Consider the following 72,089-nt stretch of genomic DNA (forward strand, 5'->3'; position numbering starts at 1 on the left):
GCAGTTGTAGAAACACCAAGAAGACAGTTTACAGCGAGAGCAACCCAGAGCACAGGCTTGTGATAAGGAGAAGAAAGTTGGTTAACCGAGGGGCCCGATTTTTATTAATCATATCATGAGAAGCAAATAAAGACCCTGTTTTCCTTGGTGTCCTTGTTGGTTTCACATATTAAGCGTTTAACAAGAAAGACATGGATGTATGCGGCATCGCAAATTATCAGATTCACCTAACGCACGACATTTGGAAATATGTATTTATGCCCACTGGCAAATTGCATGCATACATATAAACTGAGCGCCAAAAAAATATGGACCCTCGCCGATCCCTCCTGTTATCAGATCCTTTGCAGTGAATTCGAAGCTAGATTGTAATAATGGGTAAAGAAATAGCGGAGAGAATTGCTGTGGCAGTTCATGAAGGGTGATGATGATGAAGCAACATTCACTGGGCCCGAAATAAATCGGTGGTGCACGCAGGCACCAGACGGGGTGGTTCCCTAGTTACAGGACCCATATGTTTCCAGCAGCTCCTGGCCCCTGTCCGTCAGTGCGAGCTGAATCGGTAGGGCGGGGCTGGATAACAAGGTCTCCCATCGCTCAAGGGGTTGGGGATTGGGGGTGTTGGTGGGAAGGGGAGGAGGGGGGGTCTTGAATTCTGTGCATTCTGCCAAGACGTGCGGCAGGGTGCCCTTTTCTCTTCTGCAAAAGGACAGAGCATATCGTATTCCGCAGGGTACATGCGGTTCATCAGTACGGGATGCGCAAGCGATCCCGCCTGCGCTCAACGCAGGATCGTCTGTTGTTGCCTGGTGAGTTTGGGGTGCGGTTCTGGCAGTCTGCACCTTTCTTCTCGGTACATCCGGGTAATGTCGCGAAAGCTGGTAACCGGGTGCGGTAGCTCTTCCGGCTCGTGCTCGGCCCGGATTGACATTTCTCGGGCATGGTAGTCGGCGATGATGTTGCCTGCTACCTGCGAGTGAGCCGGGACCCACATGAGCTCTATGGCTCTTCCCGGAGGCTTGTGCTTGGCTAGAATGGGTCGGGTCGCGGAGGAGCTTACCCCCCTGCGGAAGCTTCTGTAGGCTGTCTTTGAGTCGGTGACTACGGTGTCCATGCTCGGCTGTGCGAGTGCGAGGGCTACGGCCGCTTCTTCGGCAACTGCGGGGTCTGTTGTCTTCAGGGACGCGCTGACGATCAGCCTCTCTTTTGAAGTAACCACCACGGCTGCACGGTCATTGTGTTTTCGGAGCGAGACGTCCGCGTAGAGGACCCTGGGGTTCTCTTCCAGCTTACGGGCTAGGGCTTTCGCTCGCGCGGTGCGCCTCTCATCGTCCTGGCCCGGCGTCATGTTCCGGGGAAGGGGTTTTGTCTGAATTATCATTTTCCAGTCTTCCGGAAGGACCGTCTTGATGGGTACTGGCTCGATCTGCCATCCTATCTTGCGTAGGACGGCTCGTCCGTGTTCCGTGTCACTGAGCCGGATTCTCTGATTAGAGAGGTGGGCTTCGATGAGCTCCTCCACCGTGTTGTGGGCGCCCATGTCTAGCAGTTTTTGCGTGGATGAGTATATGGGTATGCCCAGTGCTTGTTTCGTTGCCTTACGAAGCATCGTGTTTAGGGTGTCCCTATTCGCCTTCGTCAGCTGGAGATACGGGGCGGAGTAGGTAGCCCGCGACACGACGAACGCGCGTACCAGGCGCATGGCATCGTCCTCTTTAAGGCCTCGGTTTCTGTTTGATACCCTCCGAATCATACCAAGTATCTGTTCGGTTGTAGTCTTGATCTTTGTGATGGCGGCCTGAGCCTTTCCGTCGCTCTGAAGTAGTAGGCCGAGAATCCTAATCTGCTGTGTTGGCTTGATGGTCGTTCCAGCGATCGTGATAATCACGTTCGGCGGCAGCTCCTTCTTGGTTTTTCCCGGTTGGATCATGAGCAGCTCTGATTTCTGGGGAGCGCAGCTCAGTCCGCACGACTTTGCGTACTCGTGCACGGTCGTTGCCGCCCGCTGCAAGACTTCCTCCATCCAGGCATCGGATCCGGCTCGGGCCGTCCACACCGTAATATCGTCGGCGTAGAACGCGTGGTCCACGCCTTCGATTTGCTTGAGTAGATCGGGCAGGGGCAGCAGGGCCAGATTGAAGAGCAGGGGCGACAAGACCGATCCCTGAGGGGTGCCCCTATCGCCGAGCTCGACAGGGTCCGACTTCTCCTCCCCTATCCTGATGGTCGCCGTTCGGTTTGACAGAAAATCTTTTATGTAGCCGAATGTCTTTCTGCCACACCGGGTTTTGTTTAGATTCTGCAACACGCTCGCGTGGGACACGTTGTCAAACGCTCCCTTCAGGTCGAGGGCGAGTATCCCGCGCGGCGCGTGCCTCGTTGCCGGCTTGACGACCAGTTCGTGGAGTTGGATCATCACGTCTTGGGTGCTGAGATGTTGCCTGAAGCCATACATCGTTTCTGGCATCTGATCCGTTTCTTCGAGGTGCTTTTGCAACCGGCGAAGGACCATGCGCTCCATCACCTTCCCCACGCAGGATATGAGGGAGATGGGCCGCACGTTGTCTATCGTGAGGGCTTTGCCGGGCTTTGGAATGAAGCGGACCTCGGCGTCCTTCCATTCCTTCGGCAACTGCGAGCTCTCCCAGGCTTCGTTAATGTGCTCTAGGAGGCCGTGGGCCGCTGTACCGCTCATGTTACCGATTAATTTGTAAGTTATGGCATCCCTGCCAGGTGCACTTCTCTTGTTACTATCATCTATAGCTGTCCACAGCTCCATCATGGTAAACGGCCGGTCCAGTTCTTCGTTGTCGGGTCCTTCGTACCTCTTGGGCACCGGGTACTGGCCCTTCTCTGTCTTTAGGTACTTGGCCTTCAGGTCTTCCAGGAGCATGCAACCGTCTGCCTTGTACGTGTTCAATACTTTGGTGAGGTTGCGATTGGTCGCAGTTTTGCTACTCAGCGGGTCGATCAGATGCCTCAAGAGACACCACGTCTTCCACGTCGAGAGCTTGCCCTGTAGGCCGTCGCAGGTCTTCAGCCAATTTTCCTTACATAGTTTGGCCGCGTACTCGGCGATCTGTTTGTTCAAGACTGCTATGCGCTTGGCCAGCTTTCATGAAGGGTGGCGCCAATTCTCGTTGACGCTGTGGTTCGATTAACAGTCAAAATGACATTTGTTAGCGAGTAAACCCTTTGTTACGCTTCTCGCAAAATTTCAAGAGACAACTGTCTTTATAGACACTTACATTGCCTAGGTCTTGAAGAGGCAAACATGGGCTTCTTTCTATATCAGATATGGAAAATGCCCTGGGCACACTGCATACTGCTGCGACTCGAAGTTAGAAAATGTGGTATATCGTTTCATCGGGGAGGAGTAAGGGAATGTGGGGCTGGGCGCGATATCCAAGACGTTTTACACACAAGTTTATATTACACATTTACAAGAGCTTCAAAGAAATACAGCAAAGTAACTTCACGAAAAGGTTGTAGGAGCCGATGGTCTAAGCGTCCGTCGCTCTTTTTAGCCCCTTCATTTTCATCGTTCAGTCACCTGCCTCCAATCCGATGTCAGGGGACAGATGACATCAGGTCCAATCAATCCGGAGGTTTGTTGCCATTTCCCTGGCAAAGCTTTGTACCAAACACATGCATATCACTGTGCACGAAGAGGGAAGGGAGGATAGCAAACGGACTCCGTCTACGGCGTGGACGCGCCAGTTTGGGTGGATGACCGGTGAAGGACGGTCGCCTCGCTATTTGCCCGAACCGCTCCTGGCGGTGTCCAACTGTTGGGAATTAGGTATTGTAGTAGGATACAACTTTGACGAGGTCGTTGGCCCGGTCCACATTGGCGCATTATCTGTGACGGTTGGTTGCCGTTGGGAAAATGGCTGGTCACAACAATATATTGTGGCAGCCCGGATGCTTTTGCACGAGATTCCCACAATTTGCTCAACAGTGGGAAGCAGTTGGTGATTGTCTTGATGTCTTAGGCAGGCTTCCATGATCGCAAAGATTTTGCTTATACCATGGTCCTATTGCTCAAATTCAAGAGTAGTTCTAATAGTCTTCTGCAATTTCCGTGCACACAGTGACAGCATTTGCTCCTAGTGACTGAAGCTACGTGTCGCAATTTTAACACGCGCTCAAGTCGTGTAAATTTCTCTTGTCATTGACGGTTTATGCACGTGTTCTTTTTTTATCTACATTTGTTCTAATGGTAAAATGACCGTGTTTATTACTTTTACGTGCTTTTTAGTGAACTGAACTGTTCGAGCATGATTAGAGAGTATTTACGCTTGTGAAAGGGGCTGCGTTGTATTTGCATTACGTGAAACTGTGATCAGCATTCTTCGGGAGTTTCACGCACTTTTCGATCACTCTGTCTGTATCTAACCCCTTTCACGCCAACTTGGGTCACTGGGTAGAACGTGGCCTGACATAGCCACTGCCTGTTATCTTGATAACCAAGTTGTTCCGTCGGTCGGTTTAGAACCCTGTTTGATAAGCACAGCTGTCGATATGCTACCCATTAGGTCATAAATTATCCACTCACAGGAAGGGTTGGTGTAAGCAGGCTTAAGTGGTAATCGGCACCATACTCATCACCAATGTTGTCCCCGCGTTTGGTTTACAACTCGGTTATAACTCAAAAATGGTCAGATACATCATCAGACAGGCAGCCTCCCGAAAGCGTGTGAAGTGCCCTAGCAAGGCTGATCGTATCAAAAGCTGGCACCAAATCAGCCTGGTGTGAGCAAAATAAGAAGTGAACAGAATTACACCAGAACTTGCATTAGCGACGGGCTTTGAGCTACAGAAAAATGAAGGTTATGTCAGTAATGCAAGAAATGGGGTACACATCAGTGTAACATTGTGCAACTCAATGTCACTACAATGCTTCAATGATAATCGCAGCAAGGTTGAAATTCTTTGTGAAATGGGTTCCGCCGAAGTTTTAAATGCGAAGCAGCTTTTGGCAAACATTTGCCGCTTTGACAGTACCTACCTACCTATCTAGCCGTTTACGTCTTGGTGCTCTCATGGTCATTTCGTTAACTTAGTATGTACCGAAATTGACATAGTAGGACAAGAGTGTATGACGAACATAAATGATCGGTCATGACATGTGCACCATGTAGGTCATTAAACAACTGCCGATGGCTTGCTATGTTTCAAAAATGGCATAGTATGACAAGAGGGTTTGACTAACATAAATGATTGGTCATTACAAGAATATTATGAAGTGTGTGTCATGTAAGTTATGAAAGATATCCACTTACGTCTTGGTGCTCTCATAGCCATATTATTAACTTGGTATCTACCACAATTGGCATACCATGACAAGAATGTATGAAGAACATAAATGAGAGGTCGTGATATGAGTGTCACGAATTGCGTCTCATACAGGTCATGATACAGCCGCCTACGTCTTGGTAGGTACCAAAATTGACCTAGTATGACAAGAGGGTATGAGTATCAAAACTGAGTAAAGGGAAAATGAGACATCCACCCGTTCGTAGCGTTTGCTACAAAGGAAACCCAAACGGGTTCCTCGAAAGAAAAGCCTCAAAGTTGAAGAAAAATTCGTCCTGGTCCGGGACTCGAACCCGCGACCACCGCCTTTCCGTGGCAGCCGCTCTACCATCTGAGCTCTCCACCTTGCGGGTTTCCGCAGAACTACTACGTCAAACTCATGCTTTGCTTCGTGTTGTCGACAAATTCGACTTCGCCCTGCCATCTGCTAGCCGCCTGGTTAGCTCAGATGGTAGAGCGGCTGCCCCGGAAAGGTGGTGGTCCCGGGTTCGAGTCCCGGACCAGGACCAATTTCTTTTTTTCAACTTTGAGGCTTTTCTTTCGAGGAACCCGTTTGGGTTTCTTTTGTAGCAATCGCTACGAACAGGTGGATGTCTCATTTCCGTTTACTCATTACTTCTCTCCACCTTGCGGGTTTCCGCAGAACAACTACGTCGCTATCAAAACTGATCGGTTATATGAGTATAAAGAAATGGATGCAATGTAGGTCATGGAACAGCCACCTACGTCTTGGTGCTCATGGTCGTTTTCTTAATTTGGTATATACCGAAATTGGCATAGTTTGACAAGACAGCATGACGAAGATAAGTGATAGGTTATGACATAAAGGTCATGACAGGAGTGTCATATAGGTCATGAAACCACCGCCTACGTCTATGTGCCCTGTTGGTCATTTCGTTAACTTGGTACATACCGAAAATGCCATAGTATGACAAAAATGTATGACTAACATAAATGATAGGTCGGGAGATGAATCTCTTGGCATACGTGTCGTGTCATGTAGGTCATGAAACAGCCGCCTACGTCTTGGTGCTCTTATGGTCGTTTCGTTAACCTGGTATGTACCGAAATTTGCCGACTGTGACAAGATTGTATGATGAACATAAATGGTAAATTATTACATGAATGTCCTGATATGCATGTCGTGTAGGTCATGAAACAGCCGCCTACGACTTGGTGCTCTTATTGTCGTTTCGTTAACTTGCTATGTATTAAAATACGCATGCTGTGACATGATTGCATGATGAACATAAATGATAGGGTATTACATGAATGCCATAATATGCCTGTTGTGTAGGTCAGGAAACAGCCGGCTTCGTCTTGGTGCTATCATGGCCGTTTTGTTAACTTGGTGGGCTTCGCGCACACTGCTTCGCATAAAATCGATTCCCACAGGGCGTGGGATTGGCCGGCATTTCTTTTTTATGCATTTGCATCTTCATGACAACTTCTTAGTATGTAACATGTTTATTTCACTCTAAATGGTTGTAAAAGAGTTTGATTATTTCAAATTGCTTCTATTGATATCATGCTCTAAATTAGAGTTTCTTCTTTATTCAGCTCCGATTTAGGGAGAGCAGGCTCTCAAGCAGCGAAGCTTCCCGGGCTGTCACAGTTAATGAGCAAGAATGCTAAAGAAAACCGTGTCACATAACTTTTGGGGGAAACCTTCGCATACGTACAAGTGCATCCGTAGCTCAGTATTGGTTAGTATGGTGCACTTTGCGGACGCTGTAGACTGCTTGTTACAATAGGTTCTGTTTTTCTTGGGAGAGGGCAGAGGAGAGGTGGCGGCGGTTTGTGGTACTTGACAATACAGCATTTACTCTTTAGGATACGAAACACGATAAAACAATTGGTATATAAATTCATTCTATTCCGCCCCATTCAGTAACACGATTTTTCATATTGCTGTTTCATGCTTATAAGTGCGTCTGCTGTCCAGAAGGCCAGTGGAAGTCTCATTGGCGTTGTTTTGCATGTCTCCATCCTGAAAAGGAAGGTCAATAAAACAAGAGAATAAATTGAGTGTCAAACATGCGCCATCTTGTACTCTGTCTAAGATTTCCATTACCACACATCATTTCTTCAGAAGCCCACAATGAGGAGAAAGCTTATTGAAATGAAAAATTTGTCATCCAGCTGACTTGAAAACCCTACTGCTTTTCTGGTTTATATAGCAGCGGCAATTGTCTGATGGGTGAGAATTATTGTCTTTCGCAGCACTCTTTACACTTACTAAATAACCAGTCAAACTCAGTGACAGTGAAAATGAGCGAGGCGCTGGTTATGCTGTACCGCGTTGCTCTTAACTTTGTGCAGAGTGGCTGCACATTTCAGCCCAAGTCGCGGCTTCTCCAGGGGGATAGTTGGGCTATTTCCGTTAGCACTGCATGTTTCACTCCACTGATACTTCAGTGGTATCTTTCATGTCCTTCGCAGGGTTGTGCCTATATTACTCCACGCGTATGTGTGTGTCCTTGACCATTGTCTCACCACGACGAATAGGCTGTAGCAATCTCGTCAGAGGTGTTCTTGCACCAGTTTCTTCTCGATTCTTGAAGTCCATACGTGCGTCAAGTTTGTGCCACCTGATGTAGTGAAGGAGACTCGACACGGGCCTGACAAACTGATGCAAAACCACTCAGTGACTTTATTCTTGTTTGCGATTTGATCCCAGGTTCAGCAGTGGCATGGCACTGCCAGTGAGTCACTGCTGAAACAGGTACTGAACAATTTGGCCATGGGAATGAAATTTATTAATTTTAGTTTTAATGAACTTACTTAGCTGCTAACAAGAGCACGTTTGATGGATAACGCAACATTGTATAGTACGTGGCCATGTTTAGATTATGCTATAGCGTAATATACTCCTGTGCTTTCCCTCCCTCCCGTGTGCAACTTCATTCTTATTTGTGCTGTATGACTGTGTTCAGTATTTGTCAGTATTTTCTTCCTTTTATGTTTGCTTTACCTGCGACGAGGAGTACCTGCCACCCCGGATGACACCAACCTCTCATGAACATTCATAGTAATGATAAAAATGTTCAAGACTCTCCGGCGGAAATGCTGAATCCATATGTAACGTGTCGATATATATATGTATATATATATATATATATATATATATATATATATATATATATATATATATATATATATATATATATATATATATATATATATATATATATATATATATATATACATGACAATTACGGTGTCACCATTCTTTCCACTAATTGCCTAAACGAGTGTGCGCAATTACGTCTACTCCATTTTCCAAGCTGAAATTAGCTGAAATATTACCAAAATTACCTAAATTACCGAACGAATATCTCAAAGTAAAAGGGGAATAATGTTCTGTAAACTTACCACCATCGAATTGTCGTGTGCAGCAAGACCTAGCCTTTGCCAAAAGTGAAGGAACCACTGGTTTAGGTGCTTGGCGTCAGCACTCCGCTTCCTGTGTTCCCCTACAAATCGTACACGAGGTGAAATGATAATTTGTGGCAATCAAGATGTATAAATAACGAAAACTATTTAAAGAGAGAGAGCAGCATCAAGTCAGCATGTTCAAAAGGCAAGTTTGCTTGATTTTATTGAGCGGGTACCCATACAAAACTCATCTGGCATTATTATCGAAGCCTCTACGTATAACAGGAAGAGGAGATGGGTAATTCCTGAATGCCTTTACAGGTGTGTCAGCGCCACCGTCTTCGATGTTATCCGAGAACTGTTGCTTTCTTTTCATACCAAATCGAAACCAAATTAGGTTACGGAGTTTAACGCCCCACCAGGCAAAACGGCTATGAGGAACGTCGTAGCGGGGGATATAGGAATATATTTCGACAGCATAGGCTTCTACAACGTGCACATGGAGAAAAAAATACGCCTAGGCCAGAATATAGCACGAGCTCACTAATTCCATCTTCAGGTGGTCACTCTGACCCTCCAAGCCCCAGCAGCCCCCTTCTGGAGTAGTTCTGTATTCAAGTAAAAGCTATCTAGCTCCACGCTAGCCGACATTGGAATCTGAACCTGCAACGTTTAACGCTAGAACATTGTCTAGTAAGGCTAATCTAGCAGAGCTATTGGAAGAATTAGCGGGCAATAAATGGGATATTTTAGGGCTCAGTGAGGTTAGGAGGACAAATGAAGCATATACAGTGCTAAAAAGTGGGCACGTCCTGTGCTACCGTGGCTTAGCGGGGAGATGAGAATTTGGGCTTGGATTCCTGATTAATAAGGATATAGCTAATAAAACAGGGAATCTACAGCATTAACTAGAGGGTGGCAGGTCTTGCTGTCAAATTTAATTAGAGGTACAAATTGAAGGTCGGACAGGTCTACGCGCCTACATCCAGTCATGATGACCAGGAAGTCGAAAGCTTCTATGAAGACGTGGAATCGGCGATGGGTAAAGTCAAAACAAAATACACTATACTGATGGGCGACTTCAATGCCAAGGTAGGCAAGACGCAGGCTAGAGACAAGTCAGTGGGGAAGTATGGCATAGGCTCCAAGAATAGCAGGGGAGAGTTATTAGTAGAGTTTGCAGAACAGAATATTATACGGATAATGAATACCTTCTTCTGCAAGCGCGATAGCCGAAACTGGACTTGGAGGAGCCCCATTGGCGAGACTAGAAGTGAAATAGACTTTATACTCTGCGCTTACCCTGGCATCATACAGGACGTGGACATGCACGGCAAGGTGCGCTGCAGTGACCATAGGGTGGTAAAAACTCGAATTAGCCTAGACCTGAGGAGGGAACGGAAGAAACTTGTACATAAGAAGCCGATCAATTAGTTAGGGGTAAGAGAAAAAAACAGAGGAATTCCGGATCAAGCTACAGAACAGGAATTCGACTTTAACTCAGCAAGAGGGCCTTAATGTTGAAGCAATGAATGAGAATCTTATGGGCAATATTAGGGAGTGTACAATAGAAGTCGGTGGTAGCTGCGTTAGACAGGATATCGGTAAGCTATCGAAGGAGACGAAAGATCTGCTAAACGGCCACGGCGGCCGCATTTCGATGGGCGCGAAATGCGAAAACGCACATGTACTTAGATTTAGGTGCACGGTAAAGAACCCCAGGTGGTCGAATTTTCCGAAGTCCACCACTACGGCTTGGCTCATAACCGGAAAGTGGTGTTGGCACGCAAAACCCCATTTTTGAAAAAAAACTGCTTAAAAATGTCAATGTACGAAAGGCTGTAACCCTACTACTAGAATAGAACTGGCAGAACTTTCCAAATGAATCGACAATCGTAAGATAGCTCACATAAGGAAGTATAGTATGGACGGAATCAAGCACGCCCTCAGGAACGGAGGAAGCCTAAAAGCAGGAAAGAAGAAACTAGGAATAGGCAAGAATCAGATGTATGCGTTAAGAGACAAAGCCGGCAATGTTATTACCAATATGGATAAGATAGTTGAAATGGCTGAGGAGTTCTATAGAGATTTATGCAGTGTCAGTGGCACCCACGACGATAATGGAAGAGGGCATAGTCTACAGGAATTTGACATCCCATAAGTAACGCCGGAAGAAGTAAAGAAAGCCTTGGGAGCTATGCAAAGGAGGAAGGCAGCTGGGGAGGATCAGGTAACAGCAGATTTGTGGAAGTATGGTGGGCAGATTGTTCTAGAAAAACTGGCCACCCTGTATACGCAACACCTCATAACCTCAAGCGTACCGAAATGCTGGATGAACGCCAACATAACAATGATCCACCAGGAAGGGGACGCCAAATAATTGTAAAATTATAGACCAATCAGCCCACTGTCCGTTGCCTGCAAAGTATTCACTAAGGTAATCGCAAATAGAATCAGGAACACCTTAGATTTCTGTCGACCAAAGGAGCAGGCAGGATTTCGTAAAGGCTACTCAAAAATAGACCATATTGACGCCTGTACTCTTTTATCTTTATCGGGCGACAACGTTTCACCGCCTGACAAATGTTATAGCTCAGCCCGCGGCTGCGCGGACTCCAGATTTGCTGATGACGTGGCCTAGGAACAGAAGCTCATCGTAAGCGAAGCGGCACTTTTCCAGCTTCAGAGTGAGCATTGACGATTGGATGGCCTCTAACACTGTCGTAAGCCGCCTAAGGTGATCGTGGAAATTTCCGGCGAAGACAACGACGTCATCCAAGTATATAAGACACGTCTGCCACTTCAATTCTGCTAACACCGTGTCCACGACGCGCTGGAACGTTGCTGGCGCCGAGCACGGTACGAATGGCATGACCTTGAACTCGTAGAGGCCGTCTTGCGTGGTGAAGGCGGTCTTTTCACGATCTCTCTCGTCAACTTCTATTTTCCAGTAGCCAGAGTTGAGGTCTATCAATGAGAAATATTTAGCATTGCAGAGCCGATCCAATGCATCGTCTATCCGTGTGAGGGGGTATACGTCCTTTTTCGTGATCTTGTTCAGTCGACGATAATCGACGCAGAAACGTAGGGTTCCGCCCTTTTCTTCACCACGATTACAGGAGATGCCCACGGGCTTTTCGACGACTGCATGATGCTGCCGCGCAGCATTTCGTCTACTTGTTGCTTAATAGCGTCACGTTCTCGCGTCGAAACTCGGTGAGGGCTCTGGCGGAGTGGTCGAGCGCACTCTTCACTTATTATGCGATGCTTTGCGACTGCTGTTTCAGGAATCCTCGATGACGTCGAAAAACCTTCTTTGTATCGTCGGTGAAGACTTCTCAGCTGTTGCTGCTTTCTCATGGGGAGACTTATAATTATGTAGAAGTCTCTTACGGGAACTATGGTCGTCAGGGTAGATGCGGCAGAATCAGAGAGGACGCACTCATTGCTGATTGCTGGCTTACCGGAATCTTGGAAGAACGCCAACACAATTCTTTCAATAGATGAAGCACCAATAGTGACGGCACACAGGAAGGAATGCAGACATATTCTTTCCTGTGTGCTGTCACTATTGGCGCTTCATTTGTTGAAAGCTATGCACCAACTAGCCCCACAACGTGTTTTACAGTAATCTTAATCCATAAGAAAGGGGACGCCAAGGACATGAAAAATTAAAGGCCCATCAGCTTACTGCCCGTTGCCTACAAAGTATTTACTAAGGTATTCGCAAATAGAATCAGGAACACCTTAGGATTCTGTCAACCAAAGGACCGGGCAGGATTCCGTAAAAGCTATTCCACAATAGACCATTTCGATACTATCAATCAGATAATAGGGAAATGCCCCGAATAAAACCTACCCTTATATATACGTTTCATTGATTACGAGAAAGCGTTTGATGCAGTCGAAACCTCAGCAGCCATGCAAGTATTACGGAATCAGGATGCAGACGAGCCGTATGTACAGATACTGAAAGATATCTGTAGCGGCTCCACAGCCACCGTAGTTCTCCATGACAAAAGTAACAAAATCCCAATAAAGAAGGGTGTCAGGCAGGGAGATACAATCTCTTCAATGCTATTCACAGCGTGTTTACAGGAGGTGTTGAGAGACCTCGATAGGGAAGAATTGGGGATAAGAGTTAATGGAGAATACCTTAGTAACTTGGAATTCGCTGATGAAATTGCCTTTATTAATAACTCAGGGGACCATTCTTAATGTATGCTCGCTGACCTCAACAGGCAAAGCAGAAGGGTGGGTCTAAAAATTAATCTGCAGAAAATTAAAGTAATGTTTAGCAGTCTCGGACTAAAGCAGTTTCCGGTAGGTAGCGAGGCAGTGGAAGTGGCAAGGGAATACATCTATTTCGGGCAGGTAGGGACCGCGAATGCGGATCATGAGACTGAAATAATCACATGAATAAGAATGGGCTGGGGTGCGTTTGGCAGGCATTCTCAGATCATGAACAGCAGGTTGCCATTATTCCTGAAGAGAAAAGTGTATATTAGCTGTGTCTTACCAGTACTCAGCTATGGGGCAGAAACCTGGCGGCTTACGAAAAGAGTTCCACTCAAATTGAGGACGACGCGAAGAGCTATGGAAAGAAGAATGGTAGGTGTAACGTTAAGGGATAAGAAAAGAGCAGATTGGGTGAGGGAACAAACGTGAGTTAATGATATCTTAGTTGAAAACAAAAAGAAATGGGCATGGGTAGGACATGTAATGAAGAGAGAGGATAACCGATGGTCATTAATGGTTATCGACTGGATTCCAAGAGAAGGGAAGCGTAGCAGGGGGTGGCAGAAAATTAGGTGGGTGGCTGAGATTAAGATGTTTGCAGGGACAATTCCTCCATGACTGCTGGGGTTTCGACTGAATCAAACCCTTTCTCATAATCAATGAAAGCTATATATAATGGTTTGTTATATTCCGCAAATTTCTCTGGCTCCTGACTGATAGTATGAATATGGTCTATTATTGAGTAGCCTTTGCGAATTCCTGCCTGCTCTTTTGGTTGACAGAAGTCTACGGTGATCTTGATTCTATTTGAGATTACCTTAGTAAATTCTTTGTAGGCAATGGACAGTAAGTCGATCTGTCTATATTTCTGTCTATGATCGGTCTATAATAGTCTATAAAATTTATTAAACAACACTGGCCGAGATCTAGACCCTCAGGAATTCAAGCGAAAGATCTGAAAAGTTAAAACTCCGCATGCCCTTTCACATCACCGTCTTATTTTGAACGTTTCGCGATTGGCCGTTTTCCAAGTGTCGCTTCTACGTCAATCGCATGGAAGACCATGTCTTCTGTTTTGCGACAGTATAGCTTGATTGTGGCTTTTTAGTGACGCGAGATTTTCAATAGTTTTTCCAAACATGAGTTAAGGTGACGCCTACTAACGCCGTTTGTTTTATCAATTGCTTATTACTCCCTCGTGTGCGTTCCTCCGCCAGGCTCTGCGCGAGCCCTCTCCTTTTGCACGCGTGGCCTTGGGCGCGCAGGTCTCCTTTCGGTATCACCCATAAACTACGCTAAGCAATAATTATAAGCACGAGTAGCAACATAAGGTTTTCATAGGTTTTCTCGAGTATGTTACGCGGTAGGCTTCTACGAACACACATCAAAAGGACAGCGGTAAAACTAAGCATAACTTACTGCGGTCTGTGATTGGACAGCGTATAAAATTTCAAACAATGTAACAATCTATTCGAGCGACTACTAATACAAGGACATATTTTGGTTAAGAAGCAGTTTTCTCCGTATTATATATGCCCATGTTATCAACAAAATTCAATTTAACATAGTTCAGTAGACGTAAAACTTTTGCTAAAGACGTAAAGAATTTGCGCCTTTCAGCTTCAAAGTTGTCAGGGCATATCTTTTTCTTGGCTTTTAGACGAAGTGGTTATTTACTAAGTCGCAGCATTATATTAGTGGCGGTGAACTTCGATATAGCGTTCTGGTCTGAGTGCTGGTTAATATGTTTTGGTTGAACCGTAATAGCCGGATGCATTAATTTATGTCCTCTGCTAAACCGTAAGAACACTCTAACCAGCCCAGTTTTAAAACGTAGTCACAGTTGCAACAATGCAGAAAGCAAGCACAAGCTTTGAGGGCAGCAATTTAAAACCATAAATGTCTGCTGCTAGGAGCCTAGCTGCCGAAACAGCGCATACTATTTGACGCATCCGTCGAGTTCTCTCATTGTGTGCTCAAGGCGCAAGTGCCAAGCACGGTGTCGAGATAGTATCGCTATGCAATAGGTCCATATTACTGCGTGATGCCTTTAAGTCTGCTTATGCCTATTTCGCTTTCTGGCTAGTTGGAAGGTCATGTATACACGGGTTTGCGCACACAACAAGAGCAGCAAGCCTGTGGCCCCAGAAACTTCTGGTCATCTGGCTTATCAGTCTCACTACACCAGAACAAAAAGGCTGTTTCGACAATTTTTCGATGTACGGAAAGTACCTCTTTGCGTTTTGGGATGAAAGAAAGGCACCTAATGACTCTAGGCTAATACATATAACTTTTTGCATATCCTACGTGTAACTAGCATAATGAAATTGTGATTGTGTAAAAGAAAAAGTCGTTAAAGATATGCGGGCTTCTGTTTTAACGCACTTCTGCTACTCGCTGTTCTCTTTCTTAACCGCTAAATTTAGCGGTACGTGCCAATGAGGAAAGCCGAGAGCCAATCTGGGCCTACCTTTGTAATCAGTGAAGCACGCTTCACTGGCAACTTTCAGTTGAATGAGCAAATTTCATAAATTCCATGTAAATAATCACCGGGGCAATATCTTTTGTTGCGAACGTTTATTTGTTCTTCTTCTGTGTTTTGAAGCTCGCGCAGCTGGCGTAACCTAGCTTGACCAAACACGATTGTATCGGCATCTGCACCAGACGTTCCCGATTCCGGAATATGAGTCGAAAATATGACTCTGTTACAGAGTACTTTATTAAGACACGCACAACGTAGTTATAAAATACGTGAAACATGTTGAACAGCATGTTTTGTAAGGGCAAGTTCGGAACCGCATTAATAATATCACACATGAAAAACCTCCAATAATTGTCTCTACCTGTTGTCAGACTTATCACGACACCCAATATAACTGTAGCACAAGTGCTGATGAGGCAGCTCCAGAACGAAGAAAGCCGAAACAGCGCCATTGGTTGCCTGCGGATAAACGAAATGTGCAGTGCAATGTGTTAGAAAAGTATAGGGTGCCAGTCGTTTTTTTTATGTTTACTGCGGCAACGTGTACGGTATCCTAAATGGTTCAGAACTTAGAAATGCTAAGCAGCGTTGCTTCCAAGATTAGTGACGTAGCGACGTCCTATACTTTCGCTGCAAGCATTACTGCGACCTATATTTTTCCAGACCTCTGATGAGTAAATTAATAAAAAACCAAGCTCTTTAAAACAAGACTTTTTCTGAGCCCTTGGCAGCGCTCCTATTCTGATCTTTCTTTTTTTTTCGAAATGTCGTTGTCAAATACTTAGCATAAGACGACGGCAAAGTGCGCATTTCTATCAGTTAAGGACACAGATTTACCGCATCATTGACCGCTTATCGTATGCAACTGTTGCCTAGAAAACTGAGAAAACAGTTTTTGGTGCCGACAACTGCCCGTGAAGTTGTTACTACTTTCTCGCCTTTATGAAACAGCCCCTGCTCTGACGCATATGACCTGCAGATTAGAGCCATTAATCATGTGGTCGATATTATTGCTGATGAAATGAAACATATCTTTACCCTTATATTTTCTGCTGGAATCTTCCCACAAAAAATTCAGTTTGCGTAAATACTACTGGTGCATAAGAGGGGGGAGGAGGGGAGAAAGATCCCTTCACATGCGCATATCTGTATTGCCCCTAAAATCGAGAGGTTCAGAAAAACTGATTCACAAGAGCACGGCATCTTTTCTGTGCAAGTACCACATAATTACTTCGAAATTCTGGTTCTTGAAAGGCCGCTTAACTATGCATGCTCTTTTTAAGAAGAAGAATATAAACTTTAACGAAAAGAAATGGTCTGGCAGTTTTGGTTGTGGATGCCTCAGGTAGTGGCTCGATGTCTTTGAACTCGGATGGCATCTTCGGCTTGCCGAACGGCCTGCTCTCTTAGAGCGAAATGAATTTATACTGGATGCTTTGGAGGTGAAGTACACACATTAGGTATCTTCGTAAATTACCCGAAGGGTTTTGAAACTATAGATCACATGACATTGTTGAAGAAATGCAATCATTATTAATTTCTATGGGTCTTTCTATAACTGATTTAATCTTACTTATTATGCCATCAGCAGATGGTTTTTTTGAAGAGAGAAAGAGCCAAATTTGTCAAGAAGAAACACGTCAACATTGAGGCAGTAAGGGTAAAAGCAGACAAATTCAGGCTGGCACTCACACACAAATATGCAGCCTTAGAACAGATAAATAATGATGACATAGAGCTAATGAATGAATCCGTAACTACGTTGGCTTCAAAGGCAGCAATTGATGTGGGAGACCAGGCACCAAGGCGACCAGTAGGCAAGCTCTCCCAGGTAACAAAGGACCTAATAAAGAAACGACACAAAATGAAAGGGTACAACCCAAGAAGTAAGATAGAATTCGCGGAACTGTCAAAACTGGTCAACAAGGCGAAAATAAGTGATATTCGAAATGTAACGTGAGAAATACCGAAGAAGCCGTAAAAAATCGACACAGCCTGAAATCAGTGAAAAAGAAACTTGGCATGGGAGAAACCAAGATGTATACCCTAAAAGATAAGCAGGGTAATATCATCAGCAATCTCGAAGGTACAGTAAAAGCAGCGGAAGTATTCTATACTGACCTGTACAGTACCCAGAGGAGTCAGGATACCTCAATTACAAACAGTAATGAACAGGGCACAGAATTCCTTCTATAACTAGCGATGAGGTCAGAAGGACCCTGCAAGGCATGAAACGAGGAGGAGCGGTAGGAGAAAATGGAATAGCAGTCGATTCAATCAAATATGGAGGAGACATAATGCTTGGAAAGCTGGTGGCTCTTTATACGAAGTGTCTGTCGACTACAAGGGTCCCAGAAAACTGGAAGAATGCAAACATTATACTAATCCACATAAAAGGAGGCCTTAGCGAATTGAAAAACTATAGGCCCATTAGCTTACTCCCAGTGTTAAATAAAATATTTACCAAAATAATCTCCAATAGAATAAGGGCAACACTGGACTTTAACCAACTATGGGAACAGGCAGGCTTCAGGAAGGGATACTTTACAATGGATCCCTTCCATGTCATTAATCAGGTAATCGAGAAATCCACAAATAATAATAAGCCTCTCTATATGGCTTTCATGGATTACGAAAAGGCAGTTGATTGAGTAGAGATACCAACAGTCATAGCGGCATTACATAATCAAGGAGTACAGAACGCTTACGTAAATACATTGAACAATATCTACAGAGGTTCTACAGCTACCTTAATTCTGCACAAGAAAAGCAGGAAGATACCTTTAAAGAATGCGGTCAGACAGGGAGACACAATCTCTCCAATGCTGTTCACTGCGTGCTTGGAAGAAGTATTCAAGCTACTAAAGTGGGAGGGTTTAGGAGTAAAGATCGACGGCGAATATATCAGCAGCCTTCGGTTTGCCGATGACATTGTTCTATTCAGCAACAATGCGGACGAGTTACAACAAATGATTAAGGACCTTAACAGCGAGAGTGTAAGAGTGGGATTGAATATTAATATGCAGAAGACAGAAACAGTGATAAATAGCCGCGTACAGGAACAAGGATTCCGTGTCGCCAGTCGGCCTCTAGATTCTGTGAAGGAGTACGTTTACCTAGGTGAATTATACACAGGGAACTCTGATCACGAGAAGGAAGTTCACAGAAGAGTAAAAATGGGTTGGATCACATACGGCAGACATTGCCAGCTCCTGACTGGAAGCTAAACATTGCCATTGAAAAGGAAGGTATACAATCGGTGCATTTTACCAGTGCTCACATATGGGGCAGAGACTTGGAGACTGACAAAGAAGCTTGAGAACAAGGTAAGGTCCGCGCTAAGAATCATGGAACGAATATTGCTAGGCATAACGTTGGAGCTTGGCAGGTCATGTACTGCGCACGTTAGATAACAGTTGGACCATTAGGGTTGCAGAAAGGGTACCAAGAGAAGGGAAACGCAACGGAGGGGGAGCGAAAACTAGGTGGATCGATGAAATCAGGGAATTCTCGGGCGTCAGTGGGAATTGGCTGGCGCAGGACAAGGGTAATTGGAGATCGCAGGGAGAGGCCTTCGTCCTGCAGTGGACATAAAACAAGCTGCTGCTGCTGCTGCTGCTGCTGATGATGATGATTATGATGATGATGATAATGACTGTACAATAGATCACATCCTTGTAACTAATAAGGTAATCGAGAAATCTGCAGACTGCAATCGACCTCTCTACATGACTTTCATAGATTACTTAAAGGGATTTCATTCAGTAGAGATACCTGGAATCATAGAGCCACTACGTAACTAAGGAGTAAAGGAGGCTTACGTAAATATCTTGGCAAATATCCAGAAAGATTCCCCAGCTACACTAATTGTCCTGAAGAAAAGTAGGAAGATACATATTAAGAAAGGGGGATCAGACAGGGAGATAAAATCTCTCGAATTGTATTTACTGCGTGCTTGGAAGAAGTATTCAAGCAATTAATTTGTGATGGCTTAGGGGTAACGATCAACGCTGAATATCTCAGCAACCTTCGGTTTGCAGAGACATTATCCTCTTCAGCAACACTGTCGACGAGTTGCAAAAAATGATTGAGGACCTTAGCAGAGAGATTGTGAGAATGGGGTTGAAGATTATTACGCAGAAAACAAATATATTGATGACTATTGATATATTGTCTGGCAAGGCAACAAGAGTTCAGGATCGCCAGTCAGCCTCTGGAGTATGCGAAGGGATACGCTTACCTAGCAAAATTACTCACAGAGGACCCTGATTATAAGAAAGAAATTTACAGAAAAATAAAATTGGGTTGGAGCGCATACGGCAGACACACTCAGATCCTTACTGCAAGCTTACAATTACCACTGAATAGATAGGTGTGCAATCACTGCATCCTACCAGTGCTAACATAGGGAGCAGAAACTTGGAGACTGCCAAAGAAGCTGGAAAACAAGTTAAGGACCGCAGAAAGAGCGATGGAGCGAAGCATGATAATCGTAACCTTAAGAGACAGGAAGAGAGCGGGGTGGATCAGGGAGCAAACCTCCACAGCTAACATTCTAATCGACATTAAGAGAAAGAAATCGAGCTGGGCACGTCATCTAATGCGTAGGTATGATAACTGGTGGACCGTTAGGGTTACAGAAGGGGCGTCAAGAGAAAGGAAACGCAGTCGAGGATTGCAAAAGACTAGGTGGGGTGATTAAATGAAGAAATTCGCAGGCGCAACTTGGAATCAGTTGGTGCAGCACAGGGGTAATTGGAGATCGGAGGGAGACGCCTTCGTCCTGCAGCGGAACTAAAATAGGTTGATGATGATGATGATGACTCATTACGCTCAAGCAGGGGATATTCCGTGCGCGCGCCCTAATTACGAAAAAGAAATGCGATTGTTTTTGCTGTTTCACTTGAGTATAATAATGATCTGAAGATATTGATTAAGGTAACTAATCGCTTCTTTTGCACCTTATTGAGCTCACACTTGATGCAGTATTCTCTTTAAGCCGTTTTACCTCTTTTCATCTGCCATTGTTGAACTAATGTTGTAGCACTTCTTTGTTTATACTACGGGATTCAATCCATCTCATATGTATTTTTTATATGTTGTAGGCTTAGTGCTGTTGTTGTTTTTATTGCTCTATAGTGTACTCATCGCCTGCTTTTCATGTTAGACATCACGCATTGTAATGATGTTTCTATTGAATCTCTATGGAGAATATTTCTGATATGATTGTTTTGTTTATTGTGCGCAATTTCTCATTTTGTTTTCTTAAATGCATCTTTTAATTGCTGTATTTACCTGTCCCTGCCATTTGTACAAAGCTGTGGTCCAAGTCAAAGCACTGTAGCAACTTTTTCACCATGGCCCTCAGCATTCCGATTCTACAATAAAGTTTGATTTGACTTAATAAGATTTGATTTATTTTTCTACAAGCTGGGATGAAACGTGAGGGGCAGTAACTGACGCCAACATTGCTATCTAAATTTCAGCGCCAATACTACGCTACGCACAGCACGAGCAATGCGTGTAACAGTAACTTCAGGACTGTAAGGGGTCGTCCACATAACTATGTGGGCAGCGTCTATACATTAGTTTTCTTACGATAGACGGGGGTGGGGGGGGGAGACTTATGTGACAGAAACTTGGAGTTTAACATAAAAGCTCGAGAACAAGTTAAGGACGGCGCAAAGGTCGATGGAAAGAAAAATGTTAGGCCTAACGTTAACAGACAGAAAGAGAGCGGTACGGCTCGGAGAGCAAGCGGAGATAGCCGATATTGTAGTTGACAATGCGAAAAAACGATGGAGCTGGGTAGAACATGTAATGCTTAGGGTAAATAACCAGTGGACCATTAGAGTTGCAGAATGGATGCCAAGGCAAGGGGAGTGCAGTCGAGGGCGTCGGAAAATTATGCGGGTTGATGAAATAAGGAAATTTGCAGGCGCAAGTTGAACTCAGCTAGTGCAAGACAGGTATAATTAGAGATAGAAAGGAGAGGCTTTCGTCTTGTAGTCAACATAAACTAGAGTGATTATGAAGATGACGATTAAGGAGTATATTTCTAGTCGAACAGTGAGCACCAAATACAGATCTCTGTGTGCGCCTCCACACAGTGCCAGCAGCGAGAAAGAATTGTGGGCGCCTGTGCAAAACAACAACAACAACAAACAAACAAACAAACAAACTTGAGCGTGATCTTCCGGCTAAGTTTTAATTCCAGAACACTCACCTAGGTGTCGACAGCGAGGTTGTGACGTTTGACATAGCTTCCACATTACTGCTGTTTTCCTGGCAGTAGTCCAGTGTGAATGGCATCAAGGAAGGTTTGACTCCGCTTTGCACAGATTGTCACATTACCACCATCTGGAACCCTAAAAGGAGCAGCGTCGAAATTCCGGCGCCCTGCATCAGACAAGGGGACATGATGCAATCGTTATGGTCTGTAGAAAAATGGCAGCGCATTTCTGGGGTGTTACTCGCAGGGACCTTCAGATTACGGCACACAGCTAACTTTTCTCATGGGCTTATCGCCATGCATGTGTTACCTTTCTCATCACCACATCTAGTATCAAGAAGGGTCGTATAAGTTAAAAATTATTTGCAGCTGTGAGGTTCTTAAGCAGTTATGTTCCACATGCTCTCTCTTTTCTCCAGCTGTGGTGTTCATCCAGGGCATATTGTGCAGGTTGTGTGTGGTTGCTATTTGACGCTATCGCTCAGAAAACATGAAGCTGTTCAGAATAAGTGCAGGAGATTAGTGCCGCGGCGTGCCGAGAGTAGTGATTACAATTTTAATCGCGCTCATTTAGCGAAAAGCGACGCTGAGGTAACATTTCTCCGTATTAAAGGATCTCCGAGTTTAATAATTTTTGTTTTAAATTAGTGTTGTGTTAAAGGTTTGAACGTGATATTTCATACGCACCTTTGCATGCACGAAAGGAAACGCAATTGCCAGTATCATCAAGCCCACAAAAGGACCCATGGATGCAGACAGTACCATGATAACGATCTGCAGCATAGCCAGCGAGCGCCCAAGTTACCATCTGTAGAAATACTTGGTAGAGGCAGTTTACTGTAGTTGAGTGGCCCATGATCAAACAAGTCATTGAGTATGCTGGAATACCGATAACTTAGGAAAAATATTGTGGAGTCTCAAGCTTGAATTGATTTTTTTAGGTTTAACACACACAGACACACACGAATATACGCAAATGTGCATGTTCTAGTCCAGCAATTTTAGCAGAAACACTCTGGAGGCAGAATGCTAGCGCACCACGGGAATTAAAGCTAGTATGCTTAAACGTGATGTGAACACAGCCGAGTCTTAAGCCTAGCTCTCACAAACCCAGGAAATGGTCACACAATGGTTATCTTCTCGACAACTATTAATTCCACACTCTCACAAGACAAACCAAAGTGTTAAACTTCGCGAAATAAAATTATACTAACAGCGAATAGAAATTTAGGACATTTTCCCATCGTACTTGAAATAGTTGTGTCAAAGCACGGCGTAGCAGTGTGCCCACTTTGTTATGCACACGTGTCTTAGTAGCTAGCGCCTTTCAAGCAGTATAAAAGTGCAACAAAATTAGTTTTGAAATCGGGCTGTGCAAATGGACCAATCAACTTTTGAGTGATGACATCGCGGCTGCTACAATGCTGCTTGAATTAGTAAATTACTGAGGATGTTTTAGGAAAGCAACGTCGCTTACAAAACCCTCGGCACATGTTAAATAAATAGTGAGTGTTCCATCATTGCTGATGAGAAAGTAAATCGAGAATTACGTTAAGATTACTTTCACAAAGCGGGATGGTAGGTCGCGGTCACAAAAGCGCCCAAATTCAGAGCCAGCGCTTCAGGACAGCAACGCACACCTAACTCACAAAGATAACTTTAGAAGAAAGACAATTTCTCCTTGAGTGCTAAATTACCGAGAACTGATACTAGCCCGTCAAAGCTGCATACATTTCTTTGGAGGCACTGCACACCTTATTAAAAATTATGAATGTGGTAGGGCGAAAATTTAGGCTATTTATTATGACTCATCGTAATACGTAGAAACGAAATGTCGTTTTTAGTCCAGTCTGCCATGGTATGGTATGGTAAAACTTTATTGAGGTCCTGCAGATAGTGAGTCATCAGGAAGCGGAACGCTCCCACGTAGAAACCGGAAGGCCAAGGCTGTACAGCCCAGAGTTGGTCAGCCAGAGCAGGGCTGCGGAGAACTGCCTCCGATCCTGCTGACCGCTTATCGATGATAGAGCGTGACCGGGTACATGTGTTTTAACGTGGCCATTTCTTCGCAATCGCGGCTAGTGCCATCGTTGTAAGGATCCGGACAGATGGTACGTATCCAATCTGCTATGTCGCGTTTTCTTTCAACAAAAAATTTAATCACTGGCTCAAAGCACAGGCTGCAGTTCATTATAGGCTGCAGGCGTAACATAGCAGAAAAACGTATTCCTCCATAATTGCTGACGAAACGCGGCATGTCACACATGCCGCCAAGCAACGTAGTGGATTCGGTAAAGCTGTCATGCGCGGCAAGACTCTGCAGACTGATTTGCAATAGGCCCGCATTGTGAAAGCAGGGGAATTTTATTTCACTCATAGCTTAATGCACACACATACAACGTGTCCCAGCTGTCATGCAGCACTGCGAGGCATTTCTTTAGAGGAACCCGCACGGGTTTCCTTTGTAGCAATGGATACGATGTCTACAATGTCTACGATGGGTAGATGTCTCATTTTCCCTTTGCTAATTACTTGTTTCCACTTTGTGGGTTTCCGCATAGATATTAGGTCAAATTCTTGCCTTTGCTTCGCGTTGATAAGTTCGACTTCACCCTGCTATCTGCTGGTCGCCTGGTTAGCTCAGATGGTACAACAGCTGCCCCGGAAAGGTGGTGGTCCCGGTTTTCGAATACTGGACCAAGACCAATTTTTCTTCAACTGCGAGGCTTTTCTTTAGAGCAACCTGTACGAGTTTCCTTTGTAGCGATTGCTACGATTGGGTGGATGTCTCATTTTCGCTTTGCTAATTACTTCTCTCCACTTTGTGGTTTGCGCAGAACTATTACGTCAAAACAGGCAAGTGCTACGTAGCTGGTCCCAACCGAGGTAATGTTTGCTGTGGCTCAGAGATACCCAGAGCTATTGCAATCCACACAATTAACTAATTGGTGTCAATTAATTAAACAGCTTCTCAAACATTATAATTAAATGAAAATTGTAAACGAGAAAAATGCAGTAACATCATGAAAAACTCCCGACACAGCTTTCTGTTGTTCAATACGTGCTACATAAAAATATTCTTCCGATGGTGAAAGAGCAGCTACTTAATCTGTAGATGGCAGATAATTAAGGGGTGTTATGAGTTTAGGAAATTTGCAGGTTAGGAAGGGATCAGTTGGCGCATGAAAAGGTTAATCAGAGATCGCTGGGAGATGTCCTTATTCTGCAATATACATAAACAGGCTGCTGGTGACAACGATGATGATGTTGGCAACGACGTTTTCACCAGAGGTGTTTGTAATCTGACATCTTCCAGGAACTCGGCGACGTGACCGCACGCGCCTTTGGCATCGGCGCTTTTGCATCGGTGGCTGATAAACCGGCCGCCAACAACAAAAACGAGTGACAGAGCCAAAGAAACAGTGCTTTGCTAGTGCCGGCGAAGAGCCATGAGACCGTGAGTGATCACGGCTCTTCATGGATCAGTGATGATGCGTTTATTATCTACCGAAACGACAAGCGGGGGGTGCCCAGCGAGCCAACAGACTTGCCTCTCAGGGGCGCTATAAAGAGTCGCATTATAAACTAGCGATTTCAAGAAACGAAATCGAAATACTGCAAAGCACGCATCCAGTTGCAGCAGCGCACGGATGGCGTTCACTGTGTCACTCCTTCCTCAGTGAGTTGCCCAACTTTCCAGGTCCAATCGAACGGGCGCAGTATTTCACTTCCCACTGCGTTTGCGACGCGCTACTGTTCTGGAGGAAGCTTGCACGTTCAGATGACGTCCTAGTCACCACTGTGACTTGCTAGCGCGGGCGAAGAACAATTAGACTGCGAACGATGATTTCAAACAAAAACTGACTTTTTATTATCAACCGAGAAGGGAGAGAGGGGGGGGCGCAGTGCGGCCACAGACTTGCCTGTCAGGTGCACAACATGGTGCTACAGAGTGACAATATAAACTAGCCATTTAAAGAAACGAAATCGAAACACTACAATGCACGCAGCCAGTTATAGCGTCGCGCGAGTGGCGTTCACAACAAAATATATCGGCTTTTAAAATATGAAACAAAAGAACGCGTTATAAAAAGACGAATGATTTGGTTAGCGAGTTATGTTTTTATTTATTTGTTTATTTCAATACCTTAAAGGCCCTAGTAGGCATTAGATAGGGGCGGCGGGAATGGGCTTCCAGGTGAACACATACACAAAATTTATAAATAATACAAATCGAAGACAAGAAGAAGAACAAAACTAGAAAAAAGAAGCAGCAAGTTGATTTGAACGAAGGCGTTCAGATTAGCATAGTTAAAGAAAAGTCAACCAAATACACTGAAGACGAGTATAGTACATTTTGTTAGATATTCATTAAAACACTGATCATAAGTACAAAGCGTAGACAGCCTACAATCATAAGTACAAAGTACTTAGATCATCAGTAGAAAGCGTACAATCGTACAAAGACTATATAAAAGGAAGGCAGGCAGATACAGGTTAGCAATGTCTTGCATTTTGTAAATAGCCCAGGAGCGCTGAGTGAAATACTGAAGGCTCTGATATCTCGGCGATGTAGGATGGCAGGGAGTTACATTCGCTTATGCGCAATGCTAAAGGCGAATTTTGGTACATTTTCGTCGAGGCGAAAATGGGCGATACTTTGTGCGCACGATCGAGACGGGTTGAAATATGAGTGGCTGGAAAAATGTGCGATTGGGCGAACGCTGTTTTGCAATGATAAATAATTAAAAAAACGATAGCCGAGTATGTCGCCTGCGCATGGCATGCGTAGCTACATTAGGTTCTGCTTTCAGTGTTGAAACGCTGATGAAACCTGAATAGGATGATGTGACAAACCACGCGGCCTTGTTCTGCACCATTTCGAACATGTTAGTAAGACCTGCCAGGTGAGGATGCCACATGATAGAAGCATATTCTTGAAAGGGCCGAATCAACGAATTGAAAGCGTGCAGTCTTCTATCTTTATTAGCAACATGTAAGCGTGGTTTAAGGAGGCCGAGCTTCTTGAAAGCCTTATTAGTAATATGCTCGAGGTGAGCAGCCCAGCTTAAATCAGAAGTATCACGCCCAGATGCTTAAATGACGTGAATTGTTCAATTACTGTATAATTTATTTTATAAGTTTGAGCATGCACAAGAAATGTTAGTAAATTTTAAGTGCTCCGATAGCAGGACAGCAGGATATGCAGGATAGGCGACGAGGGTGTAAAGAGAGAATACGGCACCAACCTGGTGCAAATCTCAGCCTGCTCCACTCCTTAAAGAGACACATCATCACCCGGTTCAAGCTCTGGTACTGTTCTGAAACATCTTGGTTTTCTTTATGTTCACAGCAAGCGGCCTTTCAAGCTGTACCGACCATTCCGTAACATTGAGCGAGAGCTAATAATCACAAAGAGCGGAATTTCCCGATGCTGTCTTCCTAACCTGCAATCCCGCCCCCATATCTTCAGCAACTGAATTATATTTCACAGTCATTTCGTTATGCTCGCTTCTGGCTTTCTGACTTATTATGGTTGTCTGCTTCGTCGCGCCAACTTCAGAGTTGACAGTTTTGATTCAAGGGTAAAAAGAACGTGAAGAATCAAAAGAAATGCTTACCCTTGTGATAGATCCCAAATAGACACACGCACAGCTGCAGAGCGTCATCGTCGCACCTAGAAGGAATGCTGAAAGTAAAAGACACGACACAATTTTTTTGTAACCTCGTAATAACTTTCACCTTTTGCATAGGCTGTACACCAGACCCATAAATAAATGTTACAGAAAGTCATCGTCGTTAGATTCATGAAACATTTCAACATTTATAACACAGGTAATAAAAAATAACATCCGAGCTATCAGAACTTCTTGCAGTAGCACTTCAAAAATTTTATGCAAAATGTTGAGTGGAAAGTAAGACTTACTTGTACTGCGCGTGACCCATTTGAAATGAAGATTTACGCTACGAAAGCGTGGCGACAGTACATCCACGTAGAGAACGGCAGCCTGGGAGTTGATTATTGAAGATATTGTGCTGAAATTTGAGGGAGCGAAGTTCAACTTTGGCATCACAATAGCAGGCTCAAGACAAAAAAATTATTAGCAGCCCCGAACACGTATTTTTTGGGGCGATAACTGGATATTTGAACGATTTGTTGAAATTTTATGCATGCTATAAATAACGTCTCCAGGAGTTCGGCCGCATGAAGTTAACGCTAGGCACCTCTATTCTCATCCGCAGGGGCATAAGCAGGACAGCGTTTACAGGTGTCTAATCACTTTCTCACCTATACAGAAAAACAATAACTTCCTTGTTTTCCGTAATTTTGCTCTACCCTGTGGTGTAGTTACGAGTATGCTATTAGAAACACTGCGCTTTAACTTCTCTCTGTTCTGTACTCTTTCTTTTCTTCCATAAGAACGTTGGAAATGTTCAGTAGTGTCAAGCTTCGAACTAGCCTGAGTTTATAGATGATCACTTTTTAAGATCGTGTGGTCTGTGATTTATCAAAATAGAATCAACACTATAGCTATTTATGCAGTGCTTTTGGTGAACTTCTGGAATACAATGCCTTTGAACAAATTCTAGCCAGACGTAGCCTAGTGTATAAGAATTGTAGCTGCACACAATCATATCGCTAGCAAGTTGAGCAATGGAGCCTGAGACCGACGCACGCATGGGATAGCTGAAGGAAACATCGTTGATTCCATCTATTCACTTTTGATTCTATCCTTTTCTGCACGCTACTGCGCAAAAGTTAAAGACAGTTATTCATTGTTTCGCCACGCATACCTTGTGGCGGCGCTTACGATGGCAGCGACAAAAAGTCCACTCAATCCTGAAACCTTTGTGAGGTAGCGGCCCACGTAATGTGGAAGGATCTGAAGAAGAAAGGATGCAATTTCCACTAGTCCAGCCATCAATAGCTTTGATGTATATGTAGGGTTGCGCGACAATGGGAGGCTGTTGTTTCATTTACTCAAGCTTTATTTTTTTTAATGTAAGCGACCTGAATTGCACTGAAATTAGCTATGTAGTGGTAAATGCATAATATTTGCACGACAGGTTGCATGAAGAAGTTGAAGAAGTTGCATTACATGAAGACCCTACCCCCGCCCCTCCCGCTCCTCTTTCTTTGCTTGCGGGAATATTTTCTTGCGAGAAACATTTTACCACCTTATGCAATGAGCCACGTGGGAGACCTAAGGCTCCGTCGGTGAAAGCTCTGAAGGGCTATAAATAAAGTTGTTACCAACCAATGCAATGTCGGAACAATTATCAGACTCCACAACGACTTTATAGTGAGTCATGCAGAGCTGCAGCATAATATGCAAGCTTTAAGCGAATTTTGAATTCCTAACTCGCCCAATGTTGCAGTGAAGAAGAATTGCACTGTGTGGCGCCTAGTTTCTGGATGGGAATAACAATTCAGTTCTTACAAACTAGCCAAACAAGCAGCTTTTTCTATTTATGTACGTTGCAATGCGCACTGAAGGCAAAAATTTTCAAGTATTTTTCTGTGTGTGACGCAGGTACTTACTAGCATCGTTTATTCTATAATTGCCTACATACTGACCGGTATTCTTTTGAAGACTTTTTTATGTCTACATAAAATTAACCGCAAAACTGACTGACCACTTCATCTTTTAGCACTTGTCAAGCTGGCTTAGCGACTATACTAGGCGGGTGGCATTCAAATCAGTTGCGAACTGTAAAAGACGTTTACACTCTTTGGAGCTTATCTTCTTGCCGAACAATATACCGCGTATGTTGGAAAAGTAATCTCAATGAGTCCATTAAAAAAATATTAAGGAAATCAGTGCAGCACATTGAAAATTTCAAAATAGGCTCCTCCTGCGTCCATACATTGCTTCAAGCGAGATTTCAAGGTATCCAAGGCGTCACAGTTGGCCGCCTCCAGAATGTCCTTTAGAGCTTTGGTGCAAGCCTCTTTGACTTTGTCTACTGTCCTGAAATAATGCCATTTCATAGTAGTTTTCAAGCACAGAAACACAAAGAAATCCGGGGGCCCCATCAGGAGTGCACGGAGGCTGGGGAGCCGTTGGCACACTTGAAATGGCCTGGAAGCGGGTCACGAGGAAGGCGGTGTGAGCTGACGCACTGTAATGATGAAGTTTCCAATTGCCATCGATGTCAGGAAGGGCGCGATGAACCCTTAATTTGAGTCTCTTCAGAACTTTCACGTGAAATTTGGCATTGTCGGCTGTACCACGTGGCACAAACTCATGGTGGATAAGTCACCTGATGTCAAGTACAGTCAGCATGGTCTTGACCTTCGACTTGCTCATTTTCGCCTGCTTGAGAAAAAGAGACACCGAGCTGTACCACTCGGGCCTTTGCCTTTCTGTTTCGGGATCGTATTGAAACAGCCGAGACTCGCCACCATTGACATTGTCAAAAAAGTGGGGCTCACTTTCGCAAAAGTCCCAAAGTTCATCGCATGTTTAAGCTCGGCGCAAGTTTGGTCGTTCGTTAATACCTTGGGCACAATCTTCACGCACTCCTTTCGTATCTGCAAATTATTAGTAAAAATATCGCGAACAGTACATTTTGAAATGTTTACTGCCTGTGCCACTGAATGTAAACTTAAACGACAGTCTGAGTTCAAAAGATCTCTCACACGCCTCACATTTTCGTCCGTGATGGTCACTGATGGCCTTCCAGCCCGGGCTTCTTCGCTGATCCCTTCACGACCTTCTTAAAAGGCCTTGTGCCACCGGGAGACTTGGCGTGCCAAGCAAGAATTATCACCAAAGGCCGTCTTTATGATATGAAAAGTTTCCACCGCCGACTTGCCTAGTTTCCCAGAAAAGTCTATGCCAATCCTTAGTTCCAACGAGCGCTGCGTTACGGCTTGCAAAAGAAACGAAAACGTGCTCCACGGAAAATCCTGTCCTTACTGTCCACATGGTCGCATACGAATGACTGACCGCGCACGCTCAAGCTAACTTTTCTTTCCGCCAATCCCAACCAGTCCAAACGCGCTCCGATATACAGTCGCTTCACAATTTAATCGCTGACATTGCTTTTCAAACAAACCCTGTATGTATCTTTATTGCATTTCATTTCTTGAAAAGCCTACGCTCTCTACTTTCCTGACAAGAATGCTATGCGATGGCGCTAATGCGCATGCCATTCGTGACTTGGAAGTGCCGAGCCCGTCACTTAAAAAAAAAAGGCATGCACAATAAATCACTCTTATTATTTTTGGTACAAGATGAGCCAGAGAAAGTCATCTTTTTTCTTAGACTCTATTTGTCCATAGAGTTCTTGCATTTAGATGCTTCATTAGTTTATCCTTTCTTGTTATCAGTCGCTGTGCTCTAGTGACGTTTTCTATGTATTTTTCTCTGTGCTGCAAAAAGTCACATTAGAAGTAGCATCAACTCAGATGACGAGCTGGATTGCAAAGATATGTTTAGCATTAAATCACACTCATGACAGCAACCGCGTGACTGCGAAGTATGCCAGATATAACCAAAGTATACATACATCATAGTTTGCTTCATCGATAACGAACATACATTAGCCTTTATGAGCCTTCATGAGCCTTCATATGTGAGCCTTCAGTAGAAATTACAGCTCTCATAAAGGCATTGCGAAGTTAAGATGTAGAGGAACTGCACGCGACTACCTTATAAATATCAATAAAGACGCCTCAGCTACCACATTTCTTCACGAAATATCTCTAGTGCCATTCACTGCATGATTAAAGTGTGCGTTCAAAATGTGAGATTTTAGTGGTTTAGGACCGAGAAGTAACGGGAACCTGTAGTTTCCTGATTATATTTCTCTCTTTGCCAGAGCTGAAGACGCCTGAAGACAAATGACAGCAATGGTGACTTGCTCGTTGTCATGACAGTGGGAAAATGACAGCTCTTCTGCACGACGCGGTACGGGCCCTCTGTTGAACGATGAAGTTCGACCCACTGCTTTTTAAATTGAACGTCGAGACTTCAAGGGCTCGCTCGTCAAGATGGAGACACCTACAGCTCCGAAATTCTTCATTATATAGTGATTCATGTAAGAGGTGTTATGTCCTCCCTCTTGACGTAGCAGATTTGCCATTCCAGTAACCTAGGGATAAGCCACACGACAATATCAAAGCTGACGTCCTCGCTTACTTCGGCGCCAGCCTCTTGGTCCCTGGCCAGCCAGCTAAGCCGGGAACTAGCTCAGATTATTCTACTGTTCTATCTTCAGATGCTAAAGTTCCAGCGCTGCTGCCACTTCAACGGCCATGATATACGAGTACGGCGATTACCGCGAGCGACAAAACTTTTGCCTTTTCCACAACTGGATAAATTACAAAGAAATTTTAACTATGCATACATGACACAATCTTTGACACGTCGAACAATTTTTGCAAGGGTCATTGCGCCAGCTCCAATAAACCTTGAATGAATATTCGTCAAAATACTCCATCACATATTATCACGCAAGAGATTAAAGTGAATGTATCGTCAGAACACATTAGCTAGATTTGCTACGCGGGCATTGCAAAAAAAAAGAATACCCTACCGTATTGACAATATTGCTCGCAATGTAGCTTAGCTTTCGGTTGAACAAGACACTTGCCTGATCATGTCTATTGATTGCACCGGAGAGCTTCGGGTCACATCCCCAGAACCACTTTACCAAAGCAAAAGCCAGGGCTAAGTTTAGGACGTAAACAGTGAAAAGCATGAGTGACCCAATGTACAACGTTCTGCGTGGAGAAGAAAAAAAAAGGAGGAGTCTTTTCAGCCGCAATCATACAATATAAAAACATAAGTAATTCCCTCTGGGCTAACAATAGATATGCTGTGGATTAGACCGAGCGCTGTCTATCTCTTCAGGAAAGATTCTGATATAAAGAAGTCTGACGTATTAGTTGTTTATATGAAATTCCAAAGGGACAAACGTGTCTTTGGGCCTGTCTTATAGACCTTAATATGTATGTAATGCTTTTTTCATTGAAAATAAGAACATCTCTGAACAACAATACTTCTGTGACTTTGTGAGCAACAAGCAGATTCATTCATGCGTGCATCTCCCACATCTTGCATCCACGACGATTCTCTACTAATAAGTTAACGGAACAATATTTTAGCACAATAATATTCTTAGCGCCTGTGATGCTACGTTTATTGTGCGTGTGTGTGTGTGTGTGTGTGTGTGTGTGTGTGTGTGTGTGTGTCTGTGTGCGGCGTGTGTATTTGTGTGTGTTTGTGTGTGTGTGGGTGTGTGTGTGTATGTGTGTACGCAGTCGATGGCTCATCTTTGCGTCCTGTTCTACAATGGCCGCGTTTTTCCTTGTGAAACATATCCTGAAAACTAATTTGTGGTTTTTATTGTTCTCGGTAATAAGTATCAGAGGTAACTAGCACGTGAGATTTGTCACCTATTGTAACTGCTACGTTTCTGCTGTCCACTAACGCCAATACTTCTATTGAAACGACATCATGAATTTTAAGCCGGGAGACTAATGTCCTGAAGATTAACATAACAACAACGCAACAGTTTTTGGACAATTCACTTGGTGGAACCCGGCGAAGCCAGCAAGGATTATTGTGCTGCTTTGTTTATGCCCTTTTATATACCAGGCATAAATGCCTTAAAGAGGCCGCCGTGTGAGATTATAATTGCTTTACTCGTAAGGAGTATATGGACGTGAGAGGGTGACACCTTTTTTATTGCTGCTCATATCGTTGGGGTTCTCGGTTACTCCCGATGTCCATCATCTGATTTATCTTTAGTTTTTCATGCAAACTGAAACCCTGCTTGTAAGCGCATCATTCACCTCGCTCAGATCACATTTATGCCCTCGCTAAAACATATTTCTACTGTAAACAGCTCTTTCTTTCCCATCTAACTGATTCTTATTATGAGGCTCATACAACATGGTGGCAGTACAGCACTTAATACAATAGATTATGCACATAAGAGATAAAAGAGAGTCCGCAAGACACGTCAGATAATAAAGCTGTGCTTGAGACAATTCGTTGTTTCCTTGTAGTATATTGCCATATAAGCCACGAGGAAAAAGGAAAAAAAGGAAAGGCGCATGCTACCTTGATTTCCAATAATATATAACACGCTCTCTGGCAATAAGTTATAATTTCACAACAGAGTGCAATCATATTTCATGCCGTCTTCCACGCCTCTATCGTGCTCAACCTAATATGATAGAATATTATTTACCCTTAAGCGCCATATTTTTAAAAGCTATAGCCTAGGCAATGAATTTCAGCGACGTTTAGATTAGAATATCAGTGGAACTTAGCTAACCATTTCTTGAGCAAGCTGTTAAAGCTTTTGGTAACAATCGAATACAGTGGGTATTGCGCAGAATTTCTGACAGTTCGGGAAAAGGTCAATATTTACCTCTTCGCATCGCTGAGGCTACGGGAAGCCATGCACCTTTGAACAGTCACTTGGTCTAAGCCGACTCGGTAAAGAGAAAAAGTCGTGGATGCCAGCAAGGATGACCAGACATTCTCGTTGTGACTAATGTCAAAATCTACACTGAAAAACACAGGAAAATTGAAAAATACGTAATTCTTGGTTAATATTTATTTTCATCAATATACGACTGAGACAACTCCCCAAGAATCTTAAATATCTGCCAAATAGTTACCTTCCAGTCACTATCACTGGCCTTAACACAGGTCATATCAGTGTAGTTGACTGTTAAGGGTGTATTGCTTTCAGCTGATTTCTGTATGTGCATTTATGTGTACACCTATGGTTCTATACAACCACGCATTATGTATTTTAAGGCTTCACCTCGCTTACGTTGCCTGTAACAAGCATGTGATGTCCCCTCGGACATAATCTTTGTTGGCCCGACAGGCTCGATGGTCTGTCATGCTCGGTAGGCAACATTGCTCACCGCACCAATAAACACCGGCTATCGCAACTGCTCAGCGGTTCATCATCGTTCATCACCACCACGCCGTGGAGCGTCTTTCTAATGGAGGGTGCCTCGAGCCCTCCCTCGTTCACGAACAGGGGCTGATCGTGACACTGGCGACGAGTACTTAAGGGTCGCCTCCCCCGCGACTGGCGAAACACCGCCCCCCGCTGCTTCCGCCATACCGCTGTACAGAATGCTCTAGCTGTTCGAGGGAGATGGGTCCGCCTGGCCAATTTACGAGGAGCAAGTCCACGTGTTCTTTCGGGCAAACAACACACCCGAGGCCAAACAACGGGACAATGTGCTGGCCAGCTGTGGGACCCGCGTCTTCGGTCTCCTGCTCGACTTTCTCAAGCCAGCCACGCCGCATGTTCAGACGCTGGGTGAGCTGCTCGCCATACAACGCTCGCATTTCAACCAGCACCACCCACACTAATGGAGCATTTCCGCTTCAAGAACCGGAGCCGCCGGGAAGAAGAGACCGTCGGGCAGTTCGTTGCTGTGGTACGAGGGCTAACGAGTGTCTGCATTTTCGGTAACCAACTGGACTCGCTGCTCCAGGACCGTTTCGTGTGCGGCATCAACAACACCGCCATGCAGACGCGACCCCTATAGCTTCCCAGCACTCGCGCTGAACGACGCCGCGAAGGCAGCGCTGGCCATGCAAGCTGCCGCCAAGGACGCCGGCGAGATTGCCGGTGCGGCTGGCTCACCGTCGGCGGAAGCGGCGGTCAACAAGTAGGCGACAAAGGCCAGTAGCTGCGGTTGCTGTGGGGGTGCCCACTCCCCCTCACAGTGGCAGTTCTCTCAAATACAATGCTTCCAGGGTAGCCGTCGCATGGGTACACGGCAGGGGTATGCAGCAGCAGGCTGGAGTTCTTCCGCGGCCAGGCTCCACCTCATGGCCGAGGACCACAGACTTTGTTCCATCGTCTATGCAGCCGAACATGCTGACCGTCGAAATGTGCGGGCACCCTTGTTTCCATGTAGATGCACACAGGGGCCAGCGTGTCAGTAATGGCTGGGAAACTCATCAGGCGTACCTTCCCTAGCGTGTTCGTCGAGGCTTCGGGCATGATACTGCGCAGCTACTCTGGGCAGCTCTCCCAGGTCCGGGGTCCGGCACAGGTCAGCGTTCGCTTTGGCGACAGGGAGGCAACTTTTCCCCTTTAACCAAGGGGTCATCGCCGACGCTGCTGCGCCGAAACTGGATTCATGCACTCGGCGTTCGTCTGCCGAAGTAACAGGAAGCCAGCCTGTATGTGGTGAATTATGTCCCCAGCCTCCTGACCAAGTTCAAGTCCCTGTACCAACCAGGAGTGGGCACATTCACATGCACGACGGCTGTCATCTATGTACCTGAGGGAGCCCGGCCACGTTTTTTCAAGCATCACCCACTGCCGAGCACCTTGAAGGACGGGGTCATCCAAGAACTGCAACGGTTACAGCGAGAGGGCGTCCTGGTGCCCGTCAAGACGTCTGAATGGGCCGCTCCCATGGTACCAATCCTCAAGCAAGACGGCAGTGCCAGGATCTCTGGGGATTTCAAGGTTACTATCAGCCTGTCGCTACCGTCGAGAATTACGTGTTGCCCCTGATTGAACATCTCTGGTCAGCGTTGTCTGGAGGACAGAATTTACCAAGCTCGATCTTAGAGACGCTTAACAGCAGCTGGTTCTCCAGGATGTCTCCCGGAAGTATGTCACAATATCGAAAACTTTGGGGCTCTTAGAGTACACGCTCTTGCCATTTGGTGTGGCCTCAGCCCCAGCCATATTTCAGAGGGAGATGGACAACCTCTTCAGGGACATCAGGTACTTGGCGGTGTACTTGGACGACGTCCTGTTTACTGGCAGCGACAACGGGGACCAGCTGCAGAATCTGCACAACGTCCTGGCATGACTGCAGGAGGCCGATCTCGAGCTAAAGCTGGAGAAGTGCATTTTCCTGGTCCCCAGTGTTGAGTACTTGAGACATGTCATTTTCCAGGCTGGCCAAGCCCGGCTTCCCGCAAAGTTGATGCTATGCTCAAGGCGCCTAACCCACACAACAAGAAGGAGCTTCAGAGCTACCTCGGCCTCATTAACTTCTACGGGAGTTTCCAGCCAATCTGTCGGAGCATCTACAGCCGGTCCATCTTCTGCTTCCAAATGGTCAGCGATGGGTCTGGAAGCAGGAGCAGGACCGGGTATTCCAGCGCAGGAAGGAGCTAATCTAAGCTAAGCTCCAGTGCTAGTATAGTAGCACTCGATCCTGGATCACTTCGATCCTGCCAAACCTGTCGTCCTGACCGTATATGTGTCGCCGCACGGCGTGGGAGCCGTCCTGGCGCAACGGCACATGTATGGCCAAAAACGCCCTGTGTCCTTTGCTTCTCGTTGGCTTCATGCTGCAGAATAACGCTACAGCCAGCTGGAGACGGAAGGCCTGGCCCTCATGTTCGGTGCCGAACGCTTCCACCAGTATCTGTGGGGCCGGAAGTTCGAGGCGTTCATGGCCCACAAGCCGCTGTTGGGGCTGCTGTGGCCTGACAAGGCCGTTCCCGTGCAGGCCTCACCTCGAGTAGTACGTTGGGCCTTGAAGCTGGCAGATTACATTTACCAGCTAGTTTACCGTCCGAGAAAGAACCTAGGACCTGCTGATGCCCTGAGCCGCCTGACCCTGCCAGAGGTGCTTGATGCTGTTCCAAAACCGCGTGAAGTGTACATGCTGGACTACGCGTACTCGAAGGTACTCTCCAGATCAGCGGTATCACAAGCAACCACCCGGGACCCAGTCCTGCCTCAGGTGGTCAAAACGGTGTGCCGTGGGGAGGAATTGGTTCAGCAGGCCTATAGCCACAATGCCACCGAGATCAGCTGCGAGCAGGGCTGCCTACTGTGTGGTTCCAGTGTGGTGATCCCGCAAAGTCTCCGGTCCAGGGTCCTGCAGGTGCTGCACGCGGGTCATTCTGGCTTCGAAAAGACCAAGATGGTGGCCAGGTCCCATGTTTCTTGTCCTGGCCTGGACCAGGACATCGCTCACATGGCCCAGAGCTTCCAAATCTACCAGGAACATCAGCAGGCCTCACGTCATGTGGAAATCACCACCTGGCCGTTCCCACTTACCCTCGTCCCACCGGCATGTGCATTTTTGGGGCCCTTCAAGGACCATCACTTCCTACTGGTGGTGGACGCTTTTCCGAAGTGGGTGTAGGTTCTAGCTGTCACCACTCCGTCAGCAGGCGCGACCATTGCTGCGCTATGACAGGTCTTCGCCGTCCAGGGGTGGCCGGACGTCATCGTGGCCGACAATGGCCCTGCTTTCGCCAGCACAGAGTACCTGGCCTGGCTGGCGAATAACGGAATACGCCGGATGATGGTTCTGCCGTAGCACCCTGCTTCAAGCCTTGCAGCCGAGCGGGTGGTGCAAACCATCAAGGACAAGCTCAAGAAGAGCCAGACTGGGGATTTTCGGACGCAGATTGACCGGATACTATTCCAATACCGAACTACGCCCCACGATGTCACTGGTCGTGCCTCCTGTGAGCTCCTGTTGGGTCGGATGGCCAACACACCCTTGGACGTCTTGCATCCGGACGTCCAATCCACAGTGCTTCTGAAGCAGCTGAAGCAGAAGCTGGCTGCTGACCGAGGGTGCCGTTCCGGGCCTTTCCCCGAGTCGGGAGCTCCAGTTTTCGCCAGGAACTTCCGTCCTGACCCACCCTGGTCCTCCGGACAGGTGGTGGCTCCTGCCAGCGCCTCATCGCTGCTCGGCCGCATGCCAGATGGGGCCACGTGGCACAGACACGCCGACGATGTTAGGCCTCACCACGGGACCTGGCCAGTACCCTCGTCTGCCACTTCAGAGTTCCTGCCCGCAAGAGGTCTAGAGGCAACACCAGTCGCTTCCAGTGGATCACCGCCCAACGCGGAGGTGGAAAGCGTTGCCAGTGGTGCGGCGCCCATTGGACTGGTGTGAAGTCAGGCATCACTCACAAGGCCGACCACTGCGGACCCTCCCGACGGGGTGAGGCTGGCTCAGGAAGCACCCAGCGTTGCCACACCCGGCCCGTCAACACTGGTGCCCGGGCGGGGTACTCGACCGCGGAGGCCGCCGGACCGTTACTCGCCTAGATAACAGGCACCGTCGACTTGGCTGGAACGAAGGCAGAGCCTCATACTTTGAACTTGGACGTTTCCTTGTTGTTGACAAACAAACTGGGGATAAGGGGGTGTAAGAAGCATGTGACGCCCCCTGGAGCGTAATCTTCGTTGGCCCGCCAGGTTTGGTGGTCTTTCTGGCTCGGTAGGCAACGTTGGTCACCGTACCAATACACCCCGGTGAGCACAACTGCTCGGTGGTCAGTCATCGTTCATCGCTACCACGCTGCAGAGCTTCTGTCTAACGGAGGGTGCCTCGAGCCCTCCCTCATTCACGATCCCGGGCGGATCGGGGCAATATGTATGTGCTGCAATGACAAGCACTTAACTGTTGAAAATTCATCCTGAAAGGCCGTTTCATGCCTTCGGTTCCAACTTTGTGAATGTTCGTTACGAACCAATACGAACTGCAAATTTTGACTTAGTTGTGTTTATTCTGCTGCATTGTTAATATTTTTGTAAGGGAAATTGCCATGTAAGATCCTGTTTTTCTCCTTTTATTTCTGTCATCCTTCTTTCTTTAAAAATAAGAACAAGCGCCTCAGTTTCATTTGAATAACACGCGTTTCTTATTCTGAATTTACTGCCTTGCTGCTACTAAAGTTTCAGACATGAAAATAGAGGTTGTAAAACTAACTAAAGTGCGTACTTCATACATCGCATAGTTCCTGTGCAAGCGTGTATAAGACACCGCCCACCACCCATGGCATAACTCAGCGCACAGCGCAGAAACACTAAGGAGAACAGGCCGACGAGACGGCATGCAACCTCCATGTCTTTCCTCTGGCATCATTCAGAGATGTGTGTTGTCTCCTATGGTTGTTGGCTCTGGGCTTTACGAGTTATACGCACAGTATTATGTTTTACCAATCTAAATATCTACAGTCATGCACTCATGGCAATGTGCGGAATATATACAGAATAATAAGCACTTGCGTTGCCTTTATTAATTCCCTGACACCTATAACAGGTTTTAATATACAATATAAAATTTAAATAAAGGGTTCATAGTAAGGACAAACCTTCCCATGAACCCCAATCAACTGGCCCAACTGATGGGCTATCTGAGCCTATAAAACAATTTATGACAAATAAAATTATGCATACCACAGGAGGGTTATTGCCGTCATTTACTGACCATATAAATTGATAGAAATGCACTTGTAAACATTCGCAACTGTGCAGATGAGACAAGGCGTTATTTAAAAGCGCAGGTGATGATATTTATCTATGTATGCCACCTGATATAGGCTCACCAAGAAGCCAGCATTTCAAATTACGCTCGCCTGCATCTGTAAGAATGTGAAGGACGTCTCCTAACAATATGCATTAGGGGAAATATTCGCACTAATTCGACAATGGTGACTCCAATAAATTATAGGGAAATCATACAATGCTCTAGAATATAAGTACAGTTTCAATGGCACTTACTTGGTTAGGTATCTCTCCACGTCGAGCTCACGGAGCGCTTGTTGAGCGCCAATAGAACTTTTTGAGCCGGCGATGACATTAGCGATGACAATTGTCGGTCCCAGAAGAATGAAGATTAGCTGCATGCAGTCTGTCCAGACAACGCCCCTTAGTCCACCCTTGGGTTAATAGGAGATTTGGGGTGTTATGTTTAGTCATTCAGCAAACAAACGAGTGAGGAAAACCATGCATTTTTTAAATTTTGGATATAATACGTAATGATTTGATATGATCACAACTGCAATCTACATGCGCTCATTTTGCAGATGTTAAATATAAGTGCGTTCTGCTAAAACACGAAATTCTCGCAGCAATTGGATCAGCGAAAAAAAATTGTTAACGCTAAAACGCAACGAACACTGAAAGAAGGTGCAGGAAGCATTGACTTGCAACTAATGTTTACCGAAGAGAAAGAAGAAAAATATAATCCCGGGCACATATTGTAGAATGCCTTGCATGCAAATTAAATAAGAAAAATAAAGTAATGAAGAACTTGCATCAGGTATAAGTTTTGCTAGAAATTGTAAATGTACACGATCTCTTCTTTTTGCAGGAATATTGAGATACTGCTAAGGTGCCTGCACATTTATTTCCCGTCTCTCGACAAGCGATGACAATGTCAGAAAACCATTTCATGGCAGTGAAGCAAGGTTTTCAGAGCGATTAGCACTGACTTACCTCCATTGTGGCACGTTTTCCCTTAAAAAAATGATTAGGCATGAGCATCAAAAACGTGAACGTTACACGTGAAAGGGGAGTGAATTTGCCCTCATGTTGTTGATTTGATTCCACATATTTGACCTTAGTTTCGAATGCTATTTCGGGAAATCACACGTAAGTGTATTTACTACATTTATAGCATAACAATGTAACTTTCTCTCATGCATCCATTTTGAAATATTTTTGATATAAATTATATGTTCGAGAAAATAAGCTCGATAAACATTTTATGGCTAGGACAACGCAAGGAAGTGACATTCAAGACGTACCGAGTCGTCGAAGCTGAAGGTAACAATTGGAACGTTGTATCTCAGTAGAAATAGATTTGTGCACACAATTTTAGCACAGCACGTGTGCGAACTTTTGTACGCAGTGGTGATTTCTATTTATCTAAACGGGATCGGTTATGCATTCGCTCAGCCTCCGCATACTATTTTTCTTTTCACATGCACTGTGCCGTCCACTAGGTTGCTGTAGCAGGCAGGAATGCCTTTTCTGGTTGGCCTCCCTGTTTATCCTTCCTTTCGTCTTTTTCTGTGGCCACGTTGTGTATACTCACCTCGTAAGCTGATTTTGTCGTTTGCTCTTAGCGGTCTTCTAGCGTGCAATTGTTTCTCTGATCGCTAAACGTTTGTCTGAAGTTGTAAGCGTATATTGCAATGCAATTATCGTTCTGGACAAACCCGCTTAATTTATGCTCACTGTATTTCCTGTCATGCGTCCTGGGCTCGAAGCAAAGGCATTTAAGAGCAGCCTTTCTTCCGGCTGTTACCCAACCCCTTGGACGTATCTTCGTTGATTACAACACCGGCCAGCTGATCAAATGCATTTGATCAAGGACTGATGGATTCACTTCGGATGGTTGTAGTAGACCCCAGCCTAATCAAAACTGCGGGCGGTCAGTAACAAACATGCACAAAATAATGTTCGTATATGGCTTAAAGAAGCCCTGAAACGCTTTTATAACTGTTAATACAATGGCCTCACTATTAAATGACGTCGCGTTGCGAATATCCTGCCGAAAAAACGTTTCTACTTCTTCAAGTATAAGCGGAGCTAGATGTAGTCTCGCACCGATGACCGGCTGTCTCTTTTCGGCTACACAGCGTGCTGTAAGCTAGACAGGCGAGGTCGCTTCTTATAAACAAGGGCCATATAGTAGGTCACAGCACAAGTGCTGGCATATAACTGCTGGCATGCTTATGCTGGCATAACCATATATATATATATATATATATATATATATATATATATATATATATATCCGCCGAGATAGAGACCGGTCCAAGACTACCCAGGCAGCCCCACCATACCTGGGAAAGTGGGTAGTTACATTCCATAGAACTGAACCTATAAAATGCGTTGTATACTAGTAACTCATTTAGAATACTCACAAGTGCAGTGTAAAATGTTCCACCGAGTCCAAATAATATATTGCACCACATGAGAGGTATTCCAAAAACTGCAAAGCAATGAATGCAGAGAAAAAGAAATATTAAGGTTCGTATACTAGTATCGCTATCACATTTGTATTGAGATAGTTGCTGAAGAATCCAAAGCCATACCAGATAAGGTGCGCGTATTTTATCGCTTTTTTTTATTCTTGCTGCGCCCCTTTAAAAAAAAGATTATGTTTCACCCAGAATATCACATTGTGCGAATGGGCGGGGAAGGCATACAGCGACTACTTCTAAAGATACGGTAACCTGCACGGCCACAATATTCAGTGTTAGGGATAGAGCTATCGGTTGCTCGTCGCTTTTATTGTTGCGAGTACCGTTTGATTCCTGGACTGGAATATCGATATCCCTCGACCCATGTCTTCGCCACAGAGGTTAATAGGGCTGTGTTTTCCTCATTCTCATGGCTTGCATTTTGCAGTGGACATTTGCAGTGGACATAAAACAGAAACTCTTCACGTAAGGCGAAATCTTAGAAAAAAGCACAAAAAACTTACTATTGCTAAAAAAAATGCGTCATGAGGCACTGGTTCCTTTGTGTTTAGGCGCAAAAATTTCGGACAAGCATTAGCAATCCCAAATGAGATAAAATATTGATTGTAGTGTGTTGCAGCGAAGGCATACTTGTTCTTTTTCAATTACGCATATACATAACGCTCTCGAACAGCAAATTAACAACAGAAATGAGCTGGCTAGAAAGTTTCTTGTTACTGTGTACTAGCAGTGCTGTACGTTTGAAAGTGACTGCAGCCCACACTTCGTAAAATTGCTGCCTTTTCTGCATTTTCGATTCTCCTGCTAAGGCTGCATGGGATAGCATGGGGAGCACCGGAGTCCCGTGTGTGTTGAAATTGAAAAATTGAAATTGAAGTTTATTCAAAATAGGAAAGTACACAGGAAATGTTGTACAGGACATCTGGATCCCTAGCTCAAGGCTAGTTGGGATCCATGCTAGTTATTAATTCACATTCTTAACATCAATACGAAGAAGTATAAGTCATATATACATAAACATTCAATTAGAACACAAGGCAGGGTGCGTCTATTAGCTACGAGAAACCGACAGAAAGGAATTTGTATTTAGTAAATTATACAGTGCAAGTGAAAAGGGTAAACATGTGTATACAATCCAGATGAAAACTATGCAGATAATAGTAATGACTGATAATGGAATTTCACTGAATGTGAAAAACATTTTGCTTGTTTTACTTCTGTTGGTAAGCTGTTCCATAGGAGTGCTCCAGTGTTGCTTAACCTTCGCCTTCCATATACATTATGCATTTTTGGCAAGAGAAAATTTCCCTTAAGAGCGCTGCGTGTATTGCTTCTAGAATGTAAAAAATGTGATACACTCAAAGGACAGTTAGTGGTTATACTGTTATGAGTATGCAATGTAGATTTAAGATTCAGTAATAAATTAAATGGCAGTATATTTAAACTTTGAAAGAGCGGCAATGATTTAGCATTGTAGTCCGAGAAAGTCATAAATCGCAAGGCCCTTTTCTGAAGAAGTATGATAGGTTCAACGTATGAAACGTATGTATTACCCCAAGATGCAATACAGTAGGATAGATGGCTATGGAATATGCTAAAGTAAATTGTTCTCAGAGTGGCAGTGTCGAAGTAATAACGGCATTTATACAGCATAAAACAAGCCTTGCTCAACTTTTTACACAGCAATTCAATGTGAGGCTTCCAATGAAGATGCTCGTCTAGTGTGACACCCAAGTATAGAATTGAACTCACCCGCTCAAGGATATTATGGTTTAGAGAAAGCGAATGACAGTCTTTTAGTGGTGCTTTCCACGAAGAAGTAAAGAGAATATATTTAGTTTTCTTGATATTCAGAGTTAGCTTATTTGACGCGAACCACTGGTTAACACTCCGAAGTTCATTATTAGCCACTTGAAATGTTTTGTTCAAGGAGTCTAGCGCACAAAGTAGAACAGTGTCGTCTGCATACATCACAGCAGAGAAGTTTTCTAAGGTATCAGGAAGATCGTTTACAAATAAAGAAAAAAATATTGGCCCTAGTACTGACCCTTGTGGGACCCCTGTAACAATGTCAGAAACGTCGGATTTGGTATCTGCAATGGAAACTAGTTGTTTTCTGTTATTGAGATAGCTGCGGAAAAATTGAAGAGTTAGACCTCGGAAACCATAGCATTCTAACTTATTTAGCAGTATGTCATGATCCACAGTGTCAAACGCTTTCCTCACGTCTAGAAATATGCCTAGGACACTTTTGTTGTTGTTCAAGTTAGAATTTATGTAGTCAGACAGAGCTAGTACCGCTGTGCTTGTCGATCTTTTAGCTCGAAAACCGTGCTGGCAATAAGATAAAATGGATTCACGTTCAAGAAATGAAGTGATTCGTTGGGCGATAAGTTTTTCAAAGACGGTGTTTAAGCAACTTAAGACGGATATAGGACGGTAGTTTTCTAATAAGTTATGGTCCCCATTTTTGTAAATTGGAATAACCTTAGCGATCTTTAGTAAATCTGGATATGTAGCAGTATAGAAAGAGAGATTGAATATTTTTTCTAATGGCATGCACAGTATATCAATACAATGCTTTAAGGCCACTATGGATATGCCATCGTGACCAGTAGAATGTTTGAATGGCATGCCGTTAACTACAGACACTATCTCCTCCGCTGTAATGTCCACAAAACCAAACGAGTTTGTCGTCCTTTCTGGGTAAGTAATGGCTGAAAGAAGAGGTACGTTATTAGATACTGCTTGGCCAATCGTACAGAAGTACGAGTTAAACGACGAGACTAACGATTCCATAGATATTCCTAAGACTTTCAAGTCTGGCATTGTATATTCTGTAACCGATGGCTTATTACTGAGTTGATAATGCGCCATGTAGCCTTTGAATTACCAGAATTACGGACTATTAAATTTGTGTAATACTCTTTTTTACGAATACGTATAGCGCTAGTTACTAAATTTCGAGCTATACGAAATTTTTGTTCATAATATTTGTTACCCCTATGTGACTTTACTTTATTGTGCCAAAAGTCTTTATCTTTAATTAATTTTAGCAGTCCTTTCGTCATCCAGGGACAGATAGGAGTGCTATAATATCTTTTTTCGAAGGTGCTTGACGATTGCGCTAATGCATCACACAACGCTTTGCTGAAATTGTCAAATTGCTGATTTGAATTTTTCTGCGCATCTATAGTTAAAGAGCAAAGGCATTCACGTAATACTGGATAGTTAACTCGATGAGAAATATGAGAATGGCCCTGAGAATGAGTGGATCGATGAAAAAAGATGGCAGCAGCAGAGTGATCTGTTACAGCCGAATCATAAACATTACACCAGCTTGAATCGGTGTTAAAGTTGCACAATATATGATCGATCAGTGTGGATGTCAGTGAAGTTATACGTGTTGGGGTTTTAATGACGTTATGGAACCCATATGATCTAAGAAGATTAAAATAATCGCTGTCATGTTCCTTTATAGCATCAATATTAAAGTCTCCACATATTATTATTCGTTTATTTAAATTGGATAAATAAACTAATAAATGTTCAAAATGTTGCATGAAAGCTGATTTGTTCTTGTTAGGAGCACGATAAATTACCGCTGCAACGAAGCATTGAGAATTCACAACAAGCATATCAAATTCATTCGCGTATGAGTAAGAGTACTCTTTAACGACTGAGCACGATATAGAAGACTTCACAAATAGTGCGACGCCGCCACCCCTAGTTCCCGTACTTCGAGGAGTGGAGAAGAATGCATATCCGGGTATATGGTACAGTTCGTCTGAACGCAGCCATGTTTCGGAGGTAGCAATAACATCAAACGGGAAATTATGTAATGACAGAAGAGAGCAAAGATTGTCGATATTTCTGAGCAAGCTACGCACATTACAATGAATTAAAGTATAACAGGAGGAACTGTTCAGGAAGTCATTAGCAGACTGAACTATGGTAGCCATGTTAATGCAAAAAACTAACAAATAAGTGATAGGTCGTTATCATTACGAATATTGACAACACGTGCATTCTCAGCCTTTCGGGCGAGAATTTTTCCGTTTGCTACCCAGACAAATTTCCAGTTTGTCTTTTTCTTGGTGATAGCTTTCCCTAATAGTGTTTTCATTTCGGGGCAGAGGTGCTCGTTAATGTACACATTCGCTGAGCCATCGTATCCAAAATCCTGAGGGCTTATCTTTTTCTTTTTGAAACCTTTAATTATGCGTTCACGAATGGAACGAGACATGCACTTAACTACAACATTTGGCCGATCCTTATCTTTACTGGGAACACGATGAATCACGTCAAAGTCTGTTTCACTAACAGAAATGTCATGCTTTTGACAAACAGATGTCAATACTTCGACGAGGTTTTCGTTTCGTTTTAAGGGAAGTCCCTTGATTTCCAAATTTTGTTGTCGTGTATATTGCTTCAGCTCAATTATTTCATAGCGGGTGCTTTCAAGCTTACTTCGTAGTTCATTATTTTCTTTTTTTTTAGCAACGCTTGTTCTTTCTTCATAGCATCAACTGCTGCCTTGAAACTTTCAAAGTGAGAGTTCAAGAAATGAAGGGATTCCCTTATCTGTTGCATCTCATCTCTCAGAGTAGATCCATGCGAGTCAACCTTGCCTGATAGATCAGTAAGCAACTTTGCCAATTCCTTAATTGTAGTCGGTGGCTTGTCCATCATTATCAAAGGCAATTCGCACTTGACAGACAGTCAAAGAAACGCGCTAAAAGATCAGTCACGGAGCGATCCAGGCACTTCTGGTGGGTTATTATGATCCAAGTTGATTTACCTGCACGATTTGAAGAGAACGATTAACGTTTGCCGATGCTTCCAGTTGCCTGGACCGCTCCGTACTGACGATTGTCGCACTTGTTACAGCTCCTTTTATAGCTGATGCGAGGGGGCGTCCATGATTTGACGATCAGAGCGCCATTCCATGACGCAGGCGCAGTCGGTAGCTACCATGGTGGCAATCTTGAAGATGAGGGCTGATATCGTTGATCGGATGAAACAGCTGGTCGTTTTTTGACTGTACAACCAGCAGCGAATTGGCCCCGGAATCTGCACGATTTGAAGAGAACGATTAACGTTTGCCGATGCTTCCAGTTGCCTGGACCGCTCCGTACTGACGATTGTCGCACTTGTTACAGCTCCTTTTATAGCTGATGCGAGGGGGCGTCCATGATTTGACGATCAGAGCGCCATTCCATGACGCAGGCACAGTCGGTAGCTATCATGGTGGCAATCTTGAAGATGAGGGCTGATATCGTTGATCGAAAGCGCTCTGTAGTGTCGACAGCTTCATGGAGAGCGGCTTCGACTTGTCCATCACTGCCACCCGCGCAACAGAGTGATGTGCGCGTAGACCGTGTGACCGATATTCTGTATCTTGCCTAGGTATCTCGTGAGGTCGACTATTGTGATGCTGAAGAGGAGCGGTGAAATGGCTGATCCCTAGGGGCGCCTCTTCTGCTAAGTTCCATTTTCTCTAATTCTAAATTTCCATCCTTGAGGATGGCGCATTGTTTGCTCAAAAAAGACCTGACGAAAGCATAGAAAGACGAGCCTAGGTCGAGTTTGGAGATGGCGTAGAGAACGAACTCATGACGGATGTTATCAAAGGCCTTCTCCAGGTCCAAACCAAGGATGGCTCTCGTGTCCGGAGTGCAGCGTTCCAGGATTTCGATCTTAATAAGCTTCATGGTGTCCTGGGTGTAGAGGCCTGGCCTCAAACCTTTCGTGTTGTGAGGCAAAAGGTCGCTGGTCTCGATATACTTGGCAAATCTGTTTGGATGCCCTGCTCGGCCACCTTCCCTACACATGATGTCAGCGAGACGGGGCGGAGGTTGTACAATCTCGGCGGTTTACCGGGCTTTGGGATGTGTATGGACTTCGCCAACTTCAATTGTTTTGATACAATTCGTTCCTCCCAAATCCAATTTATCTCATGCGTCAGAAACTCGATCGATATGTCCTCTAGGTTTCTGAAAGCCTTGTTAATGGGATCTGCTGACCTACCATTGAAGTCGTGTAGGGCGCGGTGGATTTCACTGGCATTGAAAGGCTCGTCGAGCGCGGAGTTCTGCTTCCCTTTGTATACTGGGTATGCCACCTCTATGGCCACAGTTTTGAGCGGCAGGTACTTCTCAGCTAGCATCTCCAGCACGTCCTCTTCTGAAGACGAATTCTTCGCTTCGTGGAGCGCTTTAGCGAGGACACTTTTCTGGTTTGACTTGGTGCCGGAGTCGTCGAGCAAGTGTTTGAAAGTTTTCACTCACCTCCTGTGCGCATCCGCCCGTTGATTTCATTACAAATTTCGACCCATTGCTGCTTCGACAGAGGTTGGCAGTGCTCGTCGATCTTCTTGTTGATCTCGGCTATCTTTTTCTTAGCCTGCGATTCGAGCATGGAAAACTTTATTATTCCACTGATCTGCGGTACCCGACTTTTACCCTGCACGCAGGTAGGGCGGGAGGACGAAGCAGTCCCCGCGCGTTGAGGACGGTGAGTCTTCACGGCCTCAACGGCCAGGCGGATTGCACGGCGCTGGTCGTCTTCAGCCTCGCTCTGGAGCAACGCCTCCCAGGCTTTTCTACTGTCAATCTTTTCCTTGGCCCCTGGGGAGCTAGGTTATACTCCCATATTACATGGTCTAGCATACCTTCCTCCTTACAAATTTTGCAGAGGGCATCGTTATACTCCCTCATCTGAGTTAAGTAGATCCAATATGGCGATGTGTAATTGTTTTCCTGGAGGCGCTGCCAAATGCTAGGGGTAGTATGGGAAAGCTGACATTATCAGCAGCATCGGAGCTAGTTGCGAAGGCGGAAAGGTTCTTTAGGCTTCGTAGATCATTACAAAGCCTAAAGAAGAATCTTTCCGCCTCCGCAACGAGCTCTGATGCCGCTGATCAGGTCAGCGTTCCCATACTGTCTCTCGCGCTCATGCCACTGCTCGCGCCTTCGTCGTCACCATCTTCTACAGCTGGCTCCGATGCCGCTCATCATGCCAGCGTTGCGGCACTGCCCTTCTCTCTGCGAAGGCGCTGATGGCACGACCCACTGCCAGTCGGTGCGGTGATTTCGGCCTGAAATTATTTGGCTCAATATATCGTTCGCGCCTTCGTTGTCGTCGTCTCGCACAGCTGGCTCCCATTCCGCTCATCGTTTCCAGCGTTTCCATATTACTCTGTACTGCCAGTCGATGCAGAGATTTCGGTCTCAAATTCTTTGTCTCAAATTCCTCGCTCAAATTTTTCGTTAAGAGGAAGCTTTAGCTCGGGCCCAACTCCGACGCGGCCTATTCAAATACATGTGAAAACGCAAAAACGTTTTTCTGAGATAACCCCTGGACCGATTTCAATGAAATTCGTTGAAATTGAGAGAGAACGTTAAATTCTAGGGACTGTTGGAAGGGGAATTTTGATTTAGGGCTTGAATTTTGTTCAAAAGATTTTCAAAAATTCAGAAGTTTGAAAAAAATAGAAGTACAAAGTTTACAAAATCATAGCTCTGCATCAAAAACAGATATCGCGGTTCTGTAAACGGCATCCGTTAGATCATTCTAAGCGGACACATTTGATATGTCAGTTTGCATCTTACGTCAATTTGTTACGTTGTGTACGAGGGTTCAGCAAAAGTTGTAATTATATATTAATAAATTTTTTGAGATTCATGTGTAAGATGTCAAATTTGTCCGCTTTAGATGTGCTATCAGATACAATTCACAGAATTGCGATATCGCTTTTCCTTGCTGAGTTATGGAGTTGTAAACTTGATAGTTTCGTTTTTTGAAAATTTGCGATTTTTGCTAATTTTTAATAAAGAATAGACAACCTAAATCGAAAATTCGAAACCAACAGTCACTAGATTTTAAGTTTTTCTTTTAAATGCGCCAAACCCCGTCAAATTTCGTACAATGGTTGCCGAGAAAATGAATTCTCCTTTTACATGTATTTAGATAGGAGCACCTGAGCTAAAGCTTCCTCTTAAGGAGCATCGTAATTGTCGGACGCTTATTTTTCTACAGATCATTCAGAAAATGCTCAAAGAAAAACTTTCCGTTTCGTGTTAGTGTAGCTGCATGTCTGCTGTACATTTATAGTATATATAGTCAGGCTTGCACCAACATGCAAAATAAACGAAGCGAATATTTGGCATGTAAAGACCTAATTTTCCGCTTCTTCCACCTCTCCCCTATATAATAATTTCCGCCGGATGTGCTGAGACATAGGAAGCGAATTTCTTCAGCGTAAGAGCGGGAAAAAAGGAAAATAAAGCTTTATTACGCTTCAGAAAGATAAGAACTTTTAATGAAATGTACGCTTACAAATTTTCATCAGTTTATCGCGGTGATGACTCTGCGTGAAAGAGAAAAGCATAAATCACTTGGCCCTTGGCACCAAAACTGCAGCAGCCACAGGGTGGGGTGGGCATGCTCGTGGCACGCTGGCCTTTCCGCCGGTCATAAGCATTACAAAACGATGGCGAAAAACTTGGATGGATGCGCCGCAGGTGGCTGCTTAGTGCACAGTTTAGTGCCAGTACAGCAGAGCAACGCAAAAGAGCAAATTCGTACTTTGTCGCTTGAGTTTCCTTAGGAGTGTCCGAGGGAATGTCAATGCGTTCGCATCTTACACCGGCACCACTCATATATCGCATGCACTCCACTAGTTGTTGCAGTAGGACCAAGCATAGCACGTATCCACAACGTGTTTGACATTCCAACAAATAATATTGCACTGAAAAGAAGAAGACCTATGACTGATCATCAGGTTGGTGTCGTAAAAATATGAAATATGACTTGTGTCTGGTATAAATACACTAGACAAAATATAAGGCTTCCGGGACCTACCACAAGGCGATGTACTTCGGAGTATATTTAGACATCTAGCACAAGGTGAAAGGAACTACAATTTCTGAACAGAAAACCAACGTATGCTTAGTTTATGTTCTGGAAGACCAGAAGAGAACGACACACACGGCACACATTGTGTTCTTTTCTGTGTTTCGTGCTGCTTCCCCAGAATTTGAGCTACGGTACACCAACCGGCCCAACTTTCTAGCATAGTAAACCTACGCGAATGTAGTGCAGATTGTGGCACACGACTTTTTTCCATCGCTTATCGACAACCGAGTAATTTTCAAGCCATCACAACAGTTCACACGAAAGGATATGCTCTCTTGCTTATACAGAAACTGAGTTCAACGCGAAAGTAATGTTCTCACCTCAAACGTAGACGTGACGCGCAGCTCGTAGAACACTGGAAGGAACAGGAACGCTGCCACAGGTGCCACAGCGACGGTATTGAGGCCGTTCCACATAAGGTGGAACCCATAAGCGTAAAAGTGGCCCGTGAAACCCACCAGGCTGACGGAGGAAATTAAACTTGCCACTAAGGACGCCGCCAGCGGAAATGAACGCAGTGCTCGGCTTCCCAGAAACACTTCGGCCGTTGAGTTTGCGACTCGAGCCTTGCGACGAAGCGAAAAGTAGAGCCCGAGTCCAAAATTGAGCGCCATGAAGGCACCAAAGACCGCGTGCTCCACGAGTCTGGTCATGTCTCACTGGCGCTTTTGCAGCTAACGCGAACGGTTTCGACCCTGCCCTGAAGGTGCCCGCGGTGAATGGCACGTACACCGGTGTGCACCAGCGTTCTACGGTGAAACCTCGCAGTCGTGTTTCCTTGAGTTTGACCACACAAGGCAGGCGATGTGCCGTTATTCAGTCGACCCACTTATCCGCGTTGAGACTATCCTCTTTTCTGCCGGAAACTTTAAGAATTGATTCGTGCGCAAAAATATTGATGGACGTTCTCTAAATAATGTTGCGGTTGGATCCAAAAGCAATAGTCTAAATCAGGTCAAGCCCTTTGAGAGGAACAAGCCGTCTGCTTTCAGCCTTCCGCCATAGCCGTCTGTATCGTTAATTCACCATTTGTAGCTGCGACTCTGGCTAACCACTGCGGCTATCTGTGCAATTATGAGTCCATAATACTCGTGTTTGTCTCAGACCTGGTTCGCAAAAAAAAGGACTTGGTAAAACTCGTGACAGAGAATATGAAAGCTGCAGCAGAAATGGTCGGGAGTTATCTGATTGGTGAATGGGACTCGTCTCAAACGCTATGTGCAGGATATAGTAGCTTTGACAGTAAATGGGCCAGCTGCGAGGTCTCGGAAAGCTGAAAGCAAGTGCCTGGCTAATATCAGTACCAGCATATTTTCTATACGGCTTTTTATTAACTGCCAGATAACGTGCTTGAGTAGACGTACGTGTAGGCGCGGCCTAGCAAAAACAATGTGTCATAGGTATGTCGCTTCAGTAAATTCTAAAACTCTAACGAGTAACCTTATTTTCGTGCGCTCGTCTCCTCGAGAGCAAATAAGAGAATTAAAGCTTGGGCCCACACTAAAGATCTGTTCGTTATATATTATTAAGAAGATGTTGGTGTCCCAAGCGGTAGCTTCTTTGAGAACAGACCGAATATAGGTAATAGAATAAACCAAGCCGTCACCCAACAAAATAAAAAGTACCAAGAAGAAAAATTTCGAGATCCGGTGACGTAAGTGCGCTTAACCAGTTGGTAACAGAAATAACATGAAGCACATTGGAACACAAAATTCATCGCACATAATTCTCACAAAAAGAACTAATGAAGCAGGTCCTACAAAGACAACTAGAACGTCAAGTCCCCTCCCATAGATACATTTAATAGAGAAAACCTGAAGTCAGGTCATAGAAACTCGCATTAATTCACGCATAGAAAAAAAAACTGCAAACTGCACTGAAGGATACAGATTGTTCTTGTCAAAGTAATTCTTCTACTTACGCAATTGTCATTCCACAATAACGTATAAACTTTCTCACATGATCAGCTACCGTTGTACATTTTGATATAATACTAACGGCTGGCGTGGAAACGTGAAAACTACTATGGATGATTTAAGCGCTCTTTTATGTTGAAACACAAGAGGAATTTCTTCGGAAAGCTTTTTAGAACTCATTGGTTTTCAGTTGTAGTCTCCCTTTGTAGCATGAAGATTATCCCCGTACTGCAGGAAATGACATTCGCAGTGGGTCCCGCTTAGCTCCGGTCCTAAAGCATTTCTTTCTATACGTGTTAGACAAATGCTAGAAAAGGAGTTAAAAGGCTCAAAACACTAAAAGCGTCTTACTGTGACCCAAAATTCTTTATTTTTCTTGGCTGTATACATGCAGATATGTCGAGCAGGAATTGGCCATTACCCTACGTGCAGTTAAAGAATGTGTAGTACGCTGGGGATTATATTTAAATGCCAAATGACGGTGCCGTCCAATATTTAGATTTATTTGTCTTAACTGCCCATAACACAAGCTGGTTTTATGATCCTCGCGCTTACAAGCCACTATTGTCATTTCGTTCAGTGCACTCTAATAAATTGGTCACAAGGGGCATTGTAAAGTCATGTTTGAGTAAGGCCCTAAAGAAATCATGTAAACTTGAGGTCAACGCAAGTTTGACACAACGAGATGAACATCAGTGTTATTTAAGTTATTCAAGCCATGTCACTGCATCAGTAGAGAAAGGGCTGCTTCAACAGATTCATTCAGAAGAAAGCACTTCAGCGTGCTCTAATTCTCACCAACAAACGTGTTAAGCAGCCCCTACAGGATGACCAACCCGGAGCATAGAAAAAAAAAACAAGCTGTGAAACTAAACACAGAGAATTGTATGCCGAGAGTGAGACAGATGTCATTTACCGCATCCCATTACCATGCGAAGCTAGATACATTGGCAGTATTAGCACATGCTTTAAGGCTAAGCTACGGGAACATAATCGGAAATAGAGAAATGAGCAGCCATATCATTGTCTAGCAATCACACTGCAAAGAATATGCTGAGAACACTTCTTTAACGTTACTGGGATTCTAGGAAGAAGCGTGAACGAGTTCACCAGGCTGATTATTGAGGAAAAACATATAGCCAACTATGGTGACGTATGTATCAGGAAACCATTCATATTATTATCTACACAAAGAGGTAAAAATGTGCACATGCCATGAATGTTAATTACAGGATAGGTTCAACGCATTTTACTATATGGCGGTGTCCGTATGCTCGGAGCGCATGTTCTGTAGCGCATCCAGTAAGGCGTATACCTTATCTGTGCTCTTATCCCAAAACTAGGCTTGTTGTTCAAAATTAGCATCATGTGTGTGTGTATGTTCTGCATCACTCGAGAAGGAAGAATTCCACGAAGTACGGACGTGCTTCATGTCGGCTCTGCTATTTTCCTATGCTTTGGTGAACTATCAAACTTTTCCTGGAAATTCTTCATACAAGCGATCGACGGAACCTACAAGAAACATGGGGATACCGGATTTCTGGTGGTAGGCCCCTTTTTCGATTTTTACGGACATTTTAAATTCGAACTAGGCCAGCTGAGCGCTAGTCCTAACCAAGCTGCACGCGCGAAGGGGCCGAGCCGAAGCCTAGGCGAGGCCATGGGCAAACTAACAGGAGCCTCGAAATGGGGAACGTGGACGATGCGGCTCCCCCGGATGAGCTCTCAAGCAGGAGAACGTGGTTTATTCGGAGAAAAGGCCGTTTCATGCCCGAGCAAAGCGACGCATCCGCCGTGCGCGAGCCGACGGGGAACGGTACGAGGCCCAGCCCCCGGCTGGGGAAGAAGCTGGCTGCAAGATCGGTCGAGAAGCAGCACGTGGAGGTTCCGGAAGGTGCTGAGAAAATTATTATTTGCCGGAAAGGAGGTACCAATCGCATCCTGGAGGAAGTTGGAAGATTGCGCATGCACGTCTACCTGGCCCAGGCAGCCAGGGTCAACCCGGACGCTGCAGACGAAGACGTAGCATCACCAAACCTGACGCAGCAGTCGATCATTCGATCATGATACCTGCGCTAGATGCGGCACGGGCAAGCTAGTACGCTGCGATCACGGCACTTTGGGTCGGTGGATCGATGGTCGAGACGAAGGCGTATATTGCCATGCCGGAAACCGGAGGGAAAGGAGTGATCCATGACGTACTGCTGGATGCAACTCACAAGGAAATCCTTGATGCACTTCGAAGAAATAAGAAAAACCCATCGATCATTGGAGTCACAAGACTTGGGGCGAAATCCAAATTGGTATTGATCCTGTTTGAAGACTGGAAAGTGCCGATGCAAGTTTACCTCCGATGTTTCCACACACGCTACTACCTATAGAAGAAAAAATATGATGTATGCGTCACCAGCGGAAAACTTGGACATCGGGCGGATGTTAGCCGGAACCCCGACGACGTCAGATGTCGGGGGTGCGGAGCCGACAACCCCGAACCAAATCACAGCTGCGAGCCTCAACGCTTGCTATGCAAAAAAGCCCACCTCCTAGGCGACAAGTGCCGGTAGATATATCACATGCCATACATCATCAAGAAAAAATTATGGGAGAAAGAGATAGAACAAGAGAAGCTCCAGTTGCAAGACCCGACTCAAGGCAAGCCCCAGGCCACAACCTCGGCACTTAGAGAGGAGCACCGAGGCAGAGCAAGGGATGCTACCAGAGACCAGGCGGAGCAGCAGTCGAGAGCGAGATCTAGCTCGAGACCCGGAAGGAGGTCCAGTTCGTGGTCCGGAGGAGGGCGCCAGCAGACTCCAACCAAGTGGCCTGCTGAACATGGCCAGGGACCTGCTAACCAGGGCCGGGGACCCGGCTTGCCGCTCAGGGACCCCAAGGACCCGTGGGGAAAAAAGAAGAAAATACCCACTTGGTAAGCTTTGGTAGCAAGGGCTCCTAGGCTGAAAAAGATGAGATTAGCTTACTGAAGAAAAAAATAGAGGAGCATAAGAAAGCAAACATGAGGTTAGAACGATTGCTGAGCGAAACCCAAAATCAGCTGAGCGCACTAAAACAGAGAAGGTACCTGCAGAGGCTCCCAAAAAATGCAACACTCACATCACTCATCCTGCTCCTGTATCAGCTACATCTGGTCAGGAGGAAGAGGATATGAATGTTGATGTTACGAGACAACCCCCTTCCAAACGTAAGGCGGTGGAGACCGACCCACTGGCGAGCTGGCAAAAGAAAATTGAAACGTGGCTGGTGGTGAAAATGGACAAGGAGAACGAAACCATGAAAGAAGGACAGCTACAGAATGGAGGAGCAATTGTGCTATTACAGGCGTAAGTGAACCAACAATCTTGCAAGATAGACACCCTAAGCACGTCGATGGATACCTTAGGCACGACAATAGCTAGGCTGTGCGAGAAAATCGCCTCAATAGAAGCGATTCTTAATAGAAATGGATAAAAATTCGTGTAAGAAAAATGCCTCCACATTCTGGCATTGGAATTGTAGGGGGTGCCAGAGGAAAAGAGCGCTGCTGCAACAATACCTCGAGCTGCAAAATGAAGCACCCGTAGCCATAGTCATGCAGGAAACGGGAAAGGCCCCTGTTAGATTATCGGGTTACCAAAGCTTTCACAGCGGCAAGGGGATAAATGCCGAGTCGCCACCTTCGTAAAGCGAAACATTGCAACCATTGTTCATGATGTCTCTCCCAGCGAGGCAGAGGCTGTTCTCGTTGAGATTATCACAGGGAAGAAAAATAGAGATAGCATATTTTTGCTGAATGTGTACAGCACATCCAAGCAAAAGAAAATTAGATTCACTTCTTTATTCCGCAAAGCGCTCAAAGCCGCAGATGGGAGACCTCTTATCAGTATGGGAGACTTCAACGCGGCTCACGAGGAATCGGGATATACATACTAGGACCCCAAAGGTAGACGAATATGGGAAGATATACAAATGCTAGGGCTTACTCTACATACTGACCGATGCATCCCTACGCGCACGGGCAACTGTATAACCAGGGACACTCCACCCGACCTCACGATAAGCCATATGGCGGGAACAGTAACATGGAAAAGCACAGGACAAAATCTAGACGGCGACCACATTATTATTTCGCTCACTCTAGGAAAAGGCGTCAAAACTCGCCTCATCAAACAACCGAAATTAACGGAGTGGGATAAATTCAGAGAGATAAGAAAGGAGGCCTCACTGTCGGACGATATCTACAATATCGACGAGTGGACACACCTCCATAAAACGCACATAGTGGAAGCGACTACAACTGTAGAGGATGAGGACACACCCCCAGCATTAGACAGCAAACTGCTGAACTTGTGGAGCAGAAAGAATAACTTGGAGAAAAGACTCAAGACACAAAGGTGCCTAGCCAGACTCAACAACTATCCAGACTCAACAAAGAAATGGAAACATATGTGATTAAGCTCAACAAACAGAATTTAAGGAGTCTCTCCAAAACCTGGAGCTTTCTGAGACATCCAATCGACGCTAGTAAATAAAAAATGCAAGCTAGTACAAACCAGGTGAGAGCGAGGTATGGCTTTGTTGGCACAGATGACGAGCTCATTAGCGAACTCCAAGAGACATATCTTGGAACAGCAGAGAGCGAGGTGTTTAAGGATTACGAGGGACCTCCCAATCCAGATCTCGATGCGCCCATCACCACGACAGATGTTAGAGCAGAGATTAATAACCTCAGAAAGAGATCGGCCCCCGGTCCGGACGAGATAACAAACACAGCTCTCAGGAATCTAGACGATGAGTCCATCATTGCATTAACCAAATTCATGAACCAGGTGTGGGAGAAAGGACAACTCCCAAAAACATGGAAACAGGCGGACGTAGTCTTTATTCCCAAGCCAAGGGAAAGTACCCGGCTTGAACAACATGCGACCAGGTAGGGAAATTGATGGAGCATGTTGTTCAAAGGAGACTGACCAGGTACATGGAGGAGAATGATCTCTGGCCGCATGAAATGGTTGGATTCAGGCCAGGGCTTAGTACACAAGATGTCATGCTCAGATTTAAGCACGATATCCTAGACCCATATTACTCATCTGACACCAGGGCGATCCTAGGCCTCCACCTGACCAAGGCATTTGACAACGTTAGCCATAAAGCTCTCTTGGTGGGCCTCGAGGAGGTAGGTGTGGGACACAGGGTATATGCATACGTCAAATACTTTCTGTCACAGAGGGAGGCGAATATAAAATTTCTGGATGGTAAATCTCCTCCCATCACACTTGGGAGAAAGGGGAACCCGCAAGGGTCGTTACTATCACCCTTCCTATTCAACATATCGATGAGGGGTCTCCCGGCGGAACTCAATAAGATTAAATCGATTAAATTTAGCATATACGCGGATGATATCAACATCTGGGTTAACAGTGGGAGTGACGCAGCCATCGAACTTAAACTACAGATAGCGGCGCATATGGTGGAATAGTATGCGGCCAGCAGAGGCTTGGCGTGCTCGCCACAAAAATTGGAGTTGTCAAGCCGGGCGCCTCGCTGAGAGATGGCAAGCCGCCATCCTCAGCGAGGCACCCGAAGACCAAGAGTGGGCCGTCCAGCGGGCCAGGGCTGTTGCCGAGGATCTCGAAAGATCTTCCTCGGGCGATGGACCCCTGGTAGCCTAGCCCCAGGCACCAACATCAACAACTGCTGGACAAATAAAGTTTATTCCTATCCTATCCTTAATCATTGAGCCAAAACATCAAAGGGGACACGTTGGGAGCAGCAGACCCATAAATGTTTTCAAAAACGGAATTGAGGTTCCCAAGGTGGTGGAAATCAGAATTCTGGGCATGTATATCCAGAAAAATGGATGCAACCTCACGACAATGAAAAAGCTAGAAGGATATGCGGCGCAGGTCACGGGGATCTTTAGGAGGATTTCACTCAAAGGCAGGGGCCTCAAAGAGAACTGCCTCCTCAGACTCATGCAAGCCTTAATTAACAGCCGTATAGCGTATGCCAACCGTATCTTATGTTTAAACGAGAAGAAATAGAGAAAATAGATGCGATCATTAGGAAGAGCGTTAAGAGAGCCCTAGGGCTCCCAGACTCAACCTCGACAGGCCTCCTACTCAAAATGGCAGTTCACAACACGCTAGGTGAGCTCACTGAGGCAGTACAAGTGTCTCAGATGGAAAGATTAGGCCAGTCTAAAACATGGAGGAAAATCATGCAATGGGTAGGAATCCAATGCCACAGGGGTGCCCCGACTGACAAGAAAGACATTCCGTTGGACGTGCGTAAAAGCTTCCGAATCGCCCCCTACCTAAAAATATGCATCCTATCTACAACAAAGAGAGGAGAGCTCACAGGGCTAAGGCTATAGTAAATAAACTTAAAAAATTGGAGGACGCTTAAGCTTCGCCTTCAAGAGTGGGACGCGACAGCGTTCCCGTCGACCCGCCAAGGGGTATAAGACAATGCGCTACGGCACAGCGATCACTTACGATGCGCCCCGCATCGGACTTAGCGCCCACCTATCACGCGGTGAGCGTCGAGCAACGCAGCGTTCGGCGCGGCAACGAAACGTGCGCCTGAGCGAACGGAACGAACCAAAGAAATCGGTGTCTCGGAGGGGAAACGATCTACGCCAGCCAAACGTCGCGATCGGCACGGGCAGAGAGATAGATAGTAATCTAAAGAAAGGACCGGGAGCACGGCGAAGCGTCGTCAGGGGAGAGGGAGTCCCGCGACGCGCCTGGCAGCGGTCCCAATGCGCGCGCGGCGCGCCTCCTGTCGGGGCAGCGCCGTACATTGAGAGGAGGGGGGTCTTCTGTGTTTGCCGCAAGATGGCTCTGCGTGTGCGGAAAGCGCAGAAGAAATGCAGCGGAAACGCACTTCGCAACTCGTGTAATTGTGACTTCTGTACGTTACATGTTCATAATTACCGATATACACCGCAGTATAACTTTCCACGGCTCGTTTCGAAGGCAACACCGCATTCACTAGAGGCGCGTTTGCACCGCTTGGAAGCATCGAACTCGTGGCTGAGTGGTAGCGTCTCCGTTTCACACTCCGGAGACCCTGGTTCGATTCCCACCGGGCCAATCTTGGAAGTTGCTTTTTATTTATGAAGCGCCTGCCATGATTTATCGCTCACGGTCAACGCCGCAAACGCCGACGCCGACACCGACGCCGACACCCGACGCCGACTCCGACGCCGACGACACCGGCTTTTCTGCGACACGAGCTCCTTAACGCTATCGCGTTAAAACACACCAGCGCATAAACTAGCGTACGTGGACGCCGCTTGCGGCAGAGACGGGGCAGCGGTATCGACGGTGGTTGATGGCGACGGGTGCGTTAAGATAGCGTGCTCCACGTGCACGAGGGACGCCTGTACAGCCGAGGAGGTTGCAGTAGCGTTCGCTTGTGCGGGTACAAAAGCGGGAGTAATATTATGTGATAACAAATTAGCTCTGAAATGTTTACAAAGGAGGGCTTCGGAAGAAGCCCTCCACATTCTACTCATGAACCCTCCCAGGATAGACATACCTTTTATTTGGGTACCGGCCATGAAGAAGTCCCAGGCAACGAAGCCGCTCACGAGCGCGCCCGAGCACTCTACCACCGGGCAACTCTAGAGCAGCCAGTTCCAGGGATAAAAGATAGCATCATCACGTACAGGGAAAATGTCGATCATTACAAAGTGAAAAGAAGAATCTTTCCGCCTCCACATCCGTGTCTCTCTCTGGAGGACGCTGGCATTTGGCGACGCCTCCAGGGAAACAATTATACATCACCATATTGGATCTACTTAACACAGACGAGGGACTATAACGACGCCCTCTGCAAAATTTGTAAGCAAAAAGCTACGCTAGACCATATAATGTGGGAGTGTGCTGGCTCCCCAGGGGCCGAGGAAAGCATTGACAGTAGAGAAACCTGGGAGGCCTTGCTCCAAAGCGAGTCTGAAGACGACCAGCTTCGAGCAATCCGCCAGGTCGTTGAGGCCGTGAAGACTCGCCGTCCTCAACGCGCGGGGACTGCTTCGTCCTCCCCCCCCCCCCTACCTACGTGTAGGTTAAGAGGCGGGCACCCCAGTTCGGTGGAATAATAAAGTTCTCAATCAATCAATCAATCTGTATCACTCTTTACTCCTGCGCCAGGTGCACTACGCCTATGATATTTAGTGTGGCGTGTCAGCAAATCCAATGTGCTAGCTTAGTCCACTTGATGATGCTGGCAAGAGTTACTGTCGACATGTTTTGGTAGACGGTATGACAGAGGGATGGTGCCGGCGGCGGCACAACGATGACAGTGGCGCAAAGATAAATTGAAGGGTAGCACTAGAATTCGCAACCTACCGAGCACTGGAAACAAAATTAGACTGACGCGATCCACATTCGCCACGTCATCTCAGATGAGTTATCGCGAGGTAAGGTCGCCACTGATCTGAGAATGTAGAAGCATTACATGATGCGCATAAATGAGCACGTTTGCCATGATCAGAAACACGAGCATTCCTAACCGAGGGCTGGGCAAACATCGCAGCCTAACACTCAAATCGGGAATGTAGCGTGCATGCCGGTTTTGTCGCTTGTAATGACATTTTCTTCGCATTCCTAGCGCACGATCTGAGCTAAACAGGCGTGACAAATCAATGCGCCATGGTACTCTTTGTCAAACAGGTTCTACCCGACAAACAGGTTCGACTTGTCAAACAGGTTGGCTATCCCGCCCCAATGTGCCACGCATGGAACTTTGTCTTCCCCTGCGTGACGCTTCCTAAAATTGCAATTGGAAGCCGGCCTGGTTCGATGTAGGGAACCTCCTCTCTGGAAAATCTGCCTAGCAGCCCTGGAACGTTGTTCAAGAATGGCCCGTCCCCTCCAGCTGAGCGTCTTCCAGGCGGTGGTGGTGGTGGTGGCGGTGGTGAAAAACTTCTATTGCTCTCAAAAGAGAAGTACGTGGACGTATGCATGAGCTGGTCCTTAAGGATCCGGCCCTTACGAATATTACGTGGGGTGCCTAGGACGGGAACCCGGTGAAGTCAGCCACTGGCTGAAAGCCCTCGACCAAGGCTGTTTGGGGTGCAGGTCATAGCAGCCGAGCAGGGTCGGCTCCCAGTCCTCCCGATTGATGTTGTGGGGAGGGGTAATACCTGGATTATATGGGCAGGCCCACAATGTGTAGTAGACTTCTCCGCACAGTGCGGAGAAGTCTTCAGATATCTTCTATAGTAGCATTTTTGGACATTTTCCTTCCTTCCGTGCAGGAAGGATCAAAATATTTCAGTGCTGCCGGGCCCAGCGGAGTGTTGGTATAGAGACGGAATAGAAGCCGCTCCTCCATTTTATAGATCTTAACTCGGGCGAGGGTAGAGCCTATGAAAGACAATGTCTTTAAAATAATATGCTGAATTGAATTTGAGATCCTGAGTGAGGCGGGGAGGCAACGCCGGATGCAGGTCAGCCATCGGAGAATAGATCCCGTGGAGTGTCCTCATTTGGCGAACATGATGCCGCTTGTACGAGCCCGATGGTGGATGAACATTACGACATCTGCACGGGCTCGACAATTGAATTAAAATGTCGATACCTGCACTGATTCGACAATTGGCTGAAGATGACGTGACTGCGGCTGACTGACGAACTTATAAGCAAGAGAAACATCGCGAATAAACACGTTCTTGCCGCGGGCCGCAGCGCCCCATTTGCTGCCGGCCTTAACGATGACTTTTTTACCATTAGTCTGCCTTTTAACGCGATAGCGTTAAGGAGCTCGTGTCGCAGAAAAGCCGGTGTCGTCGGCGTCGGTGTCGGCGTCGGGTGTCGGCGTTGGCGTTTGCGGCGTTGACCGTGAGCGATAAATCACGGCAGGCGCTTCATAAATAAAAAGCAACTTCCAAGATTGGCCCGGTGGGAATCGAACCAGGGTCTCCGGAGTGCGAGACGGAGACGCTACCACTCAGCCACGAGTTCGATGCTTCCAAGCGGTGCAAACGCGCATCTAGTGAATGCGGTGTTGCCTTCGAAACGAGCCGTGGAAAGTTATACTGCGGTGTATATCGGTAATTATGAACATGTAACGTACAGAAGTCACAATTACACGAGTTGTGAAGTGCGTTTCCGCTGCATTTCTTCTGCGCTTTCCGCACACGCAGAGCCATCTTGCGGCAAACACAGAAGACCCCCCTCCTCTCAATGTACGGCGCTGCCCCGACAGGAGGCGCGCCGCGCGCGCATTGGGACCGCTGCCAGGCGCGTCGCGGGACTCCCTCTCCCCTGACGACGCTTCGCCGTGCTTCCGGTTTAGATAACTATCTATCTCTCTGCCCGTGCCGATCACGACGTTTGGCTGGCGCAGATCGTTTCCCCTCCGAGACACCGAGTTCTTTGGTTCGTTCCGTTCGCTCAGGCGCACGTTTCGTTGCCACGCCGAACGCTGCGTTGCTCGACGCTCACCGCGTGATAGGTGGGCGCTAAGTCCGATGCGGGGCGCATCGTAAGTGATCGCTGTGCCGTAGCGCATTGTCGACCCCTTGGCGGGTCGACGGGAACGCTGTCGCGTCCCACTCTTGAAGGCGAAGCTTAAGCGTCCTCCAATTTTTTTAAGCCGGCAGCTTTAAATCTCTATGCTTCAAGGCCGCGTTCTGAGATACAGAAAATCAAAGCGTTCTTGCTACTGCTCTCGCATTCGTCGTCTTCTTCCACATTTCTTCCACATCGATGTCGCTAATCTTGTAAGTAGGTGATTGTATGTAGCTGGGGCATTTCATAACCCAAATGCCATTACTTTGAACTGATAGAGGCCGTCAGGTGTAATAGAGGCGCTCTTTTCACACTCCATGTCGTCAACAGCAGATCTTCCAGTACTCGGAACGCAGGTCTATCAAAGAAAAATATTTTGCACCGTGGGGGCAATCAAGGGCGTCATCTATCCGTGGCAGGGGGTGCACATCTTTCTTCACTACCTTGTTAAGATTCCGGTACTCTACAGAGAAGTTTCAGCTGTTATCCTTCTTTCTAACAAGCATGACAGGGGAAGCCCAAGGACTTGAAGAAAGTTCAATGACATCTCGGGCAAGCATCTTGTCGACTTCCTTCTGTATGACTAGGCGCTCAGTGGTGGATACACGATAGTGTCGTCGGTGTATGTATCTGGCTTATGTCGCTACTGTTGATGCGATACTTTACAAGAGATGTCTGGCCCAGTGGTCGATGATTGATATCGAATATGTCCCATTACGTTGCGCGACAGCAACAGAGTGCGCTCACGTGGGGAACCGGAAGGCCAGACGCGATCATTTTTGTCAGGCTTTCTAACAGATTTGCATGATCCCAATCGGGACTGGTAGGCAACGGTGCATTAGAAGTCAACGCGGAAATATTGCAATCGCAGGATAGTGCAATGGTTGCAAGGGAGATACCCTAAGGCAGCACTTGAGGACATCGGCCGAAATTTACAATTGGGAGACACGCAGTACTTCTCTTTATACAGATGACCGTGTGTGGGACCGTGACGTTGTGCGAACAGAGAACGTCAGAGTTGGGTGACACGATGCATACACCGTCGGCGCCTGGTGGATAGGGAATGACGTGTATGAACGTCACAGCAAGATGGCGCGGACGAATGCATTCAGCAGAGCATAGTCGACTAGGCTTAAGATAAGAAGTCTCAACATCATATGGTAGGGCGAGTTCAACAATGCCGGCAGAGCAGTTAAATTATGGGGTTTTACGTGCCAAAACCACTTTCTGATTATGAGGCACGCCGTAGTGGAGGACTCCGGTAATTTCGACCACCTGGGGTTCTTTAACGTGCACCTAAATCTAAGCACACGGGTGTTTTCGCATTTCGCCCCCATCGAAATGCGGCCGCCGTGGCCGGGATTCGATCCCGCGACCTCGTGCTCAGCAGCCTAACACCATAGCCACTGAGCAACCACGGCGGGTGCCGGCAGAGCAGTCAATGAGGGCCGAATATGCAGACAGAAAATCGAGTCCCAAGATGATTTCATGTGGCCACTGTTCCAAAACATAAAGCAAAAAGCAAAGGTGAAGTATGGCATCCAGCAACACTGCACATCCCAGTAACAACCGGACTTGCACGGTCAGCTACGCGGACTACAGTGATCGGAGCTGGGGGGGAGAACATTGTTTAGACGAGCACGGAGGACGGAGCTCATAACTGATGCGTGAGAGCCGCTGTCAATGAGAGCTATTACAGGTGTATTTTACACGTCTATGTTTATGAGGTTGGGATGTCCAGGTAGCGTACACAGAGGAATTTCGGGTCGGGTCGTCAGGGCAGGCTCACCTCTCGGTGCTGCGCCGGTTAGTTTTCTGAGGAGCGGAGGGGATAGGCGGAAGAAGAAAAGTGATGGAGTCGTACCCACTATGTTGTTAATTAGGAGAAAATTAATTAAGTGAAAATTAAGTAAGATAGTTTTAATTAAGGCACTCAAACCCACAACATTTAGTGGGCGAAAGCAAGTAATACAAAGTAAGAACGAATTCAAAAGATGTTAAGTAATTTGATGGATGTCTCTTAAGCATGTAGAATTTCACCTTCACCCTCTTTGATGCATGGTAAAGCGACTGTAAATGTTCTATTCCTGTACCTAATGTAAATAAGCCTTCACTTCTCTAAGTCCTAATCAACATCGGCCAACTCCTGCACACAACGGCAAGATCAAATAGCGCCAATAAAAAGTTCCAGCAAAAGTCGATACCTGTTTAGCTGTTCCGTGGCACTTACTGTAGCTGCATTCAGCTCAATGCTAACTTGTGAGTTTATCTTCCCTGGGCTAGATAAAGTAGGTGGAAGGCCTGTTTATGCAATCCAAGGCAAGAACGCTCAGTAGCCAAAGATGCCTGCGTATCTTGCTCGGTCGTCAGACACAACGCGTAGCTTCTCGCTGTTTTCTGCCAAAGATTTTGCGATGAGAACGCTCACTCACGTAGGTGGTGTCGAGAGCAGAATGAGTGAGACGGCGTGTTCTTTGTTATGGCATTTTGCCTGGTCAGGCCCTCGCCAAACTGGCTTCATCCCTCCAAAAATTCGCGCGAGGAAATCGTGTTTTCCAATCTTGCAGCCCGCTATCTCAGATTTCTTGATTCATCGCTTTTTGTTGGCATAGTGCCAGAATTTCTAGCGAACTTCCCAGAAACACCCTCGCTCATCGCGCTAAAATGGATGGTAACTATCACGTTACGCAAGTGAAACGTGACGGGCGAGGTTTAACAGCTTGAACTTGGTTGCAGCAGGACAAACAAGGAAACGGTGCTGCTACAATATGTGCGCCATACAGAGCCTCCAAGACTCGCTGTCAAACAGTGTATGCTAGAGCCAGCTGCATGACCACACATTTAATAAGAGCTTGCAAGCCTTGATTTATCAAGACGGTGGTGCCCAAAGACGGAGGGGCTAAGCGGGGCACCGGGTGAATTCGGCTTCTATCATAATTCGCTGAAATACTAGGCAGCGCTCTGTGGGCTCAGTGAACGCTACCTATGTCCCCGCAGGAATACGCAGCGTTCCTAACGCATAATGCACAGAATAGATGAAAGCTTGATGCACCGCGAGCGGGTACGATGTTTACTGTGACGTTGGCGGGGTCAAATACTGCCAAGCATGGTGCCCGCTGTGCGTTTCTTGTTTTACATCGCACCCTTTAAGGCTTTTACCATGTTCCACTAGAATACTCCTAAACAAGCTGAGTGTTCAAGCAATGGTTCTAATTTGTCGAGGGACATTAATCACCGTGACATGATATCAGCTTTCAATCTAAAACCGGTTCTGGTGTATTTCTATACAATGACCACAAATACGCTTCTTGGCGCCGTGCATCAAAGGATTGCTTGGCTGCTGCGATGACAGCAATGTTCACTACTTGTCTTGATCAAGCCTCCCACACACCAGGGTCGGTATAACGTAAAACTATTCCGTTGTGTTTCTATTCCAACATGGCCGACACCGCTCGCTCATTGGTCGAATTTTTTGAGGCCGCGCCCATTTTTCCTGCCTGTCAAGCGACGTCAGGAATGCACAAAAACTGCCACGTCAAAGTGACGTTCACACACTCATTATGCTAAATTATGCCGAACAAACCCGGCAAATTCGTGGAATAACCGGTGAGTGCCCCGTTCCGTTTGGAATAGAAAAAAATGGCGGCCTTCTTGATTGCTTTGGCGGTGGCGGCGATGGCTCGTCAGCTCGGGCGCGGCAGGAGGGAGCGCGAGGATGCGTGTGACATTCCAGACGATCAGTGTTTCGGCGGCACTTTCGCCTGAAGAAAGCAACTGTGCGGTGGCTGTGCGAAGAAGTGGCGGAGGAACTCCGAGGCGTGAGAAAAACGGCGCTGTCGGTGGAGCGACAAGTGTTGTGCGCATTGTGATTCTTCGCAACGGGCAGCTTTCAAGCGTCGGTAGGGAGCGAGGAGACGATCGGCGTGACCCAGCCTGCGGTCAGCAAGTGTGTGCGACGCGTGGTGGAGGCAATCGTCCACGCCGGGGCCCGCAACAAGTGGGTCCATTTCCCGAGGACGTCGCAGGAGAAGGCGGCCGTGAAGGAAGGGTTCCTTCGACGCGGCTCCATTCCCGGCGTCATCGGTTGCGTGGACGGCAGCCTTATAGCCATCATCACACCGAAGGGCGAGCAGAAGGCGGCATTCATGTGCCGCAAAGGCTACTACGCCCTCAACACAATGTTCGTAAGTATATTAATTTTTGTCTAATTTGCCCGTCATAGCAACGCGTTAGTTATGCTGTGCGCGCTCTCGTCAGATCTGCGACGCAGGCATGCGGATCCTCGCCGTCGATGCTCTGCGACCGGGGTCAGACCACGACACCCACGTCTGGAGAACTACGTGGTTGCGTCGTCGGAGGGGCATATTGCCAAGGCCGGCGAACACCTCCTCGGTGAGCAGCGGGAAAATTTTTTACAGTTGCAATTCTGGCAGCAAAGCGTGCTCGCGCCGCAAGAGAATATTGAAGCCCGAACCCCTTATGTTATCGTCATGTTATTAACTATAGGCGAGATCTAGGAATTTTCCAATGGTATCTGCACGAAACAAAGTGACAACACACCTGCGTTGTACTTTAAACTAATTTTTAATGTGAGTGTACAGTGCACGCGTTGTCACATTCTTTTTTACTCTGGCAGTCATTTGTGAATGGAGACTACATAAAGAGCTGCCTTGCTGCAAATAAGGATGCTATGTCCCAGCTATTGTCATCTGTGATCACAGCTGCGTCAGGTGCTCAGCCTGTACATTTCTTTATTGCAGCCTTTCTGTAGTAGGTGCATTTTACATGACCCATGCTTCGCCTACTAAACTTTGTGCAGAGTTCATACCATGTTTTATGATCATGCAGGTGACAGCGGCTACCACCTGGAACCATGGCTCCTGACCCCAGTCACAGGCCACCCTCCCATACACACTGCAGAAGGCAGGTACAACACTGCACATGCTACCATGTGGTCCGTAGTGGAGCGGTGCATTGGGCTTCTGAAGAGCCACTTTCGCTGCCTTCAGCGGTACCGTGCCCTCCACTACGAGCCAGACCGCGCTACCAACATCGTTGCAGCGTGTGCAGTGTTGCACAACTTATGTCTTGACGAAGGTGACGTGTTGTTAGATGATGTTAGTGATGACAGCAGCAACAGCAGTAGTGACAATGAAAGTGGCAACCCCTCCCCACAGAGCGTTCCCTGAGTGAGGGCAGCACGCATGATGTACCTGAGAGGCTGTGCTGCCCGGGATAATGTTATTAGCTCATTTGGCACGACAAGGCAGCAGCACCAGCACTACCTGAAGAGGGTGCGAAGGCGGCTGCGTCGACAGCAGCTTCGACAGCAGCAATAAACACGTGCCTGACACTGCAGGCAGATGTTTATTACTGTTGTCTACACACGTAATAGAGAGCAGGAACCAATGTGAAGAAATGTGTGCAATTTGTGGATTACGTGCTGTTTTTTTATAGAATGTGCTAAATCACAATCAGCGTTTTGTCTTGTCCTCTGCCAGTGAGCTGTCACTACCGGAGATGATTTCATCATTCCACTGTGACACTGCATGAGAGGCTTTCATTTAGTACCTGTGGATAGAACACTTTGTGTTCATCAGCAGAATGTTGTAGCCATTTCTCTGGGCAGCTGGGGTTCGCCAAATGATTTGCTGCTGCTTCTGTTGCTTCTGTCATCACCGACACTGTCACCGCCATCTGCACTGTGCATGGGAGGCTGGTCTTCGTCTCCTCACTTCCTATTCGGGCTGCTGCCAAGCACAACACTTCTCGCTCCACCATGTGTACTGTTCTCAAGCACCTTGTATGCCCTGCACTGTTTTGCCACGCAGCCACCGCACAGTTCCTTGACAGAAGGCCAAGTTATGCCGAAAACTATCGCCTGGCATGTCAGGCGCGTTCTTCCCCCTTGGGATAGTGTACATATGTAAATAGAGTTCTGAAATTGAAGGAGCACAAATTGTAAATATTCATTTCAAGTGCCACTTGTGTTGTTTAAAATCATTTATTTATATCTGCATTGTAAATAAAACCATGTGATCCATCTTCAATGCCGTCTTTCATCAAAGCAAATGACAGACAAGTACACAGAGCATGGCTTCATGGAGCGAAAATAGCCATGTGATGTTCACTACATGGGACCCAGTACACTACCAATGGGCCGTTGGCAGATGTTAAATTGCTTAAATATGACACGAACATAATGATATCTTTTGAACTCGCAGACAACCATTTATCTTCATCCAGCAACTTAACAGCAAGAAAGATGTCTTGTCTATTATGTCGTTGGCATGTTTGTAGCACAAAACAGTTTCTTTTCAATGACTAGTGCCGTAATAAGATCACAATATAAAGCAGCCATGACATGCTTTTAAGGAACGACAAGTGAGAAAATGCTTGGCACTTCAACGGTATTTTATATAACGGCTGCAAGAGCTGCCTGGCAGTGAATGTGAAAATAGCGGCCACATCGATGGCTCTGTTACGTATGTCGCAAACTGTGCTCAACTACAATGGGGACTAGATTGTATTGCTATCATAGGTAAGGACACCTGAAATATCACAATAACCATCACAAGTAACAGGTGCTTGGTGTTAACAAAAATACCAATTCGGCCACTTTGCGTACGCACGAATGGTATGACATTGCAAACATGACATACATATGGCATGGAAATTGATTTCCAGCTATCACAGCATTGTATTTATTAGATGCACCTGTATGTGTGCGAGACAATGCCGTAGTTGCCGTAAAAGTGATTGCATAGTGTGTTTTCCGTGGAAGAACTGTGCACATTGAAACATATCAGTAACAGCAAAACAAAAGTGAACAACACCTAATGAAAATATGGCAAAAATTGTACATGTAAGTTATACCGTCTCACTTGGTCAAATAAAAGTAGACACGAAAAGAAATGAACTTGGGGAATAAATACGGTTAGGAACAGAAATTCAAAAATTCTACATATAAGTTATATAATGCCTCATTTGGGCAAACTTGCACTACAAATGAAAATACACATAAGAGAAATTACCTTGCAAAAAAAATATGGTTAGGGACAGAAATGTACGGAAAACAGCCATATCATCCTTTAGTGCTACATAAAAAAAAACATGCATTCGTGCTTCAAGTGACATCACAGCACTACCAGTCTTCACTGCCATGGTCACCCATGACCTGCACATCAGTTCACAAGACTGGCTACAACTTGGCGGCACAACAGCCTGCGAGGACGTATGGGCACCACCACCAAATGCTGCAGCGGTGATTTGAACGGAAAGATAGGCAACACTTGTACCTACACAGCACTAAAGAATGATATGGGGAAAAAAAATGTCCCTCATGGCTGAGGCGGCTCGCGGAAGTGAGCCAGGGCAGCCAGCAGCTGGCTCAGCGTGGTTGCGATGAGACTAGTGGCCTCTCGCGAACCACGCATCTCGGCTACCAGCTGCTGCAGGACCTGCCGGGTCGCCCTCTGCTCTTCCACCAGCTGCTGGTGATGCTGCGAAACAAATTCACTTAGTTAGCTACATGTTATGCAATGTAAATGCTCGATTTGCCCTGTTTGCAAGTGTTGCAGTTTCAGCAAGGTTACTCTTGAGGGCAGCGAGATCATTTACATATGACATGACAAATGGCCGTGCAAACGTGCATGGTCTGTTATGTTAAAAACGTGTGAAACGTAGCAAATCCTACCAAGCTGCCTCTGCCTGTCAGAAGGCAGTATTGGTGACTAGCTGAATTGTTAAACAAATGATGATCGTGCTGTGGCGATACATGCAACCGTGGAAATGTTTTGTAAGTTGCTATGTGTTAAAGAACACCTCAAAGGAGATGTACAAACGTGCATGAGCCAATGAGCCAAATGACTACAGATGCCTCTCATGTGTAACATGGTTGTAATGTACATTATTACCATGTGCACTAATCACCTCTTCAAAAAATTACCCGGCCAAGTTGTACGCAGCTGCCTATTTTGCTGCAGCAACAGCTGATGGAAGTTGGTGGCCTCCGCGTTTGCCGCCTCAGCTTGCTGCCCCTGCCGCGCATACTCGGCGGCTGTACTGCAGGCCGCGTCCTCCTGCAGCTGTTGGCGGGGTGGCCTGCGGGGCTGCTGCCGAGCTGATCGTCCGTAAAAATAAAATCAGTAAACAGTTGAAAAAAAAATTTCTCGTGCAAGTTATATCCAGCAGAAGTATCTGTACCGCCCGCACGGGGGAATGTATCACTGTGCAGCAGTGTGTGGCAGAGAAAAAAAAATGAGCCTCTGTTACAGACCACGTTCGACTTAAATCAGGACCTACATTCGGAGACAGTTGCGATCGTTTATAGAAAACGTTTACTTACCAGCTATCTGTTGAGATGCCTTCCAACCTTCA

At 45.9% G+C, this 72,089-nt stretch overlaps 2 protein-coding genes across 2 annotated transcripts; one reads left to right on the plus strand and one right to left on the minus strand.

Annotated features, from left to right (window-relative positions):
* Positions 1-7,200: 7,200 nt before the first annotated feature.
* Positions 7,201-21,780, minus strand: LOC139060512 (uncharacterized). Its single transcript, XM_070539666.1, has 4 exons — positions 21,645-21,780; positions 15,780-15,877; positions 8,695-8,795; positions 7,201-7,309 (listed from the first exon to the last, which is right to left on the minus strand). The coding sequence occupies exons 1-4, from the start codon at positions 21,728-21,730 to the stop codon at positions 7,223-7,225; spliced, it is 372 nt and encodes a 123-aa protein (XP_070395767.1). The 5' UTR covers positions 21,731-21,780; the 3' UTR covers positions 7,201-7,222.
* A 14,816-nt stretch (positions 21,781-36,596) lies between these two features.
* LOC139060317 (uncharacterized) lies at positions 36,597-38,532 on the plus strand. Its single transcript, XM_070539421.1, has 3 exons — positions 36,597-36,736; positions 36,981-37,757; positions 37,959-38,532. Exons 1-3 carry the CDS (start codon positions 36,597-36,599, stop codon positions 38,530-38,532), a joined length of 1,491 nt encoding a protein of 496 aa, XP_070395522.1.
* Positions 38,533-72,089: the final 33,557 nt, after the last annotated feature.

This window comes from Dermacentor albipictus, chromosome 5, assembly GCF_038994185.2.
Source record: "Dermacentor albipictus isolate Rhodes 1998 colony chromosome 5, USDA_Dalb.pri_finalv2, whole genome shotgun sequence".
In the NCBI taxonomy this organism is placed as follows: domain Eukaryota; kingdom Metazoa; phylum Arthropoda; class Arachnida; order Ixodida; family Ixodidae; genus Dermacentor; species Dermacentor albipictus.

What these genes read in the sequence shown, in the direction of transcription:
- LOC139060512 (XM_070539666.1), bottom strand. Translation starts at nt 21,730, where the DNA reads ATGCCATTCACACTGGACTACTGCCAGGAAAACAGCAGTAATGTGGAA. An exon ending in ACCTCGCTGTCGACACCTAG is followed by an intron (nt 15,878 to 21,644) that starts GTGAGTGTTCTG and finishes GTTTATCCGCAG; the next exon opens with GCAACCAATGGCGCTGTTTC. An exon ending in CACACGACAATTCGATGGTG is followed by an intron (nt 7,310 to 8,694) that starts GTAAGTTTACAG and finishes CTTCCTTTTCAG; the next exon opens with GATGGAGACATGCAAAACAA.
- LOC139060317 (XM_070539421.1), top strand. Translation starts at nt 36,597, where the DNA reads ATGCTCAAGGCGCCTAACCCACACAACAAGAAGGAGCTTCAGAGCTAC. An exon ending in TTCCAAATGGTCAGCGATGG is followed by an intron (nt 36,737 to 36,980) that starts GTCTGGAAGCAG and finishes ATAACGCTACAG; the next exon opens with CCAGCTGGAGACGGAAGGCC. An exon ending in GTGGTGGACGCTTTTCCGAA is followed by an intron (nt 37,758 to 37,958) that starts GTGGGTGTAGGT and finishes CCCTGCTTCAAG; the next exon opens with CCTTGCAGCCGAGCGGGTGG.